Source organism: Schistocerca piceifrons, chromosome X, assembly GCF_021461385.2.
Source record: "Schistocerca piceifrons isolate TAMUIC-IGC-003096 chromosome X, iqSchPice1.1, whole genome shotgun sequence".
Lineage (NCBI taxonomy): Eukaryota > Metazoa > Arthropoda > Insecta > Orthoptera > Acrididae > Schistocerca > Schistocerca piceifrons.
In genome coordinates, this window is record NC_060149.1 from 3,293,419 (window position 1) to 3,365,507 (window position 72,089).

The window sequence follows — 72,089 nt, forward strand, 5'->3', positions numbered from 1 at the left end:
GTGCTGTACAGATATAAAAGATAACTGCACTGTTTGAGTAAAATGTGTATATATTGAATTGTGAAGTTACTTTGGCTTATGTTGTTTAAAATGAGTACGTATGGCATTGTGAAGTTAGTTTGGTTTATGTTGTGGCATGACTTGAGAGGATGATTGTGTGTCCTATCGTGAGGGATGTAGAGATTCAGCACATTGATAACCGCAAGAGATTTTTTATGTGGAAAATTATGTGTGCTGTAGATACTGAGATTGATTCCAGAAGCACCGCCATAAAGAGGAGACATTAACTGTACAACAATCAGTGTCAGACTGTAACAGCAACCGTAATATTTAATTGTAGTTACACTGGTAGATATGTTTCTGACTTCCAATATCTTTGTGAGTCTGGTATGTATTTGATGATCTATAGACAAGCTCATGGGTTTAATTGTCAATGCACTTTAGCGATCTGTGCAAAATAACTCTACTGCTGAAAGTCCGAGAAAGGAGAGGTGGCCAGTGCTTCGATACTGGCGGCATCAGTAATTCAATGGGTAAATTCGATAAGATCCAACCACAATGCTCGATTCATCCACATCCTTCGTGCCGGTATATAAGAGCCTCTAGATAGTGGTGAGAACATTTGCGTATGTTGAGAGCAGGAAGGGGCGCACGTGATGGACTGGGTACCACGCTAGGTCCACGAGGAAGACTGCTTTCGGGGTTATTCTGCGTTATTTTCGAAAAGAGGTTCAGCTAGGGCAAGCATTTCCATGCATACAAGCTGAGACAACACGGGAACTTCTACAAAAGTGCACGTTAACTATTTCTGGGACACTATGCAATTTACTAGAGTTCGACTTGGTTATTATTTTAGATAGCAGTGTGGCTTTGGTATAAAATTGAAAACGTTGCTAGATGCCTTTGCGATACAAAGTAGCTACGCGTGGCGATGCATCAGCCACACGTTGCGCACGGTCATTTAGACTCACTAAATAGGAAGCAGCTTGTGATATTGTGGAACGAATTTCTGCAGCATCTTCACCGGACCGCAGTTAGAGGGAGGGTAGCGACGAACCCACGCATGCGGCCCAGCTTGGAGCGTGTGCTCTCTGTAAATAAGTTTTTGCTCCCGACCGATCACATCATCAATGGCACCTAGATGCAACTTTCATTTGCATTTGACGGCGGCTCGTGGCTCCGCTTCCATGTGGTCATGTCAGCAAATGTGTCTAGGTGAACACGTATTTGGATAGGAATTTCTCAGAAATAAAGTATGAAAGGAATGTTCCCTTTGACATTTGCAGGCATCTGTGTGTCGTTTGACAGCTGACGACCACATTACTTCATGGTCCGGTGGACAGGATGGGGTGGGGGGGGGGGGGGGGGGGAGGCAGTGCTTGCGTGCCTTGATTGCATTATTTTGCGAGCAGGCCTGTAGGCTATGCCATGCGCTTGTTGGACAGTTTACAAGTACTGAGTGTGTCTACAAATCACTGTGCTGCATTATTTAGGAGCAGTTTGCAGGTCTGTACTGAAATTATTTCGAAAAATGAGGAATAGTTTGCGTGTCTGCAGACTGTGTATTGTGACCCCAAGCACATGAGGACGAGTGTTTTGCATCAGTGTGGTAAATATACTCAATCCCTAAATATAATGTTCCAAACTAAATAGAGTGCACTCCTTCCTTACTCTCCCCAGCAGCCCAACGCAGCCTGAGTCATTTTCGCGCCAATTTCCCCCTACAGACCAACATCTGGGATTAGGTCATAGGAGGGATGATAGTACCCTCTATTGGCAGTAATGTGTACTAGGTCAGTTGGAGTCTAGATCTCGTGGTGGAGATATTGCTTACATAATAATAAACACTTATGTTTGGCATAGGCAGAGTCGATTTCCCGCCATTTCGCCACATCATCTTGGATGATGTCATTTGCTGTTGCCAAGTCTACACGCTGCCATCTTGGATGACGTCATCGGCACCATCTTGGATACATCTGCCAACAATGCAGAGTTGTGCAGAATCACCCTTACTCCAGTACTTATATATGCTTGTACATGTATGTATGTATGTTCCACATCTCCTCCTAAAGCACTGGGCTGATTTCAACCAAACTTGGTACACATATTACTTACTGTCTGGAAATTATCACTGAGGGGGTAGGCGGTGAGACCAATCTACTATCAAAGGGGTGGAGGTGAAAAATCAGTGTAGCCCCTGACATGTGAACACCTACAATTTAGTCAACTAGTATTTGAGATTGAGAGCACTTAGAGACCTGTAACAAACTTAACACATAATTTCGAACCTTTAAGAAACTTTTTCTCACTGACGATCCCCACAGATTCATGAAAGAGAAAACTTTGTAGCTTCCTACGTGAACTCTCACCTTTTAATTTATTACTTCTTTACTCCTTACTGTGTTCGTAACTCATTTTTCAGACACTATCCATATATGCCTCTGAATGTACCTACAAAAATATATCATTGTACGACACATAGTTCAGGAGACTGAAGTCATAAAGACTGAGATACATGAAAAACCGGGGAACATGCACGACGACGTTTTAATATATTGCTTCCTTACAACTAACTCTAGTCTCAACACATTTCGCAGGCGGTACCTGCACATGAAACTGTCTACAAAATTATATAACTGTATAGCACATAGTTCACGAAATACAACGAAATAAACATTGAGCTGCGTGAAAATGAAAAGGCAGGGGGAAATTCACTAGAGAAACAAGTGAAATATGTGTACAAGTAAGTGTGAAATATGTTAAATATATGTGAAATATATATTACAAGTGCGTACATGGGCAAATCCAAGGGTAAAAAGCTGATCCTAAATCGCAGGAACGATTTCAACCAAATTCGGTACATATATTAGTTAGATCTGAAAAGAAATACTGTGGTGTGTTATAACCACCAGCCTACTATTGGGTTGAGAGTGACAACCTGGAGATGGAGTGGAAGAGGAGGTGATGGAAAGAGAGCAACGGCCAGAGAAGAGATGGACACAGATAGGTGGAGGGGGTAGACGGAGAGAGAGGGGGAAGTGGAAACGGAAAGATGAAACGAGGAAATGAATAGAGAAAGGAAAGAGGAGGAGATGGATAGATACAGGGGAGGAGGTAATGGACAGAGAAAGGGAAGAGCGTGAGATGGAGCGAGAGAAGGGAGAGGAGATGGATAGAGACAGGGGAGGAGGTAACGGACAGAGAAAGGGAAGAGCGTGAGATGGACTGAGAGAAGGGAGTGGAGATGGACAGAGTCAGGGGAAGGAGGTAATGGACAGAGTGTGGGAAGAGGAGGAGATGGTCAGAGAAAGGGAATAGCAGGAGGTGGACAGAGAGAGAGGAGAGAGGAGGAGGAGGACAGAAAAAGGCAAAAAGAGAACATGAAAAGGAAGAGGAGTGAGGAGGAGATGACAAAGAGAGGGGAGAAGGAAATGGAGAGAGAGAGGGCGAGGGGGAGATGTACAAAGCAAGGTGGAGGAAAAGATGAAATTAGAGGGGGGAGGATAGATGCATAGAATTACCAAATAAGCAGCAACCAGCCGTAACATAAAGTCTTTATGTTGACCTCTGCTTAAGACAGTATTACTACTCAGGACACATATTCGTTGAAAGCACCGATGATGGATGTTAATCAGCTGAAAGCGATTTGCAAAAATGAATAAATAAAACATGATCTTGCGACTGGTTGCTGCTTATTTGGTAATTTTATGATTTACGGTCGCTGCACAACTTGGGAACCACATGGAGCCTATCACTCATAAGATCTACATCTACATCTACATTTATACTCCGCAAGTCACCCAACGGTGTGTGGCGGAGGGCGCTTTACGTGCCACTGTCATTGCCTCCCTTTCCTGTTCCAGTCGCGTATGGTTCGCGGGAAGGACGACTGCCGGAAAGCCTCCATGCGCGCTCGAGTCTCTCTAACTTTACATTCATGATCTCCTCGGGAGTTATAAGTAGGGGGACGCAATATATTCGATACCTCATCCAGAAACGCACCCTCTCGAAACCCGGACAGCAAGATACACCGTGATACAGAACGCCTCTCTTGCAGAGTCTGCCACTTGAATTTGCTAAACATCTCTGTAATGCTATCACGCTTACCAAATAACCCTGTGACGAAACGTGCCGCTCTTCTTTGGATCTTCTCTAGCCCCCAGGGGCTCAGAATTCATTTGCTGGGTACAGGCTTGGCGACCCCGGGGTTCCTGAGCTGGGGACTGGTAAGCGCCGCCAGTCCCCTGTCACCGTAGGCTCTGGGCATACTTCAGTAACCACCATGTGGCGCGGCGGTGGTATGTTGTGTGTCTCAGGGAATGGGGATCTTGGCTTGACCGCCCAGATCGCGAGGATGGAATAAACCTCTATAAACAACCCCTCAATCTCAAGGTGTGCTGCGCGCTGATGAGATGCATGGCTGTTGAGGTGGAACAGTCATTAGCGGGCAACCTCTGGGGAACCTGCCGCATCTCAGTTGTATAAGGGTTTCCCAGGCACGCAGGGCTCTGTCTAGGTGGACTTCTAGTTCCCTAGCTGCTCGTGGGACCGAGATGGAACCCTCGAACTTTTATTCTTCTCCTCCCAGCCCAAATGGTGGACCACTGGTGGGTTTTAACAACCAATCCAACAAGAGGGCTTGTGTAGCCAGTCCTCCTGATTCAGTTACTAGTAACAGAATGCAAACTGCTTCGCAGAATGTGTTTCTCATAATTAAAAGAAAGGAGGGGAGTTTCGATAAAGTTTCACCATTTTACATACAGAAAGGCTTAGAAGGCATTGCTGGCACCTTAAAGTCTTTCAAGCACTTGCGAAATGGAACCTTGTTGGTTGAAACATCTAGCTTCCGGCAAGTCCAGAACCTTCAGAAGGCACAATTTCTTGGGGAGTTTGCGATAGAGACTGAATTTCACAACACCTTGAACTACAGCAAGGGTGTTGTGACTTGCAGAGGTCTCGTTGACATTCCCCAAGGCGAACTGAAGGCTGAATGGTCCCGGGAAGGAATTGTCGACGTGCAACACGTTATGAAACGGGTGGGTGGTGCTCTCATGAAGTCTGACTCATTTATCCTTACATTTAACAGCACCAAATTGCCAGAGCATGTGAAGGCAGGTTTCCTACGTCTCAGTGTATAGCCTTATTACCCCAACCCCATGCGGTGTTTTAAATGCCAACACTTTGGACACACTACTCTCGGCTGTAGAGGGGAAGCCACTTGCAGGAAATGTGGTAACGCCACCCATGAGGGAGTTGGTTGCTCCTCTCCTCCCAAGTATGTCAACTGCTCTGGGGATCACCCTGTGTGGAGTAGGGAATGCACAGTTTTCCTTGAGGAATGGAAGATCCAGGAACTTAAAAACACAAAACGTATCCCGTATGGTGAGGCAAAGAAAATATACAAGTCCATGCAGCCGCCCACGTTCGCTGCCCCCTTTTCTTCCGTTCTGAAACAGCTAGTCTTGAAAACTGATGAGGCTACATAAAACGGAGGTTGCTACTGTCAGCACTAGCACCTGCGTTTGTCAATGTACGTGTGCTGCTGCCATTCCTGTAAAGCCTGCTGCTCTCCCCCAGCCTTTTGACCAGGCCGTGTTAGCTGACATCATGGACCTTCCTGCCCCTTCCCAGGTCCAGTCTTGTGCACTGCCCAGCGCTGCTACACCCCCTACTGCATCTGAGGTTTCGGCTCCAATGCCACCTCAGGCCAAAAAATCTAAGCCAAAGCCAAAGGTAAAGACTCGCCCGCTGAAGGAGACTGAAGTTATACAGTCTGCTGACGTTGATGTCATTCTCTCTGACGTCTCTCTCGACTCCTCTTCGGAGGCGATGGAGGTTGATGTCAGACTGGGGCAATCATCTCGCCCCAAAACTGAGCCTCCACCTGTTGTGGGCTCTCATCCCAGACAGAAAGTGAGGATGAAAGTACTCCCACCCTGATAGATAGCTCCCATTATACATTGGAACATGAATGGATTCCAGGCACATGTGGAGGAACTGAACCTCCTAGCACAGCAACGCCCCCTGTGCTTGTGTTTACAGGAAACGCATTTAAAACCATCTGATGCTCCTGTACTAAGGGGCTATACGTTATATCGCAAGGATGACCTAACTGGGGAAAGGGTCAAAGGCGAATTCGCCATGTTAGTCAATAATGACCACCACTCCTCTGCTCTCCCCCTGGATACTGACCTGCAAGCAGTTGCAGCTGAAATTCATTCACGTCGGAGGCTTACCGTTTGCTCCCTTCATTTACCTCCTCTGGGTGCAGTGAACTTAGAGGCTCTCACAGATCTTATCGCTCAACTCCCCCGCCCATTTCTCCTCCTGGGCGACTTCAATGCCCATCATGTCCTGTGGGGCTCCAATTCTCTTTGTGTTCGAGGTCGAGTTTTGGAGAGCCTCCTAACATCTCAAGTGTTGTGCGTTCTCAACACTGCTACTCCGACTCATTTCTCTGCTGCTAGTGGGTCATTCACAGCCATTGACCTATCCTTCTGCTCTCCAACCCTCACCGACTCTGTTCACTGGGAGGTCATTGACGACCTTCATTCCAGCGATCACTTCCCCATCCGCATTCATCTCCTGGATGGTGTATTGCTGGAGCAGAGGCCACCATCGTGGATGATTGGCAGGGCTAACTGGCCACTGTTCAGTCGGTTGGCTGTCTTTGAGCGCCACAACAGCGTACAGGAATGGGTGGATCACATCACACTTGTGATCCATCATGCTGCTGACCTGTACATACCAAAGTCTTTTGGCCCTCTTAAGCGGCGTCTTGTGCCTTGATGGACAGAAGAGTGCCATTCAGCCATCCGGGACAGGCGTGCGGCTCTTCGACGATTTAAATGCCGCCCAACAGCGGTCAATCTTACCGCCTTTCGAATCGCGAGAGCCAGGGCACGCCGCGTCATCAAAGAGAGCAAGAAAAGGTCATGACGGGAGTTCCTGAACTCCATCAACCGTTCCACTTTTTCCACAAAAGCATGGGAAGCCATCCGGAGGATTTCCGGTAAACGCAGCCGTTTACCAATAGCTGCAGTCCTGAACCAGGGGTGCCTCCAACGACACCCAGAGCCATTGCTCAGACGCTGGCAGAGCATTTTGCACAAAGTACTGCCACTGCAAACCAGGATCCATTGTTTCGTCGCTACCGTGCGACTGTCGAAAGAGCAAACTTGGACTTTCGGTCGAACAGTTCTGAGGCCTACAACTCCCCTTTATCCATGTGGGAACTTGAACCGGCACTTACTGAGACTTCTGATACTGCACCAGGTCACGACCGCATTCGGTACTCCGTGCTTCGACGTGTGCCAGCGGCGTCAATGGAAATCCTCCTCTAATCTTTTAATCTCATATGGCAGACAGGAGTGTTCCCCACCTCGTGGAGGGAGGCAATTCTCATCCCTCTCCTCAAACCAGTAGTTATCGGAGTATCGCCTTGACAAGTTGTGTCGGAAAGACCCTGGAACGGATGGTTAACCGTTGTCTGGTCTGGCTGTTAGAGACCAGACAGCTCTTTAGCCGCTCTCAGTGTGGATTCCGAAAATTTCGGTCCACGGTCGACAACCTCACCCTCCTAGAGGCGGCTATTTAGCAGGCTTTCCTCCGTCAGAATCATTGTATCGGTATCTTCTTTGATATCAGTACGGCATATGATACTACTTGGAGACACTGTATTCTTGCATAACTGCATCAATGGGGCTTTCGTGGCCGCCTCCCCATTTTCATTCGGTCTTTCCTGTCTCAGCGGTTTTTTCGGACCCGAGTTGGTGACACACTGTCTGATCACTTTGAGCAAGAGAACGGTGTCCCCCAGGGCAGTGTTTTAAGCGTTAGCCTCTTTGCCATAGCCATCAACAGAATAATGTCTACAGTGAGAAGTCCAGTATAGTGCTCCTTATTTGTGGACGACTTTGCTGTTTTCTGTTCCTCCTCTAGTGTTGCAACCGTGAACCGTCAGTTGCAGCTAACAGTGCGGCGGTTAGAGGAGTGGGCTGCAAAGACTGGTTTTCGGTTTTCTGCCGATAAGTGTGTTTGTGTTCATTTTAATCGTTCTCGTCGTCTTTTTACTTTGCCTGCCTCGCATATGGGGGATACTGTCCAACATTTTAGAGACACAGTGCGGATTCTGGGCCTAATTTTTGACTCCAGGTTGTCATGGCTGCCACACCTACGCCACTTGAAAGCCAGAACCCTGAAGGACTGAACATCCTCAAGTGCCTCAGCCACAGGTCTTGGGGAGCGGACAGGGCGCGTCTCCTTCAGTTTTATCGAGCTTTTGTGCGTTCATGGCTGGATTATGGGTGCACAGTGTATGGGTCAGCGAGGCCGTCTTATTTGCAGATCCTTGACGCTGTCCACTATGCTGGGATACGACTGGCCACGGGTGCTTATCGGACCAGTCCCATACCCAGCCTCTGTGCTGAGGCTGGGGAACCGCCACTTACCATCCGGTGGCAGCTCCTGCTGGTGCGTCAGGCTTGTAAGTTTCTTGCAGCTCCCACCTCGCCTGCACACCATCTTGTTGCTCATCCTCCTCTGGACTGCCTTTTTTCCCACCGTCCCAGGGCTACATTGCCATTTGGGATCCGTGTGCAACGTGTGCTAGAGTCCCTCGGTGTGGAGTCTCTACAACCCCAAATCCTGGGTTTCAACAGCCTGCCACCCTGGTTACTGAAGAGGCCCAGAGTGATTTCAGATTTATTGCAGTACAAGAGAGATTGCACTCCTGCCACCGTTTTTAATGCAGCATTTTCTGCCATTTTATCTGAACACCACGACTATATGGCTGTTTTTATGGATGGGTCGAAACAAGGGGATTCCGTTGGTTGCTCTGTTGTTTTTCCGCATCGCGTCCTCAAGGTCCGACTGCCTTAGACTTTTACTGTCTTTGATGCAGAATTGTCTGCGATCTTGCGGGCACTGGAGCAAATGAGACATTCTTCCTGTCCTAAATTTCTTGTCTGTTCCGATTCACTAAGTGCCCTTCACTAATTGCAACGTTTGTATCCAGTAGATAAAATAGCCCATACCATCCAGGATGCTCTCCTGCAACTACAGCGATTGGGGAAGGTGATGGCTTTCTGCTGGGTTCCGTGGCATGTCGGCATTGCTGGGAATGAAAGGGCAGATCTCGCAGCCGAGGAGGCGTGTCTCGATCCACAAGTATGTCAGTGTGCTATACCCTCTCACGCACTCACCTCGCTGTTGAGCTCACGAGTCACGCGTCGGTGGCAGGATGAGTGGCTGGAAGTGACTGACAATAAACTCCGTATAGTCAAGCCCACAACGCATGTGTGGTGTACTTGCTTTCAGCCCCGTTGACGGGACGAGGTTCTCCTCACTCGGCTTCGGATAGGCCACAGCCCTATGACACGTGGCTTCTTGCTCCGGCGGGAGGCCCCTCCAATGTGTGGTGCTTGTGGCGTCCAGGTCACTGTGCGCCACGTTTTATTGGATTGCGTTTTATTTTCTGACCAGCGGGCCGCGGCTGACTTGCCAGCGGACCTGCCATCCCTTTTAGGCAACACTCGGACGAATGTCGTTAAATTGTTAAAGTTCTGTGCTGTGTCAAATGTTTTTACAAAGATTTTAGGGAGAGGGTCTTAATTTGCTCACTGTGTGAGAAGCTCGCCCATATTATATGTAAGTGGCCAGCCAATGACAATTTACTGTGGCATTCTTGTTGCTACGTTTTCCCTTTCCTTACGTTTTACTTTCTTACGTAGCATGTTCCTTCTTTTCCCGCCTTCTTTGCGTGTGTGCTTCAGTTTTATTAGGTCTGCACACATTCGTTCCTTTTAATGTGTGCGAGGGTGCTAATGACCTCGACGTTGAGCGCCCATAAGCCCCAAAGCACACACACGGGTCTTCTCTATCTCCTCTGTCAACCCGACCTCGTACGGATCCCACACTGATGATGCATAGAATGTGGGTGGGAGCAAGTGGGGAGAAAGCGAAGAAGCAAATGCACAAAGGGGGCAGGAACAGGTAGACAGAGATAGGAGCAAGAGGAGGTGGACAGAGAGTTAGGGGTGGAGGAGGTGGGAAGAAAGAGGGGTGTAGGAGATGGGTAGAGAGGGGGTGAAGGAGGAGAAGGGCACGAGGGAGATGGACTAAATACATCGCCAGGCGATGCTGGCTACTGAGATACTCATTTCCATAAAGTTCACGTATCCAATGTCTGTTTTCTTCAGTTTCGCACAACAAATCCTTTGCTATAGCTAAGTCTTGCTGAGAAATTCCTCATATTCTTACATTTCTTTGTTTATCTGGAGACTACCTCCTCCTTTTAACCTGCTTCATTTGAACTACCTTGTTTCTCTGTTTATCATTCACTTCATTTTTACGATCCACTTTGTGCACTTCATTCTCTTAGAGTTGTATCACTTCGAAGCTATTTTGTGGTTCAGTAACTTGGCTTACGGTGTCTGTTATTGTCTACTTCTTCACTATTGTCTGAGTCACATAGGTTATCGCTAATTTCATTACACATATTTTGTAGAGGAAATAAAACTCATTATAGCTACTGCTAGCATCTGCATAACTTTCTCGATGAATGTTGGTTTTACTTTCCTTTTATTCTGAACTGAAGCTAAGAATTTCGCTGACATTCTGTATATTTTTTTCATAATTCTCGTTATCCTCTACCAAAAATCCATCGGAATCGTACATATCTTCCTCATTTTAAACCGGCATTAAAATCCTATTTTCAAAATTTATCAAAACTTCAGAAAATGTACTTTCGGGCTCTTATTCTCTCACTTCATTGGATACGTAAGTATGTACTTCTACCTATACTGAGCACTCAGTCCAGTCAGAAGGGCTTTCTCCTATTTTCACCTTCTGATCACGTTCATCTTCTCCTTCGAAAGTTATCTTCTTTTGGGAGTATTAAATCCAAGTCGCTATTCGAACTCTGAGAGTGGAATAACCTCGTAAAAATCTACTTGCGCATGCATCGGTGTGCAATGACCTCTTCCTGCCTCCCTTTCAACTACTACTGGTAGAGCCTCTTTCAGGTCTCTACTTCCCATATTTTCCTCGATTTTCATATCTCACAGCCAATCAAGTTTTTGACTGAATTCCCTAAACTACATAGCATCACTCAACTCATTGATTTGCCTGCATTAATTGAGATCTTCTGCAACAACATGCACTCACTTGGAACTTCCGATTTATCTTCTTCCTGACCCCATACTTCTCTTCCTCTTCCTGTCCTCCATTCCACTCGATCATTAGTAGTCTGATCTGCCTTATGTGTGATCAGTTCTCCATTTATATCAGATGCCTGTATTTTTGTGGCTATCATGTTATCGTTTCACTTTCGAAACTTGTTTTCAGCACGATCGTGCCTCCCACTCCCGCCCATATTTTCTCGCTGAAAGTACTTTTGCTTCTGCCTGTTCTTGGACTAATTACGTCTTTCCACGCCTGTTAGGCCGTCGATCTGTGCTGCACTTCGTTTACCTTTTCGTCCTGCGCCCTATTATTCCTAAAATTCCCACTACCACGGTTGGCGACTACGACGTTGCACGAAAAGTTATCTTCTTTTTGAATCGACAAAAACTCTTCCAGAAACAGGTATTTCAATTCAGAGAATTTCATCTCCATCGTATCTGTGTGAAGTCCAACATTTTCCCAATACCAACCACAACATCAATAGTTAATGTTAATTTTTCTTGTTACCTTTCACAGTCCGTTATGAAATCCGTGCAGCCCCTTTGCTTCTTTTGAGGATCCTTCGTTTCTCCCTTACTTAAGATATGGGGCAACATACAACCTTTGGTACACGAAATGATTCAACTTCATTACGTAATTCGGTGTCTCTTGCTTTAAGGGCATACCTACACTGTTTCGAACAGACATGGAAATATTTTTCAATTCTACAATATCTACATTTGCTTTGTCTGTAATTTCAGTTTTCAGTACAGGAAAAATTTCCTGTAATTTAAGCTCTAACATTGCCTCTACACTATTTTCGATTCTCAGCATCTAGGAGTTGAGTCTATTGTTAATACTAGGAACTTAATTTTGAACTACAGTCACGTCTTTCCTTACGGAACCCGTGGACTCCTTGAGTTCAGTTATTCTTTGACTTCGTGTGTTGAAAACAAATAAATTCGTTTCTATCTTGCCTAAAGATTTGTATCATAAAGAAGAAGATAAGAATATGTCTTATTTAAATACAAATCTTTCCAGTTTACAAGTATTAGTACACAAATTATGAATTTCAGTTTTCATCTGAGTAGTGAGATCCCTATGTTGCACACCCATATTACTATCCCAAGTGGCCACGTTATAAGCGAAGTTTTTCTACAATTCCAAAAGTTCGGAATCGGAAGATTGCTCTCCTACTTCCAACGTTCGATGCTGTTCTAAATTTTCCTGTTTATGGATTAGTGATTCAATCGTTCTTTTAATATGAAGCTGCATTTCTTCGCTTCAAATTTTTGAAAATCGATTCTTGCCACAAATGTTCATTGTTAACGATACCTGCTAGTTAACTCTAGAGGTATCTCAGCTTATGCACCCACTGCCTACAAGTGTAGTGCCAATGCTTCTTTGTTACGATCCATCTTGGGTTCTGATAGTATTTTGTTATTCGTAACATTGGGGTTAGACGCCATATTGTTATGTTGTTTTTGTTGCTCTACTAATGTTCGAATACAGTCTAAAACAAACAGATGTACTGTTGTAAACTGTTTTCTGAATACTGCTTTACGAGATGTCATCATGATCTTTGTCAGTTGTGGTATTTCTTTTTCGGACAATTATGTATGAAGGGCTTATTTCAATAGTGGTACAAGTACATTTTTGTTCATTATGAGATACAGAGTCCTAAAGTTAAATGAGCGCTGAAAAATCTGCAGTTGAGATACCAGAAACATTCCAGTATATATACCTGAACATTTCTGGTATCTCAACTGCAGATTTTTCAGCGCTCAATTAACTTTAGGCCTCTGTATCTCAGAATGAACAAAAATGGACTTGTACCACTATTTATATAAGCCCTTCATATATGATCAGTATAAGAGTCATAAATTCGTGTCAAGCGGCGGTATATAAGCGAATGTCGTGTGACCCATGTCTGTCTGTTTAACAGAATTTCTGGAAATGTCTTGTCACGTAAAAGCCATGTAAACCGAACCAGCCGATTGCCCATTTCAACTGTCTGTTAAATGATTAAGAAACTGATCACGTGGAATCAAATCCATAAATTATTGTCATTGGGACTAAACATTTTAATTGCGAAAACAACAAGTATCAGTTGATTTAATTACTTTTTGTTGCACCAGTGTTTAAATACTGTACAGATTAGAACTGTTGACGTTGGCTACTCGACCGCCCGTTGCCGTACTGGTGTGGCCCGTGTCTGTGTGCAGACACGCTCTTCATGACATACACTCTCTCCAACGCCACTAATGATTTTGTTTACTCAGTAGAGTATTAGCGTGTGTCCTGTACTTTATAAACACTTTAGTGAATTTATTCCAAATACTTTTAACTGATTTTGACTATGTAGAACCTAACTGAAATTTATTTTATAGTCAAGACAATCAAAAACTATAACTGAATTCTTCCCAAAGCACAATGAGGATAAGGGATCTGATTTGCAGCTTAGTACACCGGTAAAGGGCACACATATTAATGACACTTCTGTTCACTGCCCACCTGACAAGGGAACTGTCCAATCCAACAAATCGAAACACACTACATCAAAATTTGAGCTGATAAGACTCGTTGCAAGTATTTGAAAAAAAAATTTGAAATTTGCCAAATCTTTAGCGCACTAGGCAGCTGGCGAAATGTATACAACTGCTATAACTGGGGCATGCGCAACACGGCGGGCACTTACTTTGGCTTGACGACACACCGGTAAACAGATAATACAGCACAACGTGACCGTAATTTGAACAGCGAATTTTAGTTTCCGTTGACATTTTCTCTGGCATAGTTGTTCACATTTACTATCCATTCGAATTTGCAACTCTTCTAATATCCTTAATAATTGGCAGTGACTTTGTGGTTTCGCTAACTGTTAACAATGGTGATAAAACTGAATTAATTTTCTTTGTGATATCTTGGTATACGCTTACTAATATGTATGTCGCAGAGTTTCACAGTAATGTGGAATCCAATTAACGGTTCAACCTTGCAAAGAAGAAAAAAATGAAGGAAGTGTATTCAATCGAAATCATCTACTTCTCTGTAAGACCTAAATATGTAATATTTACTCGTTAATTTCTTTGACATTCATTCGAATGATGACGACATTTCATTAGAAACTGTGGAAAAAGATTTGGAAGAAACACGAAATAGCTCGGTCGATTACGTGAGTTGTAGTTCGAATGACGATTGTCCAGAACAAAAATACCGTACCTTCCAGACGCTTAAACTTAATAAGTAAGCAAAGCCAGTTTCGTTTTGTAAGGTCTGAACATGCATTGTATATATGGAAAGATTTACACAAAGTACGAACTACGCGTCAAAACGAAACTCGCAAAAGTGTGAAAGAAAAACTATACAAAAGTTTTAAAACTGCTCGTGAAAATGAACGCATTGTTACCCAGAGAGGTCTATAAGACTGGGCCCTCTTAATTATAAGTGAGATGACATTAATGATTTCCAGGCTTCTTCGACCTGGTTAAACAGATTGAGGAAATTATACGAAAAGAAGTCGCAAAGTTACGAAATTTTCCTCAATTAAAAGTGTAGAGGAAACGACGTAAACAGGTAACACTATAGAGGACGCTGACGTGAAGACGAACCTTATTGTTACCCCATCTATAAGACTGGGCCTTCTTAATTATAAGTGAGATGACATTAATGATTTCCAGGCTTCTTCGACCTGGTTAAACAGATTGAGGAAATTATACGAAAAGAAGTCGCAAAGTTACGAAATTTTCCTCAATTAAAAGTGTAGAGGAAACGACGTAAACAGGTAATACTATAGAGGACGCTGACGTGAAGACGAACCTTATTGTTACCCCATCTATAAGACTGGGCCCTCTTAATTATAAGTGAGATGACATTAATGATTTCAAGGCTTCTTCGACCTGGTTAAACAGATTGAGGAAATTATACGAAAAGAAGTCGCAAAGTTACGAAATTTTCCTCAATTAAAAGTGTAGAGGAAACGACGTAAACAGGTAATACTATAGAGGACGCTGACGTGAAGACGAACCTTATTGTTACCCCATCTATAAGACTGGGCCCTCTTAATTATAAGTGAGATGACATTAATGATTTCCAGGCTTCTTCGACCTGGTTAAACAGATTGAGGAAATTATACGAAAAGAAGTCGCAAAGTTACGAAATTTTCCTCAATTAAAAGTGTAGAGGAAACGACGTAAACAGGTAATACTATAGAGGACGCTGACGTGAAGACGAACCTTATTGTTACCCCATTGTTACCCCATAAAATGCTGTGTACGTTGCCAATCAAACAGGTTTCGTGCAATAACTGAGTGCAAACCGAACTTTATCATTTCTAGAGAAAAGGGACAGCGTTGCTTCGTAGTCGATGGATGCTATGACGCTTTGGCATATAACAATGCCAATGTTAGATATCAATGGATTACTGTTTCCGCAGCTACATATCTTGCTTCAGAAACCTCAAGGCAAATTAGGACCAAAAATTTCAAAAACGACAGTTTCGTTGCTAAAATCTTGTAACCGACGTAGCAAAATGTGGAAAAATGGGAGAGAATATGTTTCAGTATACGTCCTATTGCCAGCAGCAGAAAGTAATGCATTGCTTTTGTTGGGCTCTTAGCATGTCCTGACATTAGGAGGACGACGAAAAGATGTTAATATAATTTGGATTCCACGCGGGACTAATAGTGTGCTTCAGCCTCTCGATAAGGAAATTTTTCTAAAGCGTGAAGCATTTTTCAGAAAATTGTCAGCCAATATAATTTCCGATTGCTCTTTGTCATTTCAGGTTTATCAACTGATCGGTATTATTAAACTTCAGACATTTGTGCACTGTCATTTTGCACAGCCACGTTTTACGAATTTGATCAAGTTTGCCTGGTACCCAAGATAATTTACAGAACAATGCTACTACCATTTCCATCTCCATCCAAGTTTTGTCTGTCTACAATTACTAATTACTGTGAAGTACCTGAGTGCATTAATTTTTCTTTTGTTAGGTGCGCCTGGCATAAGGAAAATATTTGGTTTCGTTAGTCAAAACATATTTCGCATTTTTATGACGACTTCAAGGAGTAAACAAGGAACTGTTTCTTTGTTAGTAAAATATACGTTATATAAATTATCATAAGAATAAGGAATTGTTATAAAATAATTCATGTCTATAAATTAAAGTCTGCAATGCAACTCCATTTGATTTTCTTTCCTATGTTATTCAAATGTGTAACAATTATATCTCCTACAGTTTAGCTGTCGTTATGAAGTGCAAGTTATTCAAACTGTTAATGATTTGAGGTGTTTTGGTTTGGTTTAAATGCTTAAAATTGGAGTTTGAGCACTTTGAACTTCGCACTACACTGCGCTATGTATCTTGTCACAGCTGCATCCGCCTATTCGTCGATTTGCGCACTCGGCAGGAAGGGCTGTACAAACCGCTACTACAAGTGTCTCTTCGTACGGCAAATATGATTAACGTTACCATTAAAAACAAACAAAAAATCACTTGCAATGCTCCTTAGTAGTTAAAACTACGAAAGTGTATTTCTTGCGGTGCATTCTTCCCACGTGAAAGATTTCAGGATATGTTTTGACGTGTCGGAATGAACTATTACCTTGTGAGTTGTGTTACAACTTGCGTTTCTTCTGAACATAGCAGCATGCAGTCTGAAGACTGAAAGAGAATTGGTATTACCTTACCGTATGGCAATCTCAGTGCAAACAGTGTTACGCAAGGAAGATTTGGTCGGCAGCTCTGAAGGAGCGATTTAAATTTAAAGTTTCAGAAATAATTTTACTTTTATTGAAATGAAGTTAATTATCTTGAGTCAAATTGTGTTTTACTTAGAGACAAGATGGAAGCAGACTGTGTAAGTTGTACATTGCACAATGGCAACCATCTTGAAAGTTTTTGAATTACGTAATTACTGAAATTAATTACATAATAACTGTGATGTTGCTTTACGTCAAATTCAGTCATCAGCAAGTCCGACCAGTGTAATTAATTTAGACAATAACAGCTCCTTAAGGGAGAACATAGTTTTCTAGAACTTCCGACAAACAAACTTTGTTGTAAGACTTTGATACAGACACGATGTTTTAAATCGCATAAATTTACATAGAACCTTTTTTTATGAAATTTATGACCAGGAAACAAATTCAGTGAGTGACAGCTGGAGAAAGAATTTACGAAGTACTCTGAATATCTACTATTATTCAAAAGATTGCATAATAACATGTGACTATAATATTCTTGCATAGTTCTACGCACAATTAAATTTACGAAAACGTTTTTGCCTTAATTGTTGAAAAAACATTTTTGCCTGAATTGTTGAAGAGGTTATAGTAGCGTCACAGCGTTTTGGTGGCTGGTGATTTTTAGGCTCTTCACGTTTCAGAGTTGATGGAATAATATGTAGTGAACCAAATTGCAAACAAGAGCCACGGTTGTTGAAGTTGCTACGGCCCAATATTCCATTTTAGATTATGATCAGAAAAGCTCGCATTCCGCGACCCCTAATTTTGAAAGACCACTTTGCACCATAAATACCACACAAATCTCACTTTATTTAAGACAGTATTTGGACTATTAATTTCACCCATCCGGACATTATATAGTTCTATGTCCACAGACACTTGTGTATTTTCTATGCCTGTCAGTCACGAGGCGTTCTGAGGTCTCCCAAAAATTCGGTTGGAAAACTCATAGTGGATCATCGCCTTACATACTTTTCATTCCAGAAAGGTAATATGTAATTATTCACCCTAACAATATTACAGTCATATTTATTACAGTGAAAATTTTTGATAGAGATATAATAGTTGTTGACAAATAGTTCTTTATTCACCTTCAAATAGGTGGTATCATACATTTAAATGTTATCTGTAAAGTCGATGCTTATATCTCGATTTTTTGTGTTCACAAAACTAATTTAAAATCTACACAGGGTTAACATTAATAAAACTAACAAACAGCAAAGACGGATTCCTGAGTGGAAATGGAGGAATAACGGTCCTCTGAACGAGTGCTGGAAATGTATGTTTGCCACAGCAGATGGACTGGTCACGCTCACTAGCGAAAGTGCCTCGTACCGCGTGTACCCCTCGTGTGCTGCGGGATATGTGATTGACGCAGCGTACTGTAGGCAGCAGAATGGTCCGGCATTCGAATCGCGAACAAGCCGAGATGGTGTTTGTGTACGGTCAAGCAGATGGAAACGGTCGAGAGGCAGCACGGCTATACCGAAACAAGTACCCTCATAGACACCGGCTACATCAGCCAACATCTCAAGCCCTTCTTGGACGTTTGTGTGATCATTCGCCCTTTACGACAGATACGAACGTGTAGGGAGGCGGCGGTTGTGCGAACACCAGATTTGGAGGAGCAGGTTCGATAGGATATTGAAACGGACCCTAGTACAGGCCCCTGGGAAGTGGCTCGCCAACACGGTATACGCAAAAGTGCGATTATATGTATCCCACACGACAACCGCTACTATCCCTATCACCCACAACGAGTGCAAGGATTATCAGCAGCGGATTTACCTCTACGGGAAGGATTTTGTCGACGGTTTTGCACCAGACCATCGCAGTTATGGGATTTCTGTCATGTCATCAGTCATCTTTACGACGAAGCAACCTTTACCGTAAATGGCATCATCAGCCCGCGTAATTGTCATCTCGGGCTACAGACAATCCTCGGGGAATGGTTGAGGTGTCTCATCAGCAACAATTCTTCATCAATGTGTGGGCGAGGATACTTGGCGCCCACATATTTGGACTAGTTATTATTCCACAACGCCTCGACGGAGGAACGCAGCTGAATTTCCAGTGGAATACTTTGCCTGTTCTGCTTGAGAATGTGTCTTTGACAATGACAGGTTACACTGTCTCTGCATGACGGAGCACCTCCCACCTTCCCCGTTACAGTTCGCCGGCACCTCAACAACATCTTCCCCGGATGTCGGATAGGACGCTGTGGCCCTGTAACGTGGCCTGCTAGATCACCGGACTTAAGCCCCATCGATTTTTATCTTTGGAGGCATCTAAAAAGCGTTGTACGTGCTGAACCAGTTCCTAATGCGCAGTTCCTTCAACAGCATGTTCACAACACCTGTGACACTATTCCGGCAGAGACTGGAAGGACTGAAAGAGTGCGCTTACCCGTGACTCAAGATGTGAAAGTTTTATTGTCGTTGCACCCACACTGTTCATTTCGAGACACATGTTGCTACGACCTTTTCTCCTCCATTTCCAGTCAGGAATTCATCCCTGCTGTTTGTAGGTTTCATTGATGTTCAAATCTGACACAATAACTCCTTGCCCCGAGAGGACCAACATAGCTCTAGCTATATTAAGATCCCTGCCGTCTGAGAACCTTATAGAGTATATCCACACTTCAGCTGCCAGCGCTGAGAACGGCCTTGCGTAATAGCTCCGCTCGCTCAGCGCTTTCCGTTCGACTAATCACGTAGTCAGTGAGGTATTACTTAACTGAGTTCCGAATGCAAAGACTTTGCAATTAAAGCGTCGATTATTGTTTATTAGGTTTTGTGATACCTTGATCCTTACAGACTCCTGTCTTAAATGACCACATCGTCGACAGGACGTAAACGTAAATATTCCTGTCTTCGATAGCAGCTTAACTGGGTTGTGGTAGAAACTGTCTGTGTCACGATGCTGGTTGTATCATGTACACCAGGCAGTGATGGGCGTTCGCGGCAACTTCATTCTGGTCCGCCATTTGTAATCTTTGCTCTTTAACTCTGTCCACTAGACGATATGTAGCGTATTGTCTTCTTTCAGATCCTTATATGTTCTCCAATGTGACAAAGGAGGTATTATTCTTCTTCATTGGTTCTCTCATTTCGGAATGGTGGAGGGAAAACTGGGGCACATTGGCTACACGGACACATTGGCCCATTACTATTATTTCGTTAAAATGCCGTCAGAATATGCCACCGACAAAGGAGGTTGACAGCAAGAACACCGTTGTCTTTCCACAAACGTGTCAGCGCATTCAGACTGTCTAACGAGAAAGAACAAGTATTTTATGTTTTCTTGTTACTGAAAGCAAATTTTGCTCGCTCAAGATATTTTGATGTGTACTCCAAGACAAAGCTCTTACTAAACAAGTAAGCTCAACAATCAAAGGCCATGGATTAATACTTATTTTGACACTCTATACAGAGACAAATGTCTAATGCGTTTTCGTATTCGTACTAACATAATTACAATTTGGCGATGGGGTGCGATGGCCCACTTAAATAGTAGCACGTAGCGCACATGGCTATCCTGCAACGCTGTCTTCTCGTAAGTAAGTACTGTTATTACATTTACTGGGTCCAACGTAGTCAAATTCTAGATATATTCAATGCAATTTTTACGTAAGCAAATATTGTGCCCTACACTGATTTTAAACTGGTAACATCTAAGCGATATTTGACTTATTGTTGTTGATTTTTTTTTATTTTCACCTATGCCTTCGTACATAACAGATAGACCTGATTGTAGTACTATTGGTTGTGGTTTAATTGCTGAAGCTAGCCCTTCAGCAGCTCAAGAACACAATGGTAGACCTATGCTGTCAGTAACAATGGCTGTTAAGTTAAACTGTGTAACTCGTGACCAATCGTGCTTCCTCACGCTTGGAGAAGCCAGGCCATTTGAGAAAGAAAGCAACACTGACAGACACTCCAGGAAAAGATGTGTTTCGATGTGATAATGTCGACAATAAGCTTTCACAGACAGAAAAGAAAACGCTGTAAAGAAAAGTCTGGATGTTCTGTGTAAGACCCTATTTTTAAAAACCAAATGCTGCAGTGAAGCTGAATCACACAGTAAAACTCATCAAATAAAACGTAGGAAGAAGGTATACATTATTATTAGAACAATGAAACCACAATTTATTATTGTTGTTTATATCATAAACCAGTAGGAATTTGTATTAAAATAAAATGTGAGTATTAAAGTCGATGTATTGCCAATTAAATAACCAAAATCGTAACTAAGATAAATGATTAAATCATATGAGCCAACTTGCTCCAAGTACTGAGTCAACATGATCCGTGGGTGGGGCAGGTTGGCCCAGGTGGTATTACTGTACGAAATATTTTTTTAATGGATAGAATTTGTTGTAAACGTGCTGAAACAATATGCCAATGTTTCCATATAAAAAGATAAATGGAAATATTTAACATACAAGCTGATAGAAAATAAATAAAATGGCCCACACTTCCCCAGTCTCCCCAATTTGTATTTTGATTCGTTGTACCTAACTAAGGAGCCTATTTGAGCTTTTAGCAGTTTTTTCTACTTTCTTCTCAGTACGTCTTCATTCGTTCTATGTTCTTCTGCCTATCTTGATTTCGTCCAGTACACGTCTCAGTATATTCGTGTTTGTGAATTATGATTGTCAATTTTCCTTTAGTTTGAATGATTTCTCCGTGAATGCCAATTTCATTTAGGTTTTCACTAATTTTTGCTAATCAGTGATGTGGCTTTTCATATGATCAAATGTAGAATTTTCCTTGTGAGCCCGCTAATTGTTCATTCTACAATGTGAACCAGAACTGCACCGAAAAACTTTCGGGTGTTGTTCATTCTGTATATAGTTAACCGTAAATCTGTAATCGCCGTTTCGTGGTGGTATCAATAAATTTTCTTGTAACCTGATAGCTTTCCTGTGATTTATTTTGGCGACGACGTTGCAATTCTGTAACATACAACATCATGTTCTGCTGAACAGAATGGATAGTTTCGCTATTTCGGCAGAAAATTACTGATGATCGACACAGAGAGAATATAAAATACAGACTGGCAACAACAAGAAAACCATTTCTGAAAAAGAGAAGTATTTTGATATCCAAGATAAATTTAATTGCTGAGAAGACTCTTCTGAATTTTGCAGTGTCTATGTTTTACGGAGTACTATGCAACGTCCTTCAGACATGCATGTAAGTCTTAAAAAAAAAAAAGACACTGTTACTATGTTTAGCTATATGAAACAGAAGAAATGTATTGGCTGTTATGAATACGATTAAATTTCGGGGCAGCACAGTTTGTTGTTTGGGCTCTACCGGTATTCGAACCCGGATTTACTGCTTTATGCGAGCTGTTGCTTTATCAACTTTTTTGTGTTTTTTTTTTAATTTTTGGTACTCCAACCCAGATTTCCCGCTTCACGTGAACGATCCCTTTGACAGTTTTTTAAATTCCCGATTTACGCGATTGGTTACCTCCGCTGCTTTTTTATTATTTTTAACAACATAAATCATCTCAACATGAATTTTTTAAACCATATTTACTTCGTGCGTCTACCTTTCAACACACGGATGAACTCAAAATATCTAATAACGAATAAGAGAATGGAAATTCTTATACACTCCTGGAAATGGAAAAAAGAACACATTGACACCGGTGTGTCAGACCCACCATACTTGCTCCGGACACTGCGAGAGGGCTGTACAAGCAATGATCACACGCACGGCACAGCGGACACACCAGGAACCGCGGTGTTGGCCGTCGAATGGCGCTAGCTGCGCAGCATTTGTGCACCGCCGCCGTCAGTGTCAGCCAGTTTGCCGTGGCATACGGAGCTCCATCGCAGTCTTTAACACTGGTAGCATGCCGCGACAGCGTGGACGTGAACCGTATGTGCAGTTGACGGACTTTGAGCGAGGGCGTATTGTGGGCATGCGGGAGGCCGGGTGGACGTACCGCCGAATTGCTCAACACGTGGGGCGTGAGGTCTCCACAGTACATCGATGTTGTCGCCAGTGGTCGGCGGAAGGTGCACGTGCCCGTCGACCTGGGACCGGACCGCAGCGACGCACGGATGCACGCCAAGACCGTAGGAACCTACGCAGTGCCGTAGGGGACCGTACCGCCACTTCCCAGCAAATTAGGGACACTGTTGCTCCTGGGGTATCGGCGAGGACCATTCGCAACCGTCTCCATGAAGCTGGGCTACGGTCCCGCACACCGTTAGGCCGTCTTCCGCTCACGCCCCAACATCGTGCAGCCCGCCTCCAGTGGTGTCGCGACAGGCGTGAATGGAGGGACGAATGGAGACGTGTCGTCTTCAGCGATGAGAGTTGCTTCTGCCTTGGTGCCAATGATGGTCGTATGCGTGTTTGGCGCCGTGCAGGTGAGCGCCACAATCAGGACTGCATACGACCGAGGCACACAGGGCCAACACCCGGCATCATGGTGTGGGGAGCGATCTCCTACACTGGCCGTACACCACTGGTGATCGTCGAGGGGACACTGAATAGTGCACGGTACATCCAAACCGTCATCGAACCCATCGTTCTACCATTCCTAGACCGGCAAGGGAACTTGCTGTTCCAACAGGACAATGCACGTCCGCATGTATCCCGTGCCACCCAACGTGCTCTAGAAGGTGTAAGTCAACTACCCTGGCCAGCAAGATCTCCGGATCTGTCCCCCATTGAGCATGTTTGGGACTGGATGAACCGTCGTCTCACGCGGTCTGCACGTCCAGCACGAACGCTGGTCCAACTGAGGCGCCAGGTGGAAATGGCATGGCAAGCCGTTCCACAGGACTACATCCAGCATCTCTACGATCGTCCCCATGGGAGAATAGCAGCCTGCATTGCTGCGAAAGGTGGATATAGACTGTACTAGTGCCGACATTGTGCATGCTCTGTTGCCTGTGTCTATGTGCCTGTGGTTCTGTCAGTGTGATCATGTGATGTATCTGACCCCAGGAATGTGTCAATAAAGTTTCCCCTTCCTGGGACAATGAATTCACGGTGTTCTTATTTCAATTTCCAGGAGTGTAGTTGTATTGTTTGAACAGTGACCACACGGTCAAACGATGGATAAACAAAATCCAGCATGCCATTCCACTCGCGCTTCCCATCTGCGGACAATGTTCGTTCGTACCAAGTCGATAACTGTTTCGCCTCGTGTCTCGATCCACTACGGGGAATTTGTTCTGCCCGATACACACCAACTGTGAGGGGATTTATGAAGACACTGCGCAAATAATTTGAGAAGAGTTCTCGGTAGCGAGGAGTGTGCTCAAGTGTGCTATAAGGATCTCGGAGGTATGGCCAATAGTCAAGAACCATCTTCTCATCATCGCAGAATAAGTAATAAATGGACATGCCTTTAAATCATGTGATAGCATGAGTCTATCCTCTGGGCGTAGGAGGAGGCTCGGCTCTATCGAGTGAGGCGAGAGACAAAAGGTAACAGTCGAGGATCTTCTGTACCAGCATCCACACGTCAAACGCTGTTCCACATGTGAAACGATGTTCTTCAGTGTCCAGGAGGCGGCACTGTGGGTAGTGGGGAGAATCCGTCAGCCTAATAGCGAGCAACCTTTGTTGCATCACATATTTGCGGTTTACTGCACAGTTCCAGGTTGCTCGTACACGTATAGGGGGAAGGGTCGCTGGACTCCCCAGGTCATAGTGCAGCCGGGCTTTTACTCCCAATTACACTGCGAGGGATGGATCTCAGCAGCAAAAACAGATGTCTCTCGCCTTCGGAGCTCGAGTGGCAGGTAGATCAAGGTATGAATTCTGAGATACGGAAGAGAGAGGGAGCGAAGTGCGCAGGTGGCAGGACGGATGGCGGCATCAGTTCTTCCAATAGACTGCGCGTAAGTGAAGTACGTCACAGTCTCGCCATTGTGCACAAATATAAGCCTGCAGCCCGTGCTCGTTCATTTATAAGTCCCAGGCACCCTCATACGGAGGGAGGGTGAGGGTGTCGTAGCGGACTTTAAATAGCAACCCAGCAGTAAGTTAATATCCAAATACCGCCTGCAGTCTCCGTGCCATCGCTGTCGGTAGTGGGAGAAGCTGCGCCATGTGTATGAACTTGCTCGCCACGTGAAGGTTAAGATACTGGAGACGCTGTACGAGATACACGAAACGAAGTAGGTTCTGGTAGACTTCGCCAGCAGTAGACACGGTAGCCATGCGACGCACACCTCGTGTATATGAAAGACCCAAACACCTGATCGCATCCACCTGTGGGAGGGCGCCACTCAGCCCTCCCGGAGGCCCCTTCCGATATGATTCGCCGCCGACTTGGCTACATTCGTGCAGCTTCTCGTCGCCAATCCATATCGCTTAATCCGTTCGAGCACGGATCGCACCTCGCCACTTGATCGAACCAGTAGTAGAAGGACATCAGCATACACTCTGCAATGGAAGATATGACCCCTCAACGTAAACCCCGAAAGTCTGCGTTTCAGCCCTCTATGATGGATTGTAGTGCGATCGCATAAAGAATCGTGGAAAGTGGACATCCTTGTCGAACCGAACTCTGGATTGGCAAGGGACACCTCTCACGTCCCTTTACCAGTACAATGGATGATGCTCAGCGTAACAGGTGCAAAATTACGTCGAGGAAGTCAGATGGGAAACCAATGCGTGATAGATCGGACATAAGAAACTTGTGGTGCATTCTGTTAAAAGCGTGGTCGAAGTCAATTGAGATCACAGCAGCTCGGAGGCGACAGGATGTGGCGAGAGCTATCAAATCCTTATATTCACCAGTGGCCGTTTGCATGCTGGACTCTCCTCCTTGTGTCGTTTGCTCCGTTGAGAGGATTAGTGGCAGGACCTTCTTTATGCCCGCTGCCAGGAGCCTGGCAAACATCTTATAAGTCCGAATTTAACATTGTAATCGGGTGGTAGTCCTCAATCGACCCACCTCTGGAAAGCACGATGATTCCTTCTAATTTTCGCCACGTAAGAGGCAGTATATTGGCTTTAATTCGGCGGCTTGCCATATGTTGGTCAGGTGGCGGCGGTTGGGACGCAAAGCATCGCGTACAAACTGTCGGAACTATGACGATTCCAGGCTGCGATGTCCTTTCCATATTGTATTAACAGCCGCCGGAACGCTGGTTTTGCACATTCCTTCCATCGTGCCAACGACGAGGGGTATCGTGAAAGATGTGTTTCGCAATCCTCCAACGCGGCGGCAATAATCTGACGCCACTTTCGGTCCTGGAGAACTGCCGCATTTATCTTCCACATACCACCGCTGCACCGTACACGATTTTGCCGGAGGGTGACCGTGTATACGAAGGTGCCGTGGTCGGAGAAGGCAATTGGCCACCATTCGGAGTTAGACACTTCCGGCGCAAGATCGTGTGAGACATAGATCCGATCGAGACGACTAGCTGAGTGACTAGTAAAAAATGTGGGCCTGGGGCGGACACCTCGCATTTTCTCCCAAGTGGCGACGAAATGCAGGTCTCGCACTAATATCTGAAATTCTTGACAAATCGAAAAGTGTGGGACCTGGTATTTGGGGTGGAGCACACAGTTAAAATCGCCGCCGAAGATATAGTGATCGTAGAGACAAAGATAGAGAGGGGTGATGTCCTTTGTGTAGAACTGCGATCTTTAGCTGCGTTTGTCGGTTCCCGTTGGAGCATACACATTAATTATACGTGTACCCAGCGATTCGGTCGCCAGTGCCCTGGCTAAGAGGAGGTAAGTAACCACCACTCACTAGTATCGTCGTACCATTGCTAGTCTGATCACCAGGTGTCATACATGTCGCAGAAGTCGCGTAGAGACGCCAGATGCGCTTCTTGCAATAAAGCAAAGTCAAGATCCGACGCACGTAACACTTCTCGCAACAGATGGATCACCACTGTTCCAATCGTATGAAGGTTAATTGTGACGCCACGATAAGCCTGTTGTCGAACTGTGGGTGCCAAGTTGTCGATTCGGTCGGAAACGTGTACTGAGTGTCGAGCTGCTCCGTCAGCCCCGACACATCGGTCGGAACCGTTCCTGAAGTGCCGCCACCACTGGCGCGATCCCTGTCGATGCAGACGGTGGCGGTTGCCTCTGTGGGAGCATCACCTCGGCGGCTGGCCCTCAACGCCTTCTGCACCTCCGCTTACGGAGCTTTGCGAATCGTTGCTTTCTTGTATGCCTTCTGTGTCAGACGGAGGCAGCGACTCACGACACTCTGGCACGATAAATGAATCTATCACCATTTTATCGCGATGAAAATCGTCATTCGTCGACGGGGGCGGCGCTGTTGGGGTGGAGTCTGCGACACGCAAGACGGGAGTTTCGTCTTCCCGCCGCATTGGAGGAGGTTGCACTGAGTCATCGGGGAGTGCCGGATGCAGTGGTGAAGCTGCAGCAGTCGTGAGGGCGGCAACGTAAGTCACGGGAAGCAGTGTCGGCTGCGACGGTGGCGCCGTGCCCTCAGGCTACAGTTGCGTGATCCGGCGTTGGAGGCACTCGGATCGGAGGTCACCCTCCATCCCACATCCGGAACATGTTCGTGGGTGTAAATGACGATGGCACGGCAACCGCCGATATACAGACATGAGGGGACATCTTTTTAAACCTCAATTCTGACCTGTCTGACTCCGTTCAGGACAGGGTATGTGCTATATACCTTACCGCAGGGGTGAAGAGCCGACTTGACTTCTTCTGCTGGGAGTTCTAATAAAGGTTCAAAGGTCCCGAACGTGCGAAGTCCCAAACCAGTACGGTTGACGTCCACAGTACCCACATTGCCACCAGCGTGGCAGAAGCGGAGGCTCTGTTTTGTTTCCCGAAGGATCCGTTTACATGTTGCATTGTTGATGATCTTCACATGCACTATACTGATTACAGTGGATAGATGTATACCGATGATGTCGGCCGCCGGAATTTTCACCTCTTTTTGTAAAAATCGCTCGACTTCGAATGCTTTTGGCCGTGCAAATTCGATTTGGAAAGTAAATATGTGCGTCGATTTTCTGTATTGGTACGCCATTCTGGTCTATATGATTCAGCCAGGGAGCGCGAAATGGTCGAGTTCTGAGTAAACAAAGACGACCGGTGCGAGGACACAAACAGCACGTCCGCACTGCTGAAGGCAAACTATTTCGGCTATCTGAGCACGCTTACCGGGCCGACCCAAACACACAAACGTCACCGTGTGTCCGCCTCCTGCACTCACACATTTGCTGCGATTCCGCAGAGACTTATTTTATTACGTTTCTGTATGTCCATCCTCGTGACTGGAAGTCTGAGAGACTTCGGCTGTTCTCTTATGTAATAAAATGGAACACCTACAGCCTTACTTACGATGTTATTTATTACACGACTATCAGTTTCGTTGTTTCACTGCACCATCTTCAGGCCTTAACTGACGCTTGGGAAGGAGGGGTTGGGGGGGGGGGGGGGGGGGGGGAAGGGGTTATCACCATCCGTTTACACGATTCATCAGTGGCCAACATCTGTAACTGGTTTTTCACCGCCTCAGAACGACAAAAAAAATAATGAATAACAGAAGGTGCAATATAAATAACCGCCATTAAGGGAATGCTACAAGTATCTGTAACAACGATGTTATATCTCCAACCATGATCAATTTTTGATAGTTGATGGTTGCGGTACCATCATCAACTATTTGTGGTAGTTGGAGTACCATAAACTATTTCTGATGGTCTGATGGCAGTAACAACGACCCCTCCCCCCGTCCCGGAGCCGCGGACACATAAGCCCTGAAGATGGCACACTGAAGCACCGAAACTGGTAGCCATAAATAAATAACTTCGTGCGGACGGTTGTAGGAGTTTCATCTTATTATATTTGATTTCTGTCTCGCCCTGTCTAGGCATGTAATACAATTTTACTGTGTCTTTGTTTTACAGTGCACTATGCAATATCCTTCCAACATGCATGCACGCATGCACGATAATGAAATAAGTCTCTCTCTATGCGGGACTCACAGCAACTATGAGAGCGCAGGATGTGGACGGATGTTCAGGTCGGCGTGCTCGGATAGGGCACCTCTCGCGTAAAGCGAGAAATACGTGTTCAAATCCTGGTCGGGCCCAAACTTTCATACGTAGCTAGTGAATTGTACAGCTGAAGTCTAATCGTATTGGCAATTGTGAATACATTTCTTCTTATAGGCGCTTCAGTCTCGAACCGTGCGACCGCTACTGTCGCAGGTTCGAATCCTGCCTCGGGCATGGATGTGTGTGATGTCCTTAGGTTAGTTAGATTTAAGTAGTTCTAAGTTCTGGGGGACTGATGACCTCATAAGTTAAGTCCCATAGTGATCAGAGCCATTTGAACCATTTTTTGAACCGTTTAGGAACCATTCTCCAGCTGCAATAATATGAAACGTATCAGTGTACGGTGAATCGCTCTATAGGGTGCAAACGATAACTGTTTACTACGTAACACAGTGGTGTAGGGGAAGTCAAAACGAACAATTTGATAGGACACTTGTGGAGTACGAAGCCGGGAAAAATCACCTACGCTGCAGCGCAAGGGAGCTGCGCAAGATTTTCAATATCGCCTCACTCTCTTACGTCGCCAGCTTTTCCGGCTGTTTCGTTAACATTATTAATTTAAACTTTTCCGTGAGATTAAAGAAAGAAAATAGAGTTTTCGAACGTTGTGCAAAAATTAATTATGTTTAAAATGCGATCTAAACTTAACCCGAACAGGCACAGTAGTTTCGTAGTGAGAAGGATGGCAAACAATGGGACGTAATTATTAAATTAATACTGTTAAAATTCACAATATTTTGAGGCAAAAATGAAAAAAATTCAATCTTACCTTTTGTAAGTGCAAGGATAAGTGGTTATTGATATTCAAGGACAATTTTAGCCAAAATCTCGCGCAGGGTGCATGTGCTGCGGTTTAGGTGTTTTTTTTTTCTTTATAAACCAGTTTGAGAATTTTTCGGGCTTGATAGACCACAAGTGTCCTATATCAAAATGTTCTTCTCGATTTCACCTGCACCCCTGCGCTGCGTCGTAAACGAGTTAACCTTCACACTCTGTACGTCAGATATCACAGATAAATAGAGTGAACATAATATTGTGTAAATGGTTCAAAATATCGAAACGATGTTTCTAGTAAACGATAGTACGCAAATGACCTAATGTTCTTCTGAGTGTAAAAGCAAATATTTGTTTACAAGGAAAATGAAGTACACCCGTCAGCACAAAACGTGGTGAAGGTAAATCGCAGTCAGAGTCAAATGTCCACTACAGCATTTTGCGCGTTTCTTTAGTTGTATTTACATAAATAAGTCGACTTCTGATATTTCAGGAATTGTATTCGCAGTTGAGAATATGGACCACATTCGGCTATACACTAGGACGACGACAATGAAAATTGGTGCCAGACCGGGGTCCGAAACTGGATTTCTCGCTACGGCTATCCGTGGACGAATCACGGCCAGACCCAAACTCCCATATGAGGTTACCTTTGTGTCACAACCTGCACTCGTACATAACATATATTTCTGTTCAGGAAGAACACATTTATTGTGAGTCGAGGACTTCGTATTGGCGAATCAATATGAAATAGAGTGCCTGTGTTATTAATATGTACGACGCAATGTTTCTTCAGACATGCATCCATGTTCGAAGGAACAGGCAATGCAGAGACCGTGAAAACGTTTTCTGTATTCCTTGACTACTGTAGTCACTGCACCGTACTTCTTAATTTTCTTTATCTCCGAATAAAATCACGTTTGTAGAATAAATGTTCTTTCAGTACTCCGTTCACTAACTTATCGTAAAATATAAACATGTTCATTGTACCAAAATTACTGAGTGCGTTTTTCAGAACGTCAAGTGCCAAGAAAAACGTATTTCTTGCTACAGCATCAGCTGTACTGTAAGCTGATGGTTAATGCAATTTTAGTAACAGTATACTAGTGCAAAAAACTCGTCGCCTCAAACGTCATGTGATCGTGTATTTTTGAAAATTTCCGGAAGCTATGTGTCGCGGAAGCTATGACTGTGATGCATAGCATACTTCGAAGTAAAACAAGCTACAGTTGGGTAAGAGTGTTGTATCTTGGAGTATTTTCAGACTTTACGCTCTAGCCAGTTCTGTGATAGTAGCTTAAGGTATTTTCTTATTCCATTTTTAAATGATAGCAATTCAACTTTTGTGTGATGCAGTCTTTTCCTGAAATTAAAAAAAATTACTCTGGAAAAGCAAGGTTTCTTGAAATTTGAAATTATGTTCCAAGATCATATACCGAGTGCAAACATTTTACTTAAATTTAAAAGTGTAGCAATCGAGAAAATCTTGACAGTGCTGTATTAAATCATCTATCTGTTACATTACTACCCTACTATACATCAGTAATCAGCAAGCGTAATAAAATTAAGCACATGTATTATCAAAACCAGTTACAAGTTAAATACAACATGAAATACAAACTGTCGGAAACCAACAAACATTCCCATTTTTCAACACAGATAAACTTGTTAAGACAATACAGAAACTCAGTTCATTAACAAATATCACATGCACCATGCTAGAAGACCTCCCCTTTCAAGGTACAAGATGATGAAATATTGTAAATGTATGCTTCGACTGTCCACACTATATATAACTAATTTTAAAAATATACTGAATTTTACTCACCATAAAGTTCAATAACTAAGGAATTAAGAATATCATCAGAAAAGCTCAATCGTACTACACAGCACTTAAATATGTAGGAGTAAAAATGTTCACTCGCTTGAAACACCGTCCAGGAAACATCATGTGTTGCTAGGTACATTACCCTGGAGGTACAATACTCTCCAATACTGAAGCATGTATTGTAACCATTATATTGTATTGTATTTAGTTTTCCCTCCCTTTCAGAAATGTCTTTATTCGACATAATCAATTCAGTTCTCAAAGAGAACTTGTTGTATCTGTAACATTAGAGACAGAGAATTAAAACCAAGGACCAGAAAGTTTAATTTAATGTCATTTTTCTCTCTTCTGTAAAACACTGCAACAGTCACAATGTAGCCCCAGTGTGGAATTTGTTCTCGGGCACAGGATGAGTTAGTTGATGTTCGAAAGCAGTTGAAAATTACCTTGACTGCTGTCAAAAGATGTGGAGCTGCTGAAAACAGGTATGTTGGGAGAGCTACCAAGGGACGTGTACTAGAGATGCCAAAGGTACCCCAATAACTATCCTTTCCCATGCATACACTCTCCTTGACAGGAAGCACAGGATATGTTACCACTCGCCCTCATGACTGCGAATGGTGTGCTATGAGTTAGTTCCCGGGACCCTTTACGAGAGAGAGAGTCCAGGAAAATATCAAATTATTACGTTCATCCCCATAGCCAAAATGTTTGAGGTTCTGTCTTCCACTGAAACTAAAACCGAGCCAGTGAGGTGCAATACACCTCTTGAGAAATGCTTTGCCTCTCGCCAAAGGGAGGCAAACGCAAAATAGTAGGGGTTTAGTAATCGTCGGCTGTTAAAACGTACGCCAAATAATGGTAACTATTTTATAAATGAAGCATGGGATGTCAACGATCACCATGTGCACGCAATGTGTAGGCTTGGAGGCGTCATTCAACAAGCTGAAGAGGCTATTCAGGCAGCCGTTGAGGGAACACGGTGCAACCAAGTGAGGAATGTGATGCACGACACCTGTCGTTTGTGCTCCAAGTTCATACTTAGATCATTTCAGCTGTTGGCAGACAAGGTTGGTAACGGAAGCTCAGTTACGTTAACAAGCTGCAGCATTGTTCCCAGAACCGATCTGAGCCACTGGGTCTGAGTAGTGTGGAGGAAGGCTTGAACCAGATACTTAAAAAGTTATAGGCAAGCCTGAGACTCTGACTTTGAGATGAGGAATGTAGGATCACGCTATATGTGCACTTAACATCAGAGACAGCTACCCAGGTAGCACACAAAGGTTTCTTAGATTAGGCAACTCTACATCAAATCCAGATAATGATAGCTGTAGAAGACTCCCAAGTATTAGTGTAAGCTCCAAAGAAATGTCTGACAAGGCCAGAGTATTAAAATGCTAGTCATCAGTTACTGAATTATTCGCAACAAAATGCCAGATTTTCAAGCTCTCCTAAAAAGCAATTGAGCTTAAATTATACTAGGTCCAGAAAGCTGATTTGTAGCAGGCTAATAGGAAATAGAGGTGGTGTATTTGGCGCTGTAGACACCGAAACAATAGTAGACACCGGAAGATCCTGAAGAAGACCCCAGCAAAGGGGTCGAAACGTCTATTATTTTAGAGGAAATATGACGCCGCCTAAAAGCCCAGAAGATTTTAAATTTAGATTTGAGTTTTGTTTTAAATGTTTTGTGAAGGCATTCATGGAGAAGTGAGTGAAAGAGGTTGGGTGGCATTATAATAATTTGATTATAATCCTCTGTTGGAGTGTTACTCTATTACTTAACCTATTAGTGTAAACAATGAGTTGTTTTTCAGCTTGTTTGTGGTTTGTCTACTAAGCAGAGGATGTCATCCATATGCCTGAACCAATACAGTATGTTATATTCCTTTGCTAATATTTTTTGTGAAAATGTTCTACTCAGGGTGGTTTATAAAAATATTTACTAAAGTTCCTGAAACTGAGGAGCCCATTGGTAATTCATCTTCTTGTAAATAAGATTTATTATTGAATTTGAAGTAATTTTGTTGTGCTATGAGCTTCATTAATGTGAGGATTTCATTAGTCTATTCATCAGGGAGTAGACTATGTGTCTTCAGGTTTTTATCTATGATGTATATTTTTTCTAGTACTGATATGTTGGAGTAAATGCTTTCTGTATCAGATGAGAGGAATGTTGCTGTGTCTGGGATCTTTATGTGTTTTATTTGTTGTATTAGCTGTGTAATGTTTTCAGTGGTTCTTTCTTCTATACTTTGAAATTTTCAGACAGTAAGATTGTAACATGTATTCAAGAAGATTGTAAGTGGGTGATTTTCTGAAATCCAGATTCGGCCTCAGAAGAAGATTTAGTTTGTGGATCTTTGGTTTGCTTCTGAGGACAAGTTTAGTGTGATTAATTTGCGTCAGTTTTCTTCTATCCATCTTACCCAGTATGACGCCTATATTTTTCAGAGTGTTTTTTACTTTGTCAGTAATCTGTTTGTTGTGTCTGATTTTAATTTTGTAATGTTATTTTGTGAAATAATTCTTGTTTTTTTTTAAAAAATGTATTGTTCATTGTCTATAGGTACGACTGTATTCCCCTTGTATGCTTTTGAGAAGATAAGATTTTCATTTTTAAGTTTTTTCCTAATTTTCCTGAGTGTTACATATTCTGTGTTAACATTGTTCCTCTGTTGATTTGTTTTCATGTTGGTTATTATCTTACGGATTTCTTCCTTTTTTTACTAGTTCACTAGTTAATCCAATGTTGACATTGCTGTTTTCTCTCCTATCTTCCCTTATCAATACACTTCCTACTCATATAATCAGATTTTCTGCCTAATCTTCATCTATTTCAGAATTTACATTGCATTTTAATTCTTTTTCCAACATTTGTCTTTATTTGCTGTTTATTTGTTTGTCTGTAAAGTTCACTAATCTTGGTTGGAATTTGTGTGTATATTTTGTTGGTTGTGTTTAGAGTTATTGTGTTGCGAGTGGAGGTTTTGGAGTTGACAAATCTTTGTTCTATGAACTGTTTCCATTCTCTGTTCAGCAGTTTTTGTGTGATTTTCGATCTTGTTGAGCGGTTGGGATAGAGCTGCGATATTATGAACGGTGTTTGCAAGTTGGATTTTTGTTTCCTATATACCTCGTATTTTAGTTTTTGTTTTGTAGAGTATAGGGATTTGTGGGCAGCATGCATTGATTTTTCAGCACTGGGTGAACTGGTTTTAATCTTTGGATTGACATTTTTGTACAAAATCGTTACATTTGCATATGGTGTTGAATTTCCTGTGTGGTATCGTTTTGTGAACGTTCACGTGAAGTCTTCTGAATTTCTGGTGTAGACCACACAAAAATGCTTGGCATCTCGTGAATAATAAGTTTGTTTGCGTGGGCATCATCGGCAGTAAGCACAGAAATACTTTTTCTTCTTTTTGTAAATAAAGCCACCTTTTCTTGCTGCAGTGTATTTTAATTCTACCAGATGAGTTTCACTTTTTGCTTTAAGGCATCTTCAGTGGGATCTACAATTAAACAGAGAACCGACTTGTGGCTATAACATATCAGACCTTCTGGTGACAAACAGACTCGAACTATTTGAAACAGTTAACGCAGAACAGCGAATCAGCGATCATAAAGCGGTTACAGTATCGGTGATTTAAGCCGCAAATAGAAATATTAAAAAAGATAGGAAGATTTTTCTATTTAGCAAAAGTGACAAAAAACAGATTTCAGAGTACTTGACGGCTCAACACAAAAGTTTTATCTCAAGTACAGATAGTGTTGAGGATCAGTGGACAAAGTTAAAAACCATCGTACAGTATGCATTAGATGAGTATGTGCCAAGCAAGATCGTAAGAGATGGAAAAGAACCACCGTGGTACAACAAGCGAGTTAGAAAACTGCTACAGCAGCAAAGGGAACTTCACAACAACATAAACATAGCCAAAGCCTTGCAGACAGACAAAAATTACACGAAGCGAAATGTAGTGTGAGGAGGGCTATGCGAGAGGCGTTCAACGAATTCGAAAATAAAGTTCTATGTACTGACTTTGCAGAAAATCCTAAGAAATTTTGGTCTTACGTCAAAACGGTAGGTGGATCAAAACAAAATGTCCAGACACTCTCTGACCAAAATGGTACTGAAATAGAGGATGACAGACTAAAGGCCGAAATACTAAATGTCTTTTCCAAAGCTGTTTCACAGAGGAAGACTGCACTGTAGTTCCTTCTCTAGATTGTCGCGCAGATGACAAAATGGTAGATATCGAAGTAGATGACAGAGAGATAGAAAAACCATTAAAATCGCTCAAAAGAGGAAAGGCCGCTGGATCTGATGGAATACCAGTTCGATTTTACACAGAGTACGAGAAGGAACTTCCCCCTCTTCTTGCAGCGGTGTACCGTAGGTCTCTAGAAGAGCGTAGCGTTCCAAAGGATTGGAAAAGGGCACAGGTCATCCCCGTTTTCAAGAAGGGACGTCGAACAGATGTGCAGAACTATACACCCATATCTCTAATGTCAATCAGTTGTAGAATTTTGGAACATGTATTATGTTCGAGTATAATGACTTTTCTGGAGACTAGAAATCTACTCTGTAGGAATCAGCATGCAAGACGATCGTGTGAAACCCAGCTCGTGCTATTCGTCCACGAGACTCAGAGGGCCATAGACATGGGTTCCCAGGTAGATCCCGTGTTTCTTGACTTCCGCAAAGCGTTTGATACAGTTTCCCACAGTCTTTTAATGAAAAAAGTAAGAGCATATGGACTATTAGACCAATTGTGTGATTGGATTGAGGAGTTCCTAGATAACAGAACGCAGCATGTCATTCATTCTCAATGGAGAGAAGTCTTCCGAAGTAAGTGTGATTTCAGGTGTGCCACAAGGGAGTGTCGTAGGACCGTTGCTATTCACAATATCTATAAATGACTTTGTGGATAAAATCGGAAGTTCACTGAGGCTTTTTGCGGATGATGCTGATCGAGAGGTTGTAACAATGGAAAATTGTACTGAAATGCAGGAGGATCTGCAACGAATTGACGCACGGTGCAGGGAATGGCAATTGAATCTCAGTGTGGAAAAGTGTAATGTGCTGCGAATACATAGAAAGAAAGATCCTTTATCATTTAGCTACAATATAGCAGGTCAGCAACCGGAAGCAGTTAATTCCATAAATTATCTGGGAGTAGCCATTAGGAGTGATTTAAAATGGAATGACCATACAAAATTAATCATCGGTAAAGCAAATGCCAGACTGAGATTCATTCGAAGAATCCTAAGGAAATGCAGTCCGAAAACAAAGTAACTAGGTTACAGTACACTTGTTCGTCCACTGCCTGAATACTGCTCACGGGTTTGGGATCCGTAGCAGATAGGGTTCACAGAAGAGATAGAGAAGATCAAACGGAGAGCAGCGCGCTTCGTTACAGGATAATTTACTAATCGCGAAAGCGTTACGGAGATGATAGGTAAACTCCAGTGGAAGACTCTGCAAGAGAGACGCTCAGTACCTCGGTACGGGCTTTTGTTGATGTTTTGAGAAGATACCTTCACAGAGGAATCAAGCAGTACATTGCTCCCTCCTACGTATATCTCGCGAAGAGACCATGAGAATAAAATCATAGAGATTAGAGCCCACACAGGGGCATACCGACAATATTTCTTTCCAATACGAGTTGGAATGGTAGGGAGAACTGACAGAGGTATTCAAGGTACCCTCCGCCACACACCGTCAGGTGGCTTGCGGAGTATGGATGTAGATGTAGATAGAGTTTTGTTTTGACTTGTGATATCAGTAGATTATAAAATAATTCACGTCTCGTTTTTTTACGTAAATATGTGATTACTTAGAGTTCTTCGCGTTTTTTATTGGCTTCTACAGTTTCTCTCATCTGGTCACATGCTAGAGGTATAACTTCACTTATGAAACATAAGCACGATTTCGTCTTCCAAACTCTTTGCTTCACAATTTTCATATTGTTTTCCTTTATTGCTGTGCAGCACTATTAGTCTTCTGTCACAAGTTGTAGATATTTGATCGAAAACTGTAATTAAAATAACGACTATGAGCTCAGTTTATGTGTCATCCTGTCTGGTTTGTTTATGTACACACTGCCATCCTAACGAAGTGTTTGATGAAAATTATTTATATTCATTTCTGTTACGTTTATCTCTCTCTCTCTCTCTCTCTCTCTGTGTGTGTGTGTGTGTGTGTGTGTGTGTGTGTGTGTGTGTGTGTGTGTGTGCGTGCGTGCGTGTGTATACATGTGTATGTGTGTGTGTGTGTGTGTGTGTGTGTGTGTGTGTGTGTAAGAGGGAGAGAAAGAGCGAGTCTACATATGGATTATCATTTGTGTGGTGTGTGTAAGAGCGAGAGAGAAAAGACGGGTATACATATGGATTAGTATTCCGTGTGTGTATATAAGAGAGAGAAAGAGAGAATGTGTATGTGTTTTGTGTGTGTGTGTGTGTGTGTGTGTGTGTGTGTGTGTGTGTGTGTGTGTGTGTGTGTGTGTTTGTGTGTGTGTGTGTCTGTGTCTGTGTAGGTGGCTGTAGAATACTGAACACGAATGTAATAGCTGCTAATGAGTTCTGGTATTGAATTGATTTGAGTTTGGTTTGAATGTTTTCTGGAGAGTTCCGTGGACAAGTGTGTGGGAAGGGGTTGGATTGTATTATTATTTTATGACAATAATCATCTATTGGTGAGTTACTCGGGTGAGTTACTCTATTATATTATCTACTAGTGTAAACAGTGAGTTGTTTGGCATGTGTACTTGATTTTCCAATAGGGTTTCCTTATCTGCTGTGGTTTTCTGTATGTGGTAATTTTCTTGCAGGGGTAGGAGGCTTTTTTATTATTGCTTCTAATTATTTTCATATCTCACTATCTTGAGGTTTATTTTGATTGTTTTCTTTTAGATGTTCTGCAGATGTGGATTTTTGTCCCATACTTCTAGGCTCTCATGTGTTTTTTGTATCTGACATCAAATGTTCTGCCTGCTTGTCCTATGTATCTTCCACCGCAAGTGTTGCACTGTAATTGATACATACCTGCTTTCTGGTATACGCCTCTGTCTCTTGTATGTTTTGAGTATTTTTGGATAGAATTCTCTGTTGTCTATGCTATCTTCATGCGCTGTCTTTTGAAAATATGCACATTCTTTTTCTCTCTTACACACACAGGCACGCACACACAATACACAGTTACAAAAATAAAACAGAAAAGAACAGATGTTAGTTTTAATCATGTACTTCGTTAGGTTGACAGCACATACGTAAACAAACCAAACAGAATGTGAACTCACAGTAGTTACAAATATCTGCAATTAGTGACAGAAGACTAATAGTACTCTAGAGCAATAAGGACAAAAAATATGGAAATTGTGGAGAAAAAAGGTTCGCATATGAAAACGTGCTTATGTTTCGTAAGTGAAGTTACAGTGCGACCTCCAGCATGTGATCAGATGAGAGGGAACGCAGATGCCAACCAAAAACGCGAAGAACTGCAAGTAATCACTTATTTACGTAAAAAAGAAACGTGAACTGTTTTATAATCTACGACTATCACATATCAAAACAAAACTGTATCACTCTAGATCCAACTGAGGAAGACTCAACCACAGATGTAACCTAAGCTTTAGAGAAAATTTCAGGTCGCTAGTACGTATGTACGTTTCCTAAAAACCGTCCTCACTGAATTTGATTGGATTGTTTGGGGGAAGAGACCAAACAGCGAGGTCATCGGTCTCATCGGATTAGGGAGGGACGGGGAAGGAAGTCGGCCGTGCCCTTTCTCCTCACTGGAGACGACTTTAATTATCCAACATCAATTGGCCTGGTAACAAGTATGTAAGTAGTAAGCGTGACAAGACGTCCTGCGAGACAATACTAAATCGCTTCACTGAAAACTACCTTCAACAGATAGTTTGGAAGTCCACTCGTGATGGGAATATATTGAATCGAAAGAAAACGTAGACACGTGATGTCTTTTAGGATGTCTATTTTGAAACTGATGTCGGATACCATGCTGGAATTGTAGCGTCAGTGATTACCAAATGACAAAGGGCAGCTAAAACAAGTAAAAAAATTTATATATTGAATACATTAATTAGACAGTAGTTTTCTATCTCAACCAGGAGCTTGAAACGTTTAGCTCTGGACACTGGACAGGAGCATGGAGAAGAACTTTGGCTCAGGATTGGAAGAGTAGTTTACCATTCCACCCTGTTAGAAACAGTTCATGATGGGAAGGATCCTCCATGGTATACAGTCTCTGCAAATAAACACCTAACGAAACAAATACTACTGCATAATGAGTCTAAAACAAAGCACGGGGCTATAGGCAGATAAATGCTAGACGAAACGCCCTTAGATGCCAAGGGGCAATGCATGAAGCCTTCGAATCGTAGCACAACTATACTGAAAGATCTCTCACAAAGTTCAAAGATTTCTGCTGATTTCTTAAGGCTGTTAGTGGCACCAAAGTTAGTGTGTCCAGACCACCATGGAAAGAACTGCAGTTGAGAGTAGCAAAGCAAAGGTAGAAATGCTGAATTCCGTTAGCAAATGCTGCTTTACAAAGGATTCTTTCTTCAGGTTATTTCTCACACCACTTGAAAGATTAATGACACAAATATTAATGTCAGTGGCGATGAACCCCTATCAAACCCTACAAAGAATCTGCGACGGAGTTAGCTCGTATGTTAACCATATTACAACGTACACCCCTCCAACAAAGAACTGTGTTCAGTAGTTAGAAGAAACCACAAACAGTAGAAGTGATCCACGAAACTGCCGTCCTATAACCTTGCCTTCCACCTGTTGTAGAATCCTAGCATATATTCTGAGACCAAATGAAAGGAAGTATATTGACCAAAATGACCTCCTCCTTGACAATGAGCAGGGATTCCAGAAAACACCTATCAAGGAAACCAACACACACTTTTCTCACATGACGTCTTAAAAGTCATGGATCAAAATAGTTAGGCAAATGCAGTATTTTATGACTTTACAGTAAAAGTACGACAGCATTGCGTATCAACTGAGATACCGTGACTGTTGAGGATTTCTTGCTGCCCAGGACGCAGCATGTTATCTTGGATGGGGAGTCGTCAGCAGATATAAAAGTAATGTCATGCGCACCTGAGCTAACTGTGTTGAGGGTCCTGCTGTATATTAATGACTTCACAGACGCTATTGAGAGTAGCCTCAGCCTTTTTGTAGATTGAAGCAGCTATCTACACTGGAGAGCCAAAGAAACTGGTACACCTGCCTAATATCGTGTAGCCCCCCTCCCCCGAGCAAGCAGAAGTGCCGCAACAGGACGTAGCATGGACTAGATTAATGTCTGAAGTAGTGTTGGAGGGCATTTACACCATGAAATCCTGCAGGGCTGTCCATAAAGCCGTAAGAGTGTGAGGGGTGGAGGTGTCTTCCGAACAGCACGCTGTAAGACATCACATATATGTTGAATCATGTTCATGTCTGGGGAGTTTGGTGGGCAGCGGAAGTGAATAAACTCAGAAGACTGCTCCTGGAGCCACTTTGTATCAATTCTGGAAGTATGGGGTGTCCCTTTGTCCTGCTGCTATTGGCCAAGTCTGTTGGAATGCGCAATGGACATGAATGGATGCAGATGATCAGACAGCTGTCAGAGTCGTATCTAGACGTATCAACTGCACACAGCACACACTATTACAGAGCCTCCGCCAGCTTGAACAATTCCCTGCTGACATTCAGGGTCCATGAATTCATGAGGTTGTCTCGATACCCGTACACGTCCATCCACTCGATGCAATTTCAAACCTGACTCATCCGACCAGGAAACATGTTTCCAGTCATCAACAGTCCAATTGTAAGTAGGCTGTTTAAGTTTTTATATTGGTAATGCCACGTAGCGCTCTGTATGTGCTGTGTGCAGTCTGTGGCTGGTTTGCATTGTTGTTGGAATATCTGCCATTGTAGTGTTGGGCAGCTGGATGTTAACAGCGCGTAGCGTTGCGCAGTTGGCGGTGAGCCGCCAGCAGTGGTGGATGTGGGGAGAGAGATGGCGGAGTTTTGAAATTTGTAAGACTGGATGTCATGAACTGCTATATATATTATGACTATTAAGGTAAATAAATTGTTTGTTCTCTATTAAAATCTTTCATTTGCTAACTATTCCTATCAGTAGTTAGTGCGTTCCGTAGTTTGAATCTTTTATTTAGCTGGCAGTAGTGGCGCTCGCTGTATTGCAGTAGTTCGAGTAACGAAGATTTTTGTGAGGTAAGTGATTTGTGAAAGGTATAGGTTAATGTTAGTCTGGGCCATTCTTTTGTAGAGATTATTGAAAGTCAGATTACGTTCCGCTAAAAAAATATTGTGTGTAAGTTTAAGCACAGTCATGTGTAGTGTCGGTAGCTGGACCGACACTGTGGAGTTGACTGCTGCAAAAGAAAGCTAGTGACTAACGCTGTGGCCGATAGTGCACGCACAGCAATAAGCATACGGGCGTGAAGTCTGGAACATAAAAACTTATGAATGAATAAGAAGAAAAGTATGTAGATGCTTTTTACTTAACTTTTACTAATTCCTTGGAATACATCTCTCTTGATTACTCGTAAGCTATAGGCACGGATACAAATGGCTCCTTGCTAATTCGTAGCCCTTAACTTCTGATGGCTATTCTGTCTCTCGGCTAATGAGAGAGAAAGGCTTCGTACAACTGGGCGATAGCTAGGTTCGCGTACAACTGGCCGGTAGCTTGGTTCTCGTACAACTGGGGTCGAGTCCACTCTCGTATCACGAGACCTGCCTAGGTGGTGGCGCTAGGTCTGCGATCACAGTGGCGACACGCGGGTCCGACATGTACTACATGGACCGCGGCCGATTTAAACTACCACCTAGCAAGTGTGGTGTCTGGCGGTGACACCACATCATGTATAATTGTTCAAAGGGGACGTTCCTTATGGAACTACGGAAGGCACTAACTACTGATAGGCATAGTTAGCAAATGAAAGATTTTAATAGAAAACAAACAATGTATTTACCTTAATAGTCATAATATATATAGCAGTTCATGACATCAAGTCTTACAAATTTCAAAACTCCGCCATCTCTCTCCCCACATCCACCACTGCTGGCGGCTCACCTCCAACTGCGCAACGCTACGCGCTGTTAACATCCAGCTGCCCAACACTACAATGGCAGATATTCCAACAACAATGCAAACCAGCCACAGACTGCACACAGCACATACAGAGTGCTACGTGGCGTTACCAATATAAAAACTTAAACAGCCTACTTACACAATGTCGATGTTGACGGGCCCAGGCGAGGCGTAAAGCTTTGTGTCGTGCTGTCATCAAGTGTACACCAGTGGGCCATCGGCTTCTAAAGCCCATCCAGAATATGTTTCGTTGAATGTTTCGAACGCTGACACTTGTTGATGGCCCAGCACTGAAATCTGCAACAATTTGCGGAAGGGTTGCACTTCTGTCACGTGGAAAGATTCTCTTCAGTCGTCGTTGATCCCGTTTTTGCAGGATCTTTTTCCGGCCGCAGCGATGTCACAAATTTGATATTTTACCGGATTCCTTATATTCATGGTACACTCGTAAAATGTTCGTACGGTAAAATGCCCACTTCATCCCTATCTCGGAGATGGTGTGTTCCATAGCTCGTGCGCCGACTATAATACCAAGTTCAAACTCACTTAAATCTTGATAGCCTGCCATTGTAGCAGCAGTAACCGATCTAACAACTGCACCAGACACTTGTTGTCTTATGTAGGTGTTGCCGACCGCAGAGCCGTATTCTGCCTGTTTACCTATCTCTGTATTTGATACGTATCTCGATACCAGTTACTTTGGCGCTTCAGTATATAATTAAGTCGTGACTGAATCTAGAAGTATACTGTCAGGTGTTGAAAATATTTCAAAGTGGGGTAAAGGTATGAAAAATTGTGCACTTCACAAAACGAAAAACTCTAGCATCCTATGACCACAATATCAGTGAGTCACAACAGGAACATGCTAGTACCTGGGTGTAACTGTTTGTCGGAATATCACTTCAGACGATCATTTACTCTAGGTCGAAGGGAAACCAGGTAACAGATTTCGCTTCATTGGTAGGATCCTCCCGTAATGCACCCTGTCTACAAAAGGTATTGCTAATAAAATAGAAATGTGACCTATTACAGAATATTGCTCATGTGTATGGTACCTATATCACATAGGACCAACGGGAGTTAATGATCACAAACAATAAGGGGTAGCACGAACGGTCACAGGTTTGCTTGATTCATGTGCAAGCGTCACGGAGATGCTGAAGTAACTGAACTTGCATACGCTTGAAGACAGACGCAGACTGATAAGTGAAAACTTACTTACAAAGTTTCAAGACCCAGACTTAACGGAAGACTTTAGGCATATCTTGCAACTCCCAACATATCACTGCTGTAGGAATCGCGAAGACACGACTAGTTTTAACAATCATTCTCTCCGCACACCACACGTGAATGGAATGGGAAGAAGCGCTAACTAGTGGTACAGAGGGAAGTACACTTTTCCATGAACTCCACATGGTTTTGCAGAGTGAAGATGTAGATGATGCGAATGAGGTCCTTCATGATGCTTTCCCTGATTATGTTGAGAGCCCGCAGACAAGGAGTTTTTAGTTGAAACATTTTGCAAAAATGTTCTTGTTTGTATCCTAGACACATTCCAAAACGAGATGAAAACTTTTTCAGAAATTAAAAGCAGTGCAATGAGCTACAGATAAACTGCATAAGCAGCTGAACAGCGAAATATTTTCTGGTCTTTAATGTAACTGAACAGTAAATCTGTAAGATATCTATGTAAAAGGACAGAGATTCGATTACAGGATATATTACAACAGATTTTTTTTTCTTTTTCTTCCATGCTCTAGGAGGCACATCAACAAAAATTTTGCATCACCTCCATATGTCGTGCACATATCTTACTATTGTAAATGTTCTCTTACCGATCGGATGGTCACCCCTGTGGATGTACGTAAATGCACACACGATTACCATGAACGCTACGTACAGGTTGAACAGCGCAGTGGATGGATTGCAGCATATCAGTCTAAGGCATAGCACCAGTGGGGATGCACTAAGGTCGTCTGTGGAGCAGTAGAGTGAAAATCCATAATGCCACAAAGGACAATTGTGACCAATGATCGATAGTGACTGCATCATCACCTTACGCACAGAACGCTTCTCATTGAAGAAAGTGGCTCAACGTGTCCATCGGAGTGAAAGTGATGTGGTGCACACTTGCAATCGGTTCCAGTTCACAGGTAGTGTTGTGCAACTACATGAGACACCCCGTACACGTTCGACAGTTGCATACGACGACCGATATCTACAAATTTTGAGTCAAAGGAACCGTGGGCTGAATGCTCCAGAACTGAATTCGGGCTTCGAAGATGCTGCAGGACATCACGTATCGTATCAAACTGTTAGCAGAAGACTGCATCATGTGAATCGCCATTACTAACCACCATGACGAGCACCATGTCGTACATAGCAACACCATGGACTCGGTTACAGAAGGGCAAGAAATCATGCAACTGAAAACCCCAGGATTGACGTCAGATGTTGCTTACGAACGAATTTCGGAACTGTTTGTATCCCTAAAGGGTGTTTGGAGACAGTCCAGTAATACCAAACGTCTCCAACACTGTGTCAACGTGTGCAACAAGGCAGAGGTGGAATGACGTTCTGGGGTGGCATTACACGGGGCCACAGTATACCTCTCGTGGTTGTCGAGGGCAGTCTCAGTGCTCTACGGTACGGTGGCGAGATTCTGCACACAACAATGGGACTGCATCAACAATATTTTGATGACAGTTTCATGTTGGTGAATGACAGGTTGTGTCCTAGTCGTACTGTTCTCGTGAAGATATTCTTTGACCATGCAACGATCACCAAAATCGACTGGCCTGCCTGTTCCCCGAACATGAACCCAATCGAACATGAGTGGTATCGATTGAAACGAGATATTTTTCGAAGTCAACAACGACCATGCACTCTGTGTGACTTTCGTAGAATCGTAGAGTGGCACAATGTGGGGACTGATGACCTCAGAAGTTGAGTCCCATAGTGCTCAGAGCCATTTGGCACAATGTGGACCGGGCTTGGCTCGAAGTTCTCAACGGTGGTATGCCATGGCGGATTCAAGTCTGTATTTGAGCAAGTGGACGATCCAACACATACTGAAGTTCCTCAAAAGTGCTGTGGAATACTTTCCATGAGAGACAGACGATTTTGATTTTACACAAAAGTTTTCTTTTCTTATTTGGTGATCCGAACATATTGCAAATCAATACATAGGCATGTCTGAGAGTCAGTTTTTGTTCTCTATGCCATGAATTTTGAAATGAGTGGGTGATGCAAAACTTTTGTTAGTGTCTAAAACATTTCCTGTTTCTTTTAAAAATAGTGAAAAATTTCTAGAATGAAATTTTCACTCTACAGCCGAGTGTGTGCTGATATGAAACTTCCTGGCCGATTAAAACTGTGCCGGACCGAGACTCGAACTCGGGACCTTTGCCCTCGAAAGGCATAGGTCCCGAGTTCGAGCCTCGGTCCGGCACACAGTTTTAATGTGCCAGGAAGTTTCGTAGTGAAAAATGTCAGTATAATAATACGGTCAAAACGAGTCTTTACAAATAACTCATGGGATTAACATTAGCACAGAAAGAAGTCAGACACGTGCATTCAGTAACTTACCAGAGCACATTAAACGTCATGTAGATAATCTAGTGAAGCTTAAGACTGAATTAGTGCACTTCCTATCAGGCAACCTATCCCACTCCACTGAAAATATCTACACACAAACTCTTTGAGTTAACGTTTTAGGTTAATGTACATTTAGGAATAGAACTGCAACACAGTTATATGCTGTCATTTCACTGTTTTGGACTTAAATTAAATGAATGTGCATCTTTGACGTTGCATGGCAGAGACCACTCTTCGTGGGATCCATGGGCTACGTCTAATGTAATGTAATGTAAAAAACAATTCATTTCGAGGAAATGCAGTCAGTTTTCCACATTATATGTGATTACTTTTAGTCTGTAACTCAACGAGGGGCACTTGTAACAAATTTTATAAACCTACTGGCAAAATTTGCTGTTAGCCGTATGGGATGGCTCTGACTTCTGAAAATAATAATATTGTAGTAATTAATTAATTCAATTACAGTCTTGCAGGAGGGCTACGATTGTCAAAAGCTGATTACTGAGCCTGCAGAACAGTAGCAGCATGAACGCTAAGGTGTGTCATCTGAGGTTTTCCCGGCGTACAGAAATCTTGAAAATTTCTCGGGTATTCAGCCAGGTAGCGTCGTCCAAAAGGCGCTATATTTCGGCAGGCCGACTTCTTGCCATCTTCGGGCGTTCTTGGTGTCTGATAATTCTCTGATGGAAGCCGACTTTATATAATCATCACCCCTCTCTCGCAGCCACGGTCTGGACGCTTCCGAGCGGTCCGCGGCCTGTGGTGGGGGAAGGGCTGCAACAGAATATCAAGTTCACGGTGGAGGTAGAAGAAAACAACCAGCTTCCATTTCTGGGTGTGCTCGTCAAGCGAAGACCAGATGGCACACTAGGACAGAGCGTTTACCGCAAACCGACACATACACACTGGTGCATAGAGCACGCGAAATCTCGGACTGTGACAGCCTAGCGGCTGAATTGCAGCACTTGCAGGCCGTGTTCCACACGAACGGTTACAACAACCGGCAGATAAAACGGACCTTAAGACCGAAGAAGCCGAGACTGCAGCCTTCCGAGGACGAAGACAAACCGGTTGCGACATACCATATTTCGGGAACACATCGGCAAAGATCGGCAGAGTACTCAGAAAAAATAATGTCAAGTGCGTGTTTCGCCCTGCATCCAAAACGAAAACATTATTAGGATCAGTCAAGGACGACTTAGGACTCCGGAAAACGGGAGTGTACAGCATCCCTTGCCAGTGCGGGAAAATGTATATAGGCCAGACCATCCGGACGGTACAGGAGAGATGAAGTGAACATAAACGCCACACAGACAACGTACAGCCGACCAAGTCCGCCGTGGCAGAGCACTGCATCTCACATGGACATCACATGAACTGCGATGGCACAAAGGTGTTACAGAAATCGAACTCCTTCTGGGATTGTCTCCTAGAAGAGGCAGTGGAGATCCGGCTGCATGACAGCGGTTTCCAGTTAAGCAAAACCTGGGATGCAGCTTAAACATGATTAAAACACAACGACAGTATACACGGAAATCCGCTCCTGTCAGGACATCTGAAGAAGAAGAAGCATTGTCACCACGACGGCATAGTTCCGCGGAAGGAGTGCGGCCCGTGATGTGTCGCGGGGCGCCTCGCTTCCCCCACCACCGGCCGCGGACCGCTCGGAAGCGCCCGAGGGGTGGAGATGAGACATCTATCAGAGAGCAATCACACACCAAGGACGCCTCAAGATGGCAACAAGTCGGCTTGCCGAAATATCGCGCCTTTTGGACGACGCTACCCGGCTGAATACCCGAGAAATTTTCACGAATACTAAGGTTTTTCTTGTTATGTTACTGAACTCTGACTTGCTGAGGCTACTCCGTTACTGAACTCTGGCTTGCCGAGGCTACTCCCGGTGACCCGTTGATTCCGATGCCCTTTAACGTACTGTATGTAAAGATTGTCAGAGCCACCAAACTTAGTGTCTACACGCTCGTAGGTAACAAACGAACCGAAATTGAGGGCAGCAAAGCAAAAGCAGAAATGCTGAACGTCATTTTAAGTATTCCATTACAAAGAGAGAAACAGATGGACTGTCCGAGTATAAATGCTGCACCACTGCAAAGATGAGTGATTTATATACTATCGTCACAAACAGCTGAAATCACGTAAATTAAACAAGGCGCCAGGGTGCAATGAAATCCTTGCCCAGTAGTTAGAATAATGCACAGGTCACGCCCGCCTACAAAAAAGGTATCAGAAGTAAACCACAAAACTACCATCCAGTACCATTCTCTTCAATATCTTTTAGATTCTTAGAACATATCTCGAACAGAATGACCTCTTCCATGCCAAACAACATGGATTCCGAAAACATCGATCATTATAAACCCAACTCGCGCTTTTCTCACATGGCATCCGGGAAACCATGGAACAAGGCAGTCAGATAGATGCAATAAATCTTGATATCCGAATAGTATTTGTCTGGGTACAACTTCAACGTTTATTAACAAAAGCACGATCATATGGGGTTTGAAATAAAACCTATGACTGAAATGAGGGCTTTTTTGTATGGAGGACGCAGCGTATTATCTTCTATATGACTGGAGAGAGGGTATCTTAGTCGGGAGAACGCAGCATGTTATGTTGGGTGTAGGTTCATTGACAGAAGTCGCAGTAATTTCAGACGTCTCCCCGGAAAGTGTAATAAGACTCATGCTGATCATGTTGTATATCAGTCATCCGATTGACAGTATTAATAGTGATGTCACTCTTTCTGAGATAATGCAGTTATCTCTAATGAAGTAGGGGAGAGCACCCTAAATTGTACCAGTTTCGAAACATTACGTATTATAGTCTCAACAGTAAGTTACAGAATTATTTGAACAACGCCACCCCCAACTGCAGGATGTTGTTGTTAGTATCTTATTTAAAAACTGGAAATCCTGGAAAAATTATCTAAACATCTGCAAGTGGTTACATTTAGAAATTTGGTTACCCAATTTGTACCACGTGTGCATAAATTTATCACCCTTACAAATAATTTCCCTGATTTTAAATATATGTACTAATCTAAGTTTTATAAAATGTTCCATATTTTAGTTGTTACGTCACTATCTGTAGGCATAGCAGTATAACTTTTTTCCTCCTTTTCTCATCCCTGAATACTTAGCATGAAACCACATTTCACATGTCATGCATCTGATCATTTCTTCCATTCAGTCTTCCTCTCGCAACTTTCTACATCATTCATCTGCTTGACGAATGAGTTTATGCTCTTCAAAGTGGTGCAAAGACTGAAAAACTGCTTGTTATGTGCTCGTACAGTTGCTTTCAACCTCACGAGGTATCGGGATACGTGACACTGTGGGCTGCCAAGTCCCAGAGTCAGCCCATGTTCGCTGTGTGACAAGATATATGGGGACCAGTGGAAACAACCAAGTGTGATTTTTTGGTCGTCCAATGGAAATATAATGGTGGTAGAGAATATCCAATGAAATGGGAAGGAGTAATAAGCATGAATTAATATTAATGGCTCCATAAATCTGTGAAATAATGTATATTATTCCCGATCAGTCTGCAAAAATGGAAAAAAAAGAAAAGGAACAACAGGTGCCTCAGAAAATACAGAAAAGGAAACAATGGACAATTAAGAAACCTGCATATACGAGGGTTGGAACTTAAATAGTGGCAACTATTTATTCACAACCGATACAAAAGAGTTGCATGTTTGTACCTGATACTGTCCTTCAAAGTAGTCATCAGCGTTGTATAGAACCCGTTACCAGCGATGTGGAAGGCGTAGTATACCGTTAGCAGAGCCTGTTCTATTGGTGGTGCGAATGGAGCGGTCTATTGCCTGTGAAACAGTTCTGGAGCGAATAATACGAAGTGGTTCCTTCATCTTCCGAATCAGATCAAATGACTTAAGTCCTGGGAGTACGGTGGATGGTACAGTACTTCCCAGTCCCATTTACCGAACAGAGCAGCCACAGCTTTCGCCGTATGCGCCAGAGCATGGTCATGCAGAATCATGGGTCGGTTGCGCAGAAAGTGTCGCCGCTTCTTTCGCAAGGCTGGTCACCGGTGATGCTCCAAAAACTGACAGTAATACTGTGCACTGACGGTCTGCCGTGGAGGAACATAATGCGTTAGGACAACACCATCACAGTCTACACGAGAATCACCATAACTTCACCATACTGGGGCTCTGACGCACTTTCGACTTTCGCGGCGACCCATAATGACCCCATTCGTTGGATTGGCGTTTCCGTTTTGGCTCGTACGATGTGGCCCATGTCTCATACAGTATTACGATACTACGTAAGAAAACCTCTCCTTCGCGCTCGTAGCGCTCCAAGTGCTTCTGAGCGTCGTCGTAACGCATTCATTGTAAGGTGGCTATAATTTCGCACCTTTACAAGCACTCATCTACATACTTTGCCGTGATTTACAACCGGAATTAGGTACCGACCGGAGGCTGTACATCGTATATATGAATATTTAATTAAGACTGACATTGTCACGTACAGCTTGTAAGTAATTGCTAACGCGTATTGCATGAAAGGTGACGGTGTGTATTTATTATCAAAACAGCGTAATGAATGATTGCCTATACTAGTAGAGGTTGGAAGGCCAGTGGATATGAAATGGCAGGCGTAACTTAAGCCCTGGGTGGAAAAGCCTACACAGATGTGTTGGTCTTGCTTCACACAGCAGGTGCCAAGAAGGACGATTCGGGCACCTGAGCGCGGAAGCACAATACATCGGCGGCCGGTAGTCACAATAGGAGAGAAGATTTAGATAACACAGGTGTGTTGGAAATCCTTGCATACCTAAAAGCGATCGGAAGTGGAATGCGAAGGAAAATTCAGCACATCAGGTCAGAAACTGGAAATAAAATTCGAAAGGTTAGCTCTGATTTGAGAAGCCAAGTAAAAAGGGCGAATGATGCAGTACACTCTGAAATGGGATGTAAAATTCAAAACGTTAGTGTCGAGATTGAGTCGATAAAACATGAAACGAGGGAAGTGAAAAATGAGGTAGTGACGCTGCGAACAAAACTAGAACGAGAGACAGCGGGCCGCGCGGGATTAGCCGAGCGGTCTAGGGCGCTGCAGTCGTGGACCGTGCGGCTACGGTCCCGGCGGAGGTTCGAGTCCTCCCTCGGGCATGGGTGTGTGTGTTTGTCCTTAGGATAATTTCGGTTAAGTAGTATCTAAGCTTAGGGACTGATGACCTTAGCAGTTAAGTCCCATAAGATTTCACACACATTTGAACATTTGAGAGATTGCGGTGGTCAGAAGAACCGCAAAAGAGGCGCGATTGCGGATTGCTCTTGAAACATTAGACAAGACAGAAAATACGACAAAGATAGGTAGAGGTGCATTAACGAAGTTGCTGCGGTGAGAAACAAGTAGAAATAAAACAGCTGCAAAGGACAGAAATTGGCACCAAAAAAGGCATTGACCGCGTGTAACACCACAGCTCTAATGCTCTACTGATTTATTTTGCTTTTGTTTTATTTAATGTTACATCGTTGAGCTTCCGTAAATATGTTTGTTTGAATCGATAACATAAAATTGTATTCTCCTTTCTTTGTAAGAACTTTGATGTCATGACTTAATTCTATGCAATGTAGTATATCTGTCATTTAAATTCTTTGTCCCATTTGGAGGAAACAAAACTTACTTTTTTTATTTCGTTTTAAATAGAGGTGGAGCCCCTCCACGCCCACACCGGCATGATGGCCAACACAAAAGGTCTACTGCCATCTCTGCATAAGGGTTAGTATTCACTAAGGTGAGGTGTCGCAGGATGTGGGTACTGCGATGTTTGCGTACGTCTGGTTAGGATTAACCATTAATACGCGCTCATCTGGAGATAGATTGGTCGAAATCTGACGAAGGGTAGCGGTTTGAAGGGCAGAGGAAAAAAAGTGCCAAGGCAAGATCCAAGGGAAAAAAACCTCTGCGAAAGTTAGGTCTAGTGGTAAGAGCAGTAGCGGTTGTCTTGCTGCCTGCGATAGGTTGTGCAAGTATAGACTTTGTTAGTAGTGGGTACCATGCATGTCGATACCTTGACGTTGTGCGTTTGTGCTGCTCGGCGGCTGGCGCTGGGTGCTGGTACAGAGTCCTCAATCAGCGTCAGCAACCTGCAACAGTTAGGTTTGTTATCGATCTTGTGTCCGATAGGTCATATACCGGAAGCACAGTGTGAGGGAATGTTGGCAGATTGTTTGTGCGTCAGTGGGCGAGCTCGTCGGTGTCCCTGCTGTGGCCTGTTGGTCGGCTCTAATAGCAGCTGGTAGTTGCCAGTCAGTGTTGCTGATATGCAGGGGCTTACCGACGTTTGTCGCTGTTTGCATATGTTAGTTTACCATAGGTGGCTATGCCCTAGCTAGAATTGTGTTTGGCCGCTTGTGCTTCCACTTGTGGTTGTGATCGTAGTTTCCCAGAGTGAGGATGAAAGGATTGTTCGAGTGTCTCGAGTTCCTGTATAGTCGTGTGGCGTGTTTTTTGAATACTTCCTTGAGGGTATCAAGGCGGTATTCATGGTGAAGATCCACGGTGCGTGTGTAGCGTGGAGCGTTGTTAATGATTCGTAGTACCTTATTCTGTATGATCTGCAGGCGGCGCAGTCGTGTAGGAGCTGCATATCCGCAGACGGGAGCTGCGTACGTCATCAGAGGTCTAATCAGTGTCATGTATATGGACCTCGACACTCTCCTATTCAGTGTGCTTTCCCTGTTGAGCATTGGGTAGAGCTGTTTGAGCCTCGTGTGCGCTCGGTTGGCAACGTATTCGATGTGGTCCCCCCATGTAAGTTTCCGGTCCAGCCAGACACCAAGGCACCTGAGTTTCTCTCGGAAACGTATTGGGCGTGTATGTAGTGTTATTGGTCTAGGTCTACAGTGTTGGTGTTTGCGCAGTAGTTTCGGTCTGCGTGTGAATAGAACTGCTTCGCACTTGTCGACGTTTACTTTAATACGCCATCGCTCCAACCAAGGCTCTGCTGTTCTGAGTGCTGTCTGTATTCGTGAATTGATGTTCGACGGTTTCCAGTCTTGCGCGAGGATGGCTGTGTCATCCGCGTAGACGGCTAACGTCGTGTTTTGTGTCGCTGGGAAGTCATTAATGTACAGGTTAAACAAGATGGGCCCTAGGATGCTCCCTTGGGGTACTCCAGCTTGGATACCGTGTTGTGTTGATTGTTTATCCTGCACGTTAGTGTTGAAACATCTGTTCGTGAGATATGAGTGTATGAGACGTACGAGTCCGTCCGGGAAACAAGCTTCGCTTAGTTTGCGAATGAGTCCGTTGTGCCAGAGATGATCGAAAGCCTTTTCGATGTCTAGGAACACGGCCCCTGTGGCTTTGTTCGTGTTGTAGCCGTGTGTTATATGTTCGACTACGCGGAGGAGTTGTTGTGTTGTCGAGTGGTGATTCCTAAAGCCGAATTGCTCCGGTCTTAGGGTGTCGTTGGCGATGCAATGCCTAGTGATACGTTTTAGTACTACCTTCTCAACAATCTTGCTGAGCGAACACAGCAGACTGATGGGTCGGTAATTTTGTGGGAGGGAGTGGTCTTTCCCTGGTTTCCTGAACATCAGGACCTTGGCCGCCTTCCAAAAGTCAGGGAAGTGTTGGTGTGTCAGGATGGCATTCGTTAAGTGTGTGAGGTATTCTACGGCTTTATCCGTGAACTCCTGGAGGACACGGTTTTGAATGCCATCAGGCCCAAGGGCTTTTCTAGCGTTGGTGTGCTTGATAGCCCATGTGATCTCATTTGTGCTAGTACGCCTTATTTCGTTGCGCGAGGGCTGGGCTACAAGTCGTGTAACCTCCTGGTCCGTTTCAAGTGTGAATGCTGGGTCTGAGGGAACCAGATTCGGCATGAAGGACGCTGCAAGTGTTGTGGCCATAAGCTCTGCCTTTTCCGTCGCGGAGTAGGCCGGGCCGTCTGGTCCTTGTAACGTGGGAATGTAATATTTCTCCCTGGTGAAGTGTCTGGCCAGCTGCCACACGCCAGGACGTGTGGTATCCAGCCCAACGAGTTTCTGTCCCCATTGCTCGTTTCTGAATGTTTGTATTTTATTCCGTATTATGCCCTGGAGTCTGTTGACGTGCAGTTTATAGAACGGGCGCCTGGTACGCTGCCAGTATCTCCTGAGGTGGTTCCTCATTGAGATAAGGCCCAGGATTTTCTGGGGCAGGGCCGTCGAGTGTTGTCTTGGTGTTGTAAATGGAATGGCGTCAGTCATTGCGTCTTGGACGGCAGTTGTGAGAGCCTCCACAGCCTCATCGATTTGCTGTGCGTTGTTAATTTCGTGGGTGTCAGGAATGCGACTAACAAGCGTTTCCTTGAACAGTGTCCAATTCGCACGCTTGTAGTTAAGCATCCTGCGTGGTTCGATGTCCTGCAGTGTCTCTTCCATCTGCAGTATTACAGGCATGTGGTCTGAGTCCAGATCGTTTTCAACCGTAAGGTTGAGTGTGCATGTGATGCCCTTTATGAGGGCTATGTCTAACACGTCTGGTCTATGTCGAGCCTGTGTACGCACGAACGTGGGAACGTCCGGCCCAAGTATAATGTAGTTTCGTCCTAGTGCGTGTTCGTACAGTTTCTTGCCGTTGGAGGTTCGTATTCGTGAGTTCCAATCAGGGTGTTTTGCGTTGAGGTCTCCAGCGGCGATTACCCGCGGTGCTATGTTGAGTACTGTGCTGATATCGCGTGTTACTATGTTTTTAGGAGGGTTGTATATCGATACCAGTGTGGTGTTGGCTCCGTTGAACTTGACCCTGACGGCCGTAGCCTCTAGTCTTTCAAGTGCTGGGAGCTCGATGTTCGTGTGTTCTGTGTCTCTGTGTATGATGATTGCCGTGCCGCCTCCCCTTCTACCATCCGCTCGGTCGGTACGATAGACACATTACCCTGGGAAGTTGAGTTGTTTACGAGGCGTAAGCAGTGTTTCGTTCACAAGAGCGATTCGGATACCCTTTCGCTCCATGAACGCGGCCATTTCGATTTTTTTGCTTGCGATCCCGTTGGCATTCCAAAACAGGATCTGTGAGATTGTGTTTAAGTCTGCGTTTCGGGGCTGGTGTGGTGTATTATCCATGTAATAGTGTAAAATGTGGTTTGATAGTGGCTTGGAAGCTAGTCCAGTTGAGCGTGCTCGACATGAACTGCATGAAGAGTTGTGAGACGCACCCCATAATCTTCGTGACTATTTCGGTGGTCGTGCGTCCGGGGAATAATGTTTCCATTATTCTCTGGAATGTTGTCGTAATGTTGGTCATGTCGGCCTGCGAGTTATTGGTCGTGTTAGCGGCCGCTTGTTCCAGTGTTGGCGTCTGGTGAGGGCTGGCCTGAGTGTCGGCTGTTCGTGTGGCAGTTGTGGGCGCCTGTGTATTCTCTGTGGTGAGTGGGTGTGTTATGTGGGTTGTTGAGTTGGTGTCCGGGTTGTGTTCGTGAGTGTTGGTGTCCTGTTGTCTGTGTACTTGTTGTGGTGTGGTCGTGCAAAACTTACTGTATATAATTGTAATTTCTGTGTGAATAAATTTTTGTAGAAATGTCAATATGTGCAAATGTTCTGTTTTATTTAATGTGTTTCTTCTCTGTTATGTAAACTGCTGATCTTCACTTATGGTTCTTAATTGTGTCATATGTGAAAGTTGTTGTGGTTCCCCTTGGGAACGGAACTGTGCAGCGCGCGCAAATTGTGGTTGGCCTAGGTAGAAAAAGTGGAACAAGAGTCAGTCGGGGACGAGCTACCAAACTGTGCACTGCCATGTTAATGTTGTATATTGTGCTGGTTCCGAGAGAGGCTTTTTCTGTCACTTTCCAATGCCTCGGATGGATGGATAAATAGCTGGAACGATTCTGGAATTGGTATCCATCATCGCCACCAAGGAGGGACAGAGTCCAGCAATTCTGCCCGTAAATCCACCTACCAACATGCAGTTGCCACCACATTACGCAATCACTGTATCGGAATGCTATAATAATGTACAGTGGAGGACCAGCTTATTGGATGTTTTAGTGTGCACAAATATAAGGTAACATATAATTGATTTCATGTAACTACCTTGATTTTTTCCCTATTACAACACCTCTCAGGTTCCTCTCCATTTGAACTATGATTACCGAGTATCCTAGTTTATGGAAAAAATGAAAGCCGCAAAACATTAAATGATGTGGTTTGATCTTTGGTAATGAGAGAGTATTCAGGTTTACTGTGGATTTTCATGAAATTGTGGGAGGTAGTAAATGTAGTTTTGTGAAAGCCTCCCGGTGATGGAAATAGCCTAATTTATAGTTTTGTGGAGTTTCAAAGTCACCTATTTAATCATTTACTTGAAAGTAGGAGACTTTGGTAATAAAGACAATTTGCTGTTTATTTTATAAATTAAAGTTCTTAAAATTGAGTCTTATAAAGTTTTGCATAGTTAATTATCATAGTGCTACCTGTAGTAAATTTTAAAAGGTGAGTCGGTTCTTGCAAATTTGTCAACATTGTGTTTCACTGTAGTAAAAGTGGAAAACTGCAATAGTAGAAAATTATATATTCATGATTGCTAAGTGTTTTGTCTTTCTTGTGTATTGGAAGTGCATATTGATAGTAGAACAGGATCCACAGTATGTCTATTATGCTAATGCTAGGTAACAAGTAACGGGAAGACCACTAATTCTGAAAACCATAATTTCTTTATTCAAATGATAGTGAGAAGCAACCTGTTAGTGGATTCCAATTAACTTTCATTTTAAATAGTAAAGTATTTAACTGAGAGAGACTTAACCTATGTCCAATTTATGATCCTGCAGTGAATGTTAATAGTAATGTTATAAAGACCGTTCAGTTTGAACAAGCCCTGAAAGTAATAGTGTGTTTCGGTATCTGTTATAATTTTGCAAATAGTTTGTGCTGCTCTAGTTGTTAGCTTCAATCTTACCGTAAACATATGTATGTGTCAGAGTTCATTGCACTCGCGTGTGACAAAGTATAGGTTGTGTTTATCCGTTAAAGTTACTAATAACTATTTTCTTGAACAAGAATGTTAATCATTCTCTTGCCTAATTAGGCTGGCGACCGTTTTCTTTTTCTGTTGAACAGTATAAATAGGTAAATTATAGTTTGTTACTGTTTAAAAATTTACGCAATTCTGACTTTCACTTCCGATAAGCCGATAGGTACAACACGGTCAACGTAACAAAATTCCTCTCAGAGGGTAACACTGCTCTGTTGCGTTATACCATTACTGCTTTAACAAGATAGTTTTATTTCACAACCTGCCTCCAACTTTAAGGTTATGGCATAGCAGTAGCAGACGGTAGTGTTATGCGCGGAGCTCTCACAATTTAAACAAAACGTAGAAAGCGAAATTAAGCAATTAGCTCAGGAAGTCAGGTCGCAACCTAGTCAAAATTCACATCTCAGAAAAGAAATAGTAGGCGATTTGGAAATAACATAAACTGAAATAGCCAGTTCAAACTCTTCACGATCATGTTCAAGCCCAGACGATACTAGAATGCGCTCGAGTGTAAGAGCTGCTCGTCAATACAGACTGAAAGCGTATCTGCAGAGCAACGACTGGGTCGAAAATTGCGAATACAGAGAACGGCAATGAGATATTTCATATGCATAATTATTACCAGATAATGCGCACTATGGGACATTTTTCCACTGATGAAAACGTAACATGGAGTAGAAGAGAGGCTGTCCAAAGTAACGGTAGACCGGAAACGTTAGCACCAGGTGAGAATGTGGTAGGCCGAGCGGGAAGGAATTATAATTAAATTTTCCATTTTAAGCATTTTATCTCTGTACGAAAATTCCAACACTACAAAGACGAGGGTAATGTTTCACACACAAAAACTTTCATTGGACAATTTGATTTATCATTACCTCCTCACTGGTCTCTGATGTACAAACTGGACTTTGTTTGTTCACATATCGAGGTAACGTCGGCCGAATACATGCAGAACATTGCAATAACGTGCACGTCATAGGAAGAGTTTCGTGACGTATTTTTAAACAAATACTGGTCCAAGGAGACACAGGACAGGATCAAACAGGAAATAATGATGAGCAGAGACTTAGAGGGTTGAGGGTTCGGTACTCCGGTGAAGCATTTAGAAAACTTGACCAAAAAAAAAAAAATCAGTATTTGGACGACCCATGCACAGTGGGTGAGATCATAAGATTATGTTACATGAAGCTGCAATTTCCTACCATCAAACGCTCGTCGGCCGATGTGGAAGTGATGTAGAAGGATTCAAGAGTATTCTAAGATAGTTGGAGTTCCCTTTCAACGAGCAGCAAGCGCGAGAAAAACGTAGGCAGAGAGACGTGCAAAGTGAAAGAAGGGAGAACAGCGGAGGGAATAACAGAGGCCATAATTGGCAAAAGAAAAAAAAAATGTAAATCGTCCTCCTCACCAAAACATGGACCATAGATATCGTAGTGGGAACAATGTACAGTGGAAGAACTTTGGCAGAGAATACAAGCAGCAAAATCAATGCAGATGGGAGGCACAAAATAATGGCGCATCATGGGGCACAATAGAGAAACTCGACAACGGTCTGACCAAGGATGGGGTGGAATGAATAACAACAGGAATCGGAAACAGTTGAAATTAGACCACCTAACCCTGGGAGAGTATAACAAAATGACATGAATAAGTAGGAAGAATTAAAGCGAGCTTGTATGGCAAAAGTAAAGTATAATGTATATAGTTAGCAATTAAGTTATTACACTGAAGGGATATGTAGATTTATCAATATTTTCTGTGCTATTATCATGTTAAAAGAGATACTACAGTGCATAAAAAGGTGCGTGATGTTGAGGGTGAGAAAATTAGGGTATGTCTTTGTGTAGGCTATAAGTATGTGCACAGCAAGCTGAGAATGCAATTTAAAAAGTATTTGGAGTTCAACATGTGCTATCTGTCCACGAAGGAATAAAGTAAAAATGAGAAACGTGTAGTACTGCAAAAAATGTTGTAAAGATGTGTGAATAGGTAAGTTTGTTACCCAATTGATGTGGAACGTATTAGCAGAGAACGTCAGCATTTTGAAAAAAAATTTTGGAATACTTCATGAAACGAGTGTTTATTTTCCATGTTTAGCAATGGGATCACAAATAAGTGACTCGCTAGTAGTGATTTGCGGTGACACGCAGGTGTGTCGTCCGAGTACGATTTGTCTCCGTTCAGAGGAATGAGAGTTCACTAGGTGGCCTGCTCCACATGGCTACTCGAGAGCACACAATTATTTGTACATGGAAACGTTGTATTTATGCTGTTCAGAGAGACGGAATAATTGTGTACATAGTGGCCAGTTATGCGGAATACGTATGAACTGTACATTGGGGGCCGTTACTGACTGGATTTAATAGTACAAAATTTGATTTTTATTTTTCACTCGATGTTCGCCAAGGCCTTCTGCCTGGCGGCTAGTTGAAGCATATCAGTCACGTTGCACAAAGCTGGACAGAACCACTTTAAAACTCACGTGTTGAACCATCAGCAGCTAAACTCACGTGTTGCTAACGAGGTAACGCTACCGAACTGCGCGTCTACCACTTGGCTGTCCAATAGGGAGGGTTGGAGGTGGTCACGTGGGGGTCGAACCGTGGCCAGCTGCCGGGCCGATCTCTTCGGCTGGCAGCTTTTGACCCGACCAGATTCTCTCTTCTACTGCTCTGTTTGGCAGCAGCCCATTCAGTTTCAGCAGCTTCTCTAGGCCTGTTTTTCCTTTGTACAGCATTAAACATGTTTGACTTCTTCTCCTCAACTAATGCCCACTGCTTTCCCTTCCTCGCCAATCCAGACCCTCGAACATCTGGTGTCAGAAGTGCGAAAGCTCACCGTTAGGTCTCTCTTCTTGACCAAACTGCCGTACCCAATGAAGCTACCCGTAGTTCGCGCTTGGCGCGCCAGATGTGACGTGCAATAATATGCTCACGCATTTGTGATTCAGCACGCAGCCTTCCGCCGTTTCGGCGTTCCAAACAACTGGCGAGCGAATCGCAGGCGACTTGAGCGCCACACAGCCAGCTGCCGCCGCTGCGGGTAGCCGCCTTCTACGCCGCGAGGAAACGCGCATCTTCCGGCAGACTAGCTGCGGCACATCGCACAGCCATCCACACCGCCGACATCGTCTTCACCGCTGTTTCCTGCCGCCGTCGTCCAACGAGATGCAGCCGTCGACGAATCACCACCGCTGCAACTGCAGCTTTTGTAAGTCCGTCGCTCAATTTCTCCTAGCCGACGCTCCCTTGCTGCCAGCTATGCCGTCATCATGCCAAGTGTGGGCCTTTTTCTTTTTCTGCTCAAATTGTAAAAGTTTTCGGCGAGCAGTGGGTGTCCTAACATTGTAACCGTGCCTCAAACCCGTAGTACCACCAGTGGCGAAGCGAAATCCCCACCTACGGAAAAACCAGGCCAGTAGCTGCCCTTCCAGCAGAAATAGATAAGTTATTGTTACGAAAGGTAGAACTGACAGAAGAATGCCAAAAGTTAGCTAAAACCCAGTCTGCCAATCTAAGTGCATCGGAATTACACCCTGCTGTGCCGCAAATTATGGCTGCAAGCACCTTAAGTAGCACAGTACCCCAACCACCCATTGGAACTTTTGCTAACACTTTCCCTGCAGTCAACTTAATCCCGACGTTTTCTAGGAAACCTAATGCACAAATAAATTTGTTTCTACAAACTGGCTGAGATGTAGGCCGCACTTGCACTTGGCCCGACGCTTTCCTATTAAATGTATTCCACCTTAAATTGTGAGGTGAGGCTCGTACATATATCGAATCAGTTCACACCCTTAGGGACACTACCTCGTTAGAGGCTGGCTTGTAAGAGAGATATCTGGACAGGCGTGATGTTCGCTATTACAGGTACAAGTTGTCCACCCTCCGCCCGAAACAAGGGGAGGATTTAGAGGCATTTGCTGACCGAATCCGCATTGGGGCTTGCCGCACTTACACGCTGGGTTCGGATCCCGCCCGTAACAAGGTGTTCATTGAGCAGGCGGAAGCCCGCTCGATTGATGAATTTATACTTGGTATCGACCCGTATGTTGGAAGAGAGGTCAAAATAGCATCACCAACCTCTATGCACGATGTCACACGACTCGCGATGATGCGAGAGGAGGTAGGGCCAGTTCAGTGCGTCCGGACGAACTGCCACGTCCAATTGTTAAACACGAGCAGGCAATGCTGCTGCACAGGGCTGTGCACGTCATTGTTCTCGGTGTGGAACCGTAGGGCATGTGAGTAGAAACTGGCCGCAGAACCTTGGAAATGGGGGCCCCTCGCACAGCCAGCAGAGGGTACAAGTCACTAACACTTCACCACGACCCCAAAACCAGCTGACAGACGGTCAGTCACGCTACCAGACCGCGCCCCCTGTAAAATACACGCACCCAGTCCGCCACGGTGTCGTGAATGAGGCGGCAAGTATACTCCTCAATGGCAAAGTACGAGGAAAACATGTGAGAGCGCTTATCGACATGGGAGCGCAAACCAGCGTATTATTCGTAGGACATGGGGATAGACGAGTGTTCAAACCAACCCGTCACCACACTAAAGGTCAGAGCGACGAGGTAATCGCCAGCCGCTGTCGCCGAGCGGTTCTAGGCGCTTCAGTCCAGAACCGCGAAGACTGCTACGGTCGCAGGTTCGAATCCTGCCTCGGGCATGGATGTGTGTGATGTCCTTAGGTTAGTTAGGTTTAAGTAGTTCTCAGTTATAGGGCACTGATGACCTCAGATGTTAAGTCCCATAGTGCTCAGAGCCATTTGAACCATTTTTTTGACGAGGTAATCGTACCCGCTGGGTATTGCCGAGTTAAATTGAAAATCAGAGCCAGCCACTATCCTTTTGACATGCATGTAATTCGAAAACGAAGGCGAGAGTTTGATGTCATCCTGGGGAATGATTTCCTCCACCACTATCAGAGTGTAGTAGATTAGAGAACGAAAACCGTCCATCTCCGTGAGGAAACCCACCGTTTTGGAGGCCCCCACATCGTTCCAGTGCAAGCTACTTGTGAAATGTGGCTGCTTCGACAGGTTCTTCCCGCGCAAATGTGGGCGTTACGTACAACTACCTCTGTTAGAATCAGCAGTGGCATGGGTCACATTCTCTGGCTTGCGGTCAAACCCCGTGAACTGCCAAGAAGAGCTGTATTGGTGGATCCTGTCCGTAAAAACTATGTCCTCGACAGATAACATGTACATGTTAAACGTGGTTTAACGACAGCGGAAGTGCAGGGAAGGAAATCTTATGTTCCTGTCTGTTTGGACAATTTCGGAAAGAAAGAGGTAGAAATTCCTAGTGGCACCATTATAGCTAGTGGCCACGAGGTTGAAGAAAACCACCCCCTACAAGAGAAGGTGAAACCAACCAAAAACAACGGTTTCCAGAACGCAGCATATGCCATATTGCTCCCGTGCTCAGAGACAAATAGAAGGATAAGTTAACTCATCTGCCTGTGCCTGACCAAAACGAATTGTACTCCGTCTTGGAAGAACACTCCTGGTTATTTGAGGAAAGGCGTTATTTGCCAGCTACTGTCCTTGTTTACCACGAAATTCCCACCGGAGATGCAAGGTCCATTACACAGAAACCATATAGAATACTGTATCACCTCCAGACTGTTGTGGAGGAAACAATCCAACAGCAGCTAGAGGCAGGGATAAGACAACCCTCTATCAGCCCCTGGTCATCCCCAATCGCAGTCGTCCCAAAGAAGTCAATCAATGGAGAGAAGACTTACCGTCTGTGCGTCGATATGAGAGCGGTAGATGAAGTAACCACTCGTGATACTTACCCTCTCCCCCATATCGAAGAAACACTGGACAGGCTAGGAAATTGCAAATACTTCACTACCCTTGATATGAAGAGTGGGTACCATCAAATACCGATTGCACCACAGAACAGGCCGAAAACAGTATTTGTAGTTCCCTCCACACTATACGAATTTCTGAGAATGCCATTCGGGCTGCGCAATGCACCAGCCACTTTCCAACGCTTTCCCGGCTTACTGCTACAAGGACTGAAACCTACATGTGCTTAGTTTGTCTAGATGATATCATTGTCTTTTCCAGAGCCATAGAAGAGCATGCTACATGTTTTGTCTGGACTAAGAAGTGCCAATTTACGTTTGAAAGTAGAAAAATGTTCCTCTGCTGAGAGACAAGTACAGTATCTAGGGCATATTATTAGTGCTGATGGAGTAAAGCCCGACCCCCATCTAACTGAATCAGTTAGTAAATTCCCTTCCCCTAAAAATGTAAAAGAATTGCAAAGCTTTCTGGGAACAGCAACTGTTATAGGCGTTTTGTAAAGAACTATGCCACAGTAGCCAAACCCCTTACCCACCTGTTGAATTAAGATGTACCCTATCACTGGATCCCCGAGTGTGAAGCTGCTGTGCAGCATATCAGAGATGTTCTGACTAGTTCCCCCTTATCGATCTATCCCGATTAAAAAAAAAAAAAAAAAAAAAAAAAAAACGATTCATTCTGTCCTGTGACGTGTCCGATTTTGCAATGGGGGCTATTCTGAGTCAAATTATTGATGATGAGGAAAGGCCTACTGGTTACACATACTGTCAGTTGAACCAGGCGGAAATTAATTACAGTACTACAGAGAAAGAACTGCTGGCATTAATGTTTGGAGTCAACTATTTTAAATGCTATCTTTATGGGAGAAAGTTTACAATAGTAACAGATCATGCAGCCTTCAGTAGTTATTAAGTTTAAAAGACCATAGCAGCCGTCTCACCAGCTGGGCCCTGAAATTGAGTGAGTATGATTAGCAAGTACAACACATAGCCGGAAACCTGCACCAGAACGCTGACGCCCGTAGTAGAAAAGTGAGTGTTACTCACATAGACGATGTGTCAATTGATGAATTAAATGACTCACAGGAGAATGATGCAAAATGTTACCAGTACTGCTTCCGCCCGAATTTTGTTATGGAAGATGGAATTCTGTACCGCAAGCGGAGTGGCCGTGCGTTTCTAGGCGCTACAGACTGGAACCGCGAGACCGCTGCGGTCGCAGGTTCGCATCCTGCTTCGGGCATGGATGTGTGTAGTGTCCTTAGGTTAGTTAGGTTTAAGTAGTTCTAAGTTCTAGGGGACTGATGACCTCAGAAGTTAGGTCCCATAGTGCTCAGAGCCATTTGAACCATTTTGTACCGTAAGACCTCCCAGGGTAAACATATAGTAATACCTAAAAACCTACAATCCAGAATTATTGCCCAGTGCCATGACAGCATTCGAGTTTGCCGTAGTGGACGAAGACCCACAAACGCCTGCATTTCCACGAAGTATTGGTGGGTCAAAAGATGGCGAGATGTTGCTAAGTATATAAAAAAACTGCCTACCATGTGCCCAAAGAGCACCTCCCCCACGAATCAAAACTCCCTCACAATCTCTTCCTGAGGCATCAAAACCCTTTCAGTTTGTGGCTTTGGATGTAGTCGGGCCACTTCCTGTAAGTACACAAGGAAGTAAATATATCCTATCCATTATTGATCACTTTTCCCGATACCTTGTCTTTGTTTTGGTACCCATTACTGACATGTCAGCTGAAACAGTAACACGAGGTTTTGCGGATCATCTTGTCCTTTCTTCTGGAAGCCCTGAAGCCTTTATCACAGATCAAGGAACCAATTTTACGTCTGCCTTATCTGTCCAAGTTTGCAAATTGCTGAGAATTAGAAAATGGAGAACCACCCCTTTTCATCCCCAGGCAAACGGCCGCATTGAGCGTGTCCATTGCACTGTCAAACAAATGCTTTCCTATTGCATCAACTCAGCCTACAGCGACTGGCAAAGATACATTCCGTACGTGGCAAGTGTGTACGATAGCCATTTCCATAAAGCCACTGAACATACCCCTTAGGAGAAAGTGTTTGGCCACCCTATGGAATCTCCCTTTGAGAACGATAAATTTCCTCTGGGAATCGATCACACAGCCGTTCAGGGGCTAGCCCGCCACCTGAAGGCCATTTGGAAGAAGGTGCAAGGGAACAACCGCAAAGCAACCAGGAAACAGATGGAAACAAGTAATAGAAATCCAAATGGTGATTTCGGTTTTCTAAAAATACCTAGTATAAAGAAAGGAAGACTAAAGAAACTCACCCCTCTCTATGATGGACCATATTCAATCACTCGGCTCTCTTCCCCCGTCAATGCAGACTTACAACTGCCTGACCGCAAGGTGGTCGTCCATTCTGATAGACTAAAACCCTATTCAGGACCTATGCCACTGCTACTGCCACCTGAGACAAGCGCCGGACCTCCAGCAGGTTCTGCCCCCCCCCTCCCCCACCCCAATCGTAAAGCAGACGAAAAGGAGATTCCCAGTAATATATATATTAAAAAAAATGTAACAAGGCTAAAGCAACCACCTTACTCCTTTGCAAATGAAGATATCACCCTGGCCTCCCTCTCTGGAAGACTTTATCAGAGCTTTACCCGCCCAGCCTGTTCTGCAATGCTTGTCTAGCCTAATTAATCCCTAGTTTTAACCAGTATTTTTATTATGTTAATTATGTTTTATGACACGCCTAGTGGTCGGACAACAGCTCTATTTTCAGTACCAATACATTTAATTCTAAATAAGACTAACATATGGAGAAGTTATGGATCAGTAGTAGGATATTGTATGAAGTAATGATTGAATTAAGTCCCTACCTTTTCATACCAAAAACTTTCTCCCTGAAATGGTACCATGTTTCATTAAGTTGTTGTTGTAGTTGTTGTGGTCTTCAGTCCTGAGACTGGTTTGATGCAGCTCTCCATGCTACCCTATCCTGTGCAAGTTTCTTCATCTCCCAGTACCTACTGCAACCTACATCCTTCTGAATCTGCTTAGTGTATTCATCTCTTGGTCTCCCTCTACGATTTTTACCCTCCACGCTGCCCTCCAATGCTAAATTTGTGATCCCTTGATGCCTCAGAACATGTCCTACCAACCGGTCTCTTCTTCTCGTCAAGTTGTGCCACGAACTCCTCTTCTCCCCAATTCTATTAAATACCTCCTCATTAGTTACGTGATCTACCCATCTAATCTTCAGCATTCTTCTGTAGCACCACATTTCAAAAGCTTGTATTCTCTTCGTGTCCAAACTAGTTATCGTCCATGTTTCACTTCCATACATGGCTAAACTCCATACAAATACTTTCAGAAACGACTTCCTGACACTTAAATCTGTATTCGATGTTAACAAATTTCTCTTCTTCAGAAACGCTTTCCTTGCCATTGCCAGTCTACATTTTATATCTTCTCTACTTCGACCATCATCAGTTATTTTGCTCCCCAAATAGTAATACTCCTTTACTACCTTAAGTGTCTCATTTCCTAATCTAATTCCCTCAGCATCACCCGACTTAATTCGACTACATTCCATTATCCTCGTTTTGCTTTTGTTGATGTTCATCTTATATCCTCCTTTCAAGACACTGTCCATTCCGTTCAACTGCTCTTCCAAGTCCTTTGCTGTCTCTGACAGAATTACAATGTCATCGGCGAACCTCAAAGTTTTTATTTCTTCTTCATGGATTTTAACACCTACTCCGAATTTTTCTTTTGTTTCCTTTACTGCTTGCTCAATATACAGATTGAATAACACTGGGGAGAGGCTACAACCCTGTCTCACTCCCTTCCCAACCACTGCTTCCATTTCATGCCCCTCGACTCTTATAACTGCCATCTGGTTTCTGTACAAACTGTAAATAGCCTTTCGCTCCCTGTATTTTACCCCTGCCACCTTTAGAATTTGAAAGAGAGTGTTCCAGTCAACATTGTCAAAAGCTTTCTCTAAGTCTACAAATGCTAGAAACGTAGGTTTGCCTTTCCTTATTCTTTCTTATAAGATAAGTCGTAAGGTCAGTATTGCCTCACGTGTTCCAATATTTCTACGGAATCCAAACTGATCTTCCCCGATGTCGGCTTCTACCAGTTTTTCCATTCGTCTGTAAGGAATTCGTGTTAGTATTTTGCAGCTGTGGCTTATTAAACTGATTGTTCGGTAATTTTCACATCTGTCAACACCTCCTTTCTTTGGGATTGGAATTATTATATTCTTCTTGAAGTCTGAGGGTATTTCGCCTGTCTCATACATCTTGCTCACCAGATGGTAGAGTTTTGTCAGGACTGGCTCTCCCAAGGCCGTCAGTAGTTCTAAAGGAATGTTGTTTACTCCGGGGGCCTTGTTTCAGCTCAGGTCTTTCAGTGCTCTGTCAAACTCTTCACCCAGTATCGTATCTCCCATTTCCTCTTCATCTACATTCTCTTCCATTTCTATAATATTGTCCTCAAGTACATCGCCCTTGTATAGACCCTCAATATACTCCTTCCATCTTTCTGCTTTCACTTCTTTGCTTAGAACTGGGTTTCCATCTGAGCTCTTGATATTCATACAAATGGTTCTCTTTTCCCCAAAGGTCTCTTTAATTTTCCTGTAGGCAGTATCTATCTTACCCCTAGTGAGATAAGCCTCTACATCCTTACATTTGTCCTCTAGCCATGCCTGCTTAGCCATTTTGCACTTCCTGTCAATCTCATTTTTGAGGCGTTTGTATTCCTTTTTGCCTGCTTCATTTACTGCATTTTTATATTTTCTCCTTTCATCAATTAAATTCAATATTTCTTCTGTTACCCAAGGATTTCTACTAGCCCTCGTATTTTTACCTACTTGATCCTCTGCTGCCTTCACTACTTCATCCCTCAGAGCTACCCATTCTTCTTCTACTGTATTTCTTTCCCCCATTCCTTTCAATTGTTCCCTTATGCTCTCCCTGAAACTCTGTACAACCTCTGGTTCTTTCAGTTTATCCAGGTCCCATCTCCTTAAATTCCCACCTTTTTGCAGTTTCTTCAGTTTTAATCTACAGGTCATAACCAATAGATTGTGGTCAGAGTCCACATCTGCCCCTGGAAATGTCTTACAATTTGAAACCTGGTTCCTAAATCTCTGTCTTACCATTATATAATCTATCTGATACCTTTTAGTATCTCCAGGATTCTTCCAGGTATATAACCTGCTTTTATGATTCTTGAACCAAGTGTTAGCTATGATTAAGTTATGCTCTGTGCAAAATTCTACCAGACAGCTTCCTCTTTTATTTCTTACCCCCAATCCATATTCACCTACTATGTTTCCTTCTCTCCCTTTTCCTACACTCGAATTCCAGTCACCCATGACTATTAAATTCTCCAACAAAGAGGTTCCTACTCAATGGTCTGAAGATGACCACATTAGTGGTCGAAACCGGTCACCTTATTAAATAAATTGTGGTCAAGACTGTTTTTAATAGTAATTATTAAATTTTCGTCTCCCTTCACTCTCTGAATAATTTCTTTTATCTCATCACACATTTCATGAATTTCTTCATCATCTGCAGAGCTAGTTGACATATAAACTTGTACTACTGTAGTAGGCGTGTGCTTCGTGTCTATCTTGGCCACAATAATGCGTTCACTATACTGTTTGTAGTAGCTTACCCGCACGCCTATTTTTTTATTCATTATTAAACCTACTCCTGCATTACCTCTATTTGATTTTGTATTTATAACCCTGTATTCACCTGACCAAAAGTCTTGTTCCTCCTGCCACCGAACTTCACTAATTCCCACTATATCTAACTTTAACCTATCCAGTTCCCTTTTTAAATTTTCTAACCTACCTGCTCGATTAAGGGATCTGACATTCCACGCTCCGATCCGTAGAACGCCAGTTTTCTTTCATTAAGTAATTTTCCCATTTAAACACTCAGAGTGATAATTAATGACACTTTAACATCTGACACACTGTATACTAACTGACAAATTTGCTCCTAACGAAGATACATAACCTGTCGCTTTGACACCAAACGAAATGTCAGATAACTCAATGATTATTCCAGTACGTCGGCTGTGTGGCCTGCACGCACAACAGTGACACTCTAAACTTCCCCTACCATCCCTCACGGAGGCCTGTTCTTTTCAGGTTAACTCAGAAGGTAAGTTTAGATGCTTGGTAATATGAAGAAGTTGTAACCACGTGCGCTCCGCCTGTCGGAATCAGGTGGACCTGTCAACAAGGAGTCGCACGTGCGGCGGCCATAATGTGAAGGATAGAGTCACTTCAAACACCTGCCACTGTTACTACCTCCCTGCCCCACAGCAACCCGTGCCGTCCCACTATCATAAGATACTCAGTAGAGAAGAGTCGAATGCTCCCCTGAAGTTGAGAAGTGCGCTGCCTTCTCGCTGCAGAGCGGTAGCGAAACAGATTTTGTGATAGGATAAAACTAAATAAGTTTCACCCAAGTAAGTGAGGAATTGTAGTTCGCACCCCATGTGCGTTTTACACATTTAAGAGTTCACCCAGACGAACACAAATTACGTTATTGTTCATCCTACTTGTTACGAAGTAATTTAATGACGAAGTGAAGATGTTACGAGCGAGCACGGAAACCGGCACTGCTACCATTTGCATACTGCGCTCAGCCGTGTGTTTAGGAAGTGAGAGACACCCGTTTGTTTATTCAAACAAATACACCCATGGAAGTGGAAATGCCGTGTGGCTAGGGCCTCCTGTCGGGTAGACCGTTCGTCTGGTGCAAGTCTTTCGAGTTGACGCTACTTCGGCGGCATGCGTGTCGATGGGGATAAAATTATGATGATAAGGACAACACAATACCCAGTCACTGAGCGGAGGAAATCTCCGACCCAGCCGGGAATCGAACCCGGGCCGTTAGGTATAACATTCCGTCGCACTGACCAGATTTTTTTTTTTCTTTAAATCTCATTTTGTTCGCCACATCTGCTCGGGGCGAACGTCGTAAGACACCCTTTTAAGTTCGTTGTTGATCGATTAACTCAGTTTTTTTATTACAGAGGGCAGCTACCCCTCTGACCGAACACGCTGAGCTACCGTGCCGGCTACCACTCAGCTACCAGGGTTGGACAATAGACCCGTCACGTAATTAGATTGAAGCACCCGCTGAAATAAGCACTAGATTGTTGACGATTAGCACCCATGACGTGACGTCGTCACCCAAGTGCAGTAATGCGTTGTCGTGTTGGAAATATAGTTAGCAAGAAACTTCCACCCTAATGAATAAAATTTTTTATGTACAATGTCGCAATAGTTCGCGCACGCCTTTTTTCGTAGCTCGCCCTGTGACTTTATGCATTTTGGGAATTTTGTAGTAGTTAACCCCCACAAGACGATATCGCCCCTATGGAGACAGAGCACAGTTCCTCCCTCGCCCATGCTTTGTACTGGGTTACTACCACTGCTCTGAGTCGCTCGTCTGTTCGTTCCAACCTCAACCATTACTTTGTACCTCCCTCCTCCAGGGCCGTGTGCCTTACACTGTGCGGTTACTGTCCGCAGAGTGCCCAGCTGATGTGCTTACTCTTTCAGTTTTGGCTTTCACAAATTGATCGCCTAACTATCTCTTTCATGGATGCATAATTGACATATCACGTCGAGGCTCACCTTCGTCTGTACCCTGGTCGGAAGCTGAGAGGTGGCATGAGCCCCCTCTCATATTTCTATCTTACGATTCTCCTCTCTAATTGCATGCGGTGGAAAGTTGCTATTCCTTCACACGCGGACTTCCCACGCAGCGTCTCTCGTCACCCGGGTGGTCCAGTGACAGGCGGGCTCGGTCTGACTTTGAAAGGATAAGCCGACAGGTGTGGGGGGGTCGAGTGAATGCTTTCCAGACGCCGACATTGTCAAGAGGCACACCCACAGGGCCAGAAGTAGCGGCTGGGCTAGAGGTTCCGTTACTTCGCAGAAACGTAGCGAAAACACTTTCTGGCGGGCTACCAGCGAGGCGTGGGAATGACTTGTGTACCCAGGCAGCTGTGGCGGGAAAATTCCCGCGCTTTCTGCAAAATAGTAACTGTGATTGGCTTGCTCAGGGCATAGCTCTGTGACGTAGCAAGATCGGCGCAGAAATTGGCGCCAACAATCTCCATTGGTGGAATGGTAGCGTTCCGGCAATGGAGTGGAATTTTCCGCCGGTTTTCGAGTTGCTGATTGGAACGTTTGTCCACGGCCATTGTCGTGGGGGCGGGAATGTTCTGTGTTCGGTTTTGTACGGGTGCTCTGGTGGGTAGTTGGCTCTCGCCTTTCGGTCGAGGACGTCGAAGCAACCCGCCAACGGCTCCGGTACGGCAGATCGTGTCCTGGGAGTCAAGAAGTCGGTTTGGTAATGTATGTCCGCAGCACCGGCAGATAGGGATTTTCCTAGGTGATAATCAGAGCTCAGCAGAGCGCGCCTGTTCGTCTTTTTCTAACTTTGTTCTGTCTTGGGTAGCAGCAATTAATGTTGGGTTGGCTATGTGTTTTCTCTAAGAATTGAGTTGCTAGGAATTGGCTGCACATATCACTTCGTCATAATCCTCACAATCTAGTTTAGGGACAACTTCACATTCACAGCGTTTGTTTAAGTATCCAATTAGAGCCAATTTGATGTATTGTTAATGTTTCATGTGTTGTTGTTTATTATTTTGTGTTTAGTCTTAATAAATCATATTGTTATTTTGGACAGAACTTTAATTCTGTTAATAGGTAGAGCAACCACATCATTCCTCACTATGTTAATGAAACCTTCGCTTAATTAACTTATTTATCAAATTAAATTATTGCAGGCGCCAAACTCTCTTCTACTCCACTGGCAGGGTTGATTAGAGTCAGTTCGCGTATTTTTTTTATCCTTGTGCAATAGCAAAAGTTGGAGTTAGAATAGGGGGGGCTTAGAGCATCATGTACA